Here is a 64,867-nt window from a genome sequence, read left to right on the forward strand (position 1 = left end):
GGTAAGTAGACAGACAGACAAACCGACAAATTAAGAATGAGTCTGAGATATAAAGAAATGTTTCACATTTCGGCTGGAATGACCGATGCATCATTTCTAATGTGTCTACAATGCAGCGCAGTAGATTAATGTACGATCAAATAGCTGCAAGTTTACAATTGTAATTGGCATTTGTCAGGTTGCAGTGCTTTTCCCTCTCATATGAGATAGCAAACAAAAACATATTCATAATTAGGCAAACTGGAGAGAGATTAGACCGATTCTGCAAACTAAGAGGCTGACTGGTGTTGGTGTTCTTATATTTTGCCTGTAATCAAAGTACAAAAATGTTAACGTTCGGCCGTAGGATAGATGATTTCAGAATAACACAATGTAGAATGCAGTTGTGTGATTATTGCTTCTTTCAATGACATACCATGAACATCAAAAATGATTTATAAATATATCCAAGGTAATAGAGATACTTTTCAAAGTCTAGACGGAAATAATAGGGAATTATGAAAGTACACAACAAACCACTTTACTCTACATAACAACTCTCCCCAGGTTTTACTCTCATTCAAGTGATATGCCATCAAATTACGTCAATAATAAACATATTTTACAGCAAATAACTGATTAACAAGTTCTAAATTACAAATAGAAAAACTGACAAAAACAATCGATCCTTGTTAAACCATTACTCTATTGGATCATATAAGAAGTTCAATGGACGATACCGAGATGTGGTAATATAGTACATATGTTTCACAAATTATGAGTGCACCTTTCCTGGCTTTAACTTTCTATATTCAGCTATTTTACACTAAATTTGTCTCTTCGGGTCAACATTGTCGAATATAGCATGCTAGCATGGCACGCTTAACTAATCCAAACTTTTGATACCACCACCTGGCAATGGTTTGGCATGACCTATTGTTACTGTCATTTTCTATAAGTAATGTAGAGCTTGTAAATTAGTTATTTACGATACTTTTTATTGACACGTTTGATGGCATATCATTTGAATCAGAGTGAAACCTAAGGAGACTGGAAATGCAGAGTGAAGTGTTTTATTTTGTTTCCATATTTCCCTAGTCTCCTGCTCTTGTTTGTCTGACTTTGCGAATAGAATATTTCCAAAATGTTTTTCGTATTTTATTCTCAAATCTATTCACAGGTAAAATATAAGAACGAAAACATTTTAAATATTAATTTCAGTCTCTTAACTTTGCATTATTAATCCACACTCTAGCTTAATTCCTCTTCGATTTGTCAAAAATGCCGATACGCTTTTTTTACATTTAACATATATCAGAAAATGCTGCAAACTGACAAATGCTGCGAAAATACACAGCTGTTAAGTTAAATCGACTATACTGCATTTTAGACAACGCTAGACGATTTGACTTTAGTCCGTGTGTAATTTGGAATTATACTTTATTATTGTTTTTTGTATGTTAGTCTTCTTAAATTTGTCTGTATGTATGCCTGTGTGTCTTTATTATTTAATATTAGAAAGCTTGTAGTGGGTACATTAATTAGTGAGTACTATTTTAAGATACAGGATTAAAAAGACGCCCTATTTCATTTGTGATTCAAGCTTGTTTGTGGCTGTTAAATGAAACGACTGTGGTTTTGACTGCCTTTGTATGTCAGTCAATCAGTCCGTCTGTCTGTCTGTCTGTCTCTGTCTGTCTGTTTCTGTCTCTGTCTGTCTCTGTCTCTGTCTGTCTCTCTCTCTCTCTCAATATTTCCGTCCATATATCTCACAAACCAGCTTCTTACATTTGTCTACAGAAATTATTCTCATCGCTTTCGGCTGGTTTACCTTCATATTATCTTGCCTTCTTAAAGTGTCAATTTTCAATGTTTCACTCTGTAAAGTTTACATGTAGGACAAGTTGATTGGACAGTGACACGTTTTCGTCCAAATAGCTTTTAATACGTCATAAGGAATTGACAGGACATCATTTGTAGCTACACTGTATTTAAAGTTAGGTGATACTGTGAAAGTTATGTTATTCATTCTGAAGACTTTACCATAACATAATTTAGTGGTAACGGTATCAGTATATTATCTTTGTAGTAAATGTACCAGTAGTGGTTCTAAACCCTCTTCATTGTCTCTATGTGCTGGCCCTGTAAAACTGTCATTTTTTCTTCATGTTCTCTCAAAAGAGCCTCCACTCTTGATCACCATAAAAACTGAAAGTAAATACAACAAATTGCCAATCCATTGCATGCTAGTCTGAAATTCTACTTGATTATAAGAAAGACAATAGATTTGGATATTTACGAAGTGACCTTGCAGGCCACTTTGAAAAGAATAATACGTATTGTCAAACAATCCTTCCAGATGTTAAAAAAATTTGTAAAACATCAAATTGCTTTATGTCATAACCTTGTTTGCTGCTGTTAGACAATAATCTGATATTTTCTAGACGTTCCCGAATAAGTCCTCAAACTTTTCTTTTTCTCTCAGTCTATCTGATTGAGAATTTCAGCCAGTTCCTTCCCAAATTTTCTCTCCATCGGCTGAGAAATTTTAATATGAAAAAGGAATGGCTCATTTTCATTCCAACTGACACTTTTCCTACGCCCCATACCAACTTACAGTAATTTTCTTTTTTATCAATCGATCGGTTGTAAAAACAAAACATATTCTAATAAATGTGACCGTCACCTGTTTCATCTATTAACCCTTAACGTTCTTCTCTGTCACCAACTTTGCAAAATGTCTTTTCTGCATATTTCAAGAGATTCAGTAATTGACAAAGTAATCAACGCTAACAATTATTTACCTAAAAATTATAAAGCTATCATGTCAAGACCCTAACATTCTCAATTTACTGGTAAAAACTGTTGTAAGACATGCCTTATAGACTTACCAAGACAAAATGTTAGTACGGCAGAAAACGCATCTGTACTCTTCATATAAAAAACATGTACCCCTGTCGTTACAGTTTCCAAATCTCAGGTGCCCAAAGATTTTGCTAGCCATAATAACTAAACTCTCCCTTGTGTTAATATAGCTTAGGACGAACTGAGAAAGGACGATAACTGATCATGAGCGCGTTGTTGAAATACAGCTAGGATCCAATATCAGTACTTATTCTACCAGTTCAAAGTCAAATGCTACGAACATAGCAACGAGACACTCCGATGTGGGTGAATGATCTCGGAATCTACCCCACCTAATTGTCAATCTAGATGAACTTCGGACAAGTTCCATTGTGAGTATTCAAATATTACTCTTGTCTAGACTAGGTTTACAAAGATTGACTTAACCTTATGTTCTTATTAATTTCAGAAGTCTAAAGCTGGTGAATCGTATTTGTTTTTCGTCTGAATTTATCGTCGGTTTCCAGTGCCTTTCTCTGTCTTTTTCAATTAACATGAATAAGTCAACTTTTCTGACCATGTAATGTGTTTCCCTGAAATATTTGTATGTGTGTGTGATATTATAAAATATCTGCAAAAACCATAACAATGCATCCTTGAATAACCTACCATGGAGAGCGAAACTTTTTTGGATTGAAACTGAGCTTTTTTAACGTTTTCTGGTTTTAATCCATGGTACTTACTATACTACCAATTCTAAACATAATCACTGATAAAAAGTTAATTCAGTAAAAATCAATAAGTCGACTTTCCCCAAAACTTAACTCTACAGTGATATTTCCCTCTTCTCTCGATATCACAAAATGATAAATTCAATTATTCTATTGAATAATTATTGAAAGCGCCCTGCAATTTTGTGTTTACCCAATGTGTAGAAAATTTGCATTTGTACTTCTTTGCATGCTTCGCCAACAAGAAAACAAATGGTGTGCAATCAAAATGAGCCAACATTTTACTTACATAATATAAATTATTTTAAATTTACACATTTAGCAAGGCAAAATAATGAGTTGAAAATCTGTAAACTTGTACATTCTTCAGAAATTAACAGTAATGAAATATATGTCACAGACAGGCATATTATTTTTTGGCGTTATTTCTTTTCAATTTCTGTCGGTAACTTTCGCTAAATACTACTTGAAGTCAAAGTAATGTTCTGTTCATTTTGTTTCAAAATATTTGAGTCTTTTTGCCATGTTACCTGATGTAGTTTCATAGCACATATCTATGTCTTTAAATCAGTGATTTGAGCCGCTTTGTCTATATCACAGTTGCTAGAGCTCAATCTTAAAATGGAAGTGAGAGGGATGACATGTTCCTACATCCAACTGCCAATATCTATTATAATCACTCTTCACACAACTTGTGGGATAACACAATACCTCGAATTGCTTGGCCATAAAATACTAACATGTAAAGGCGGGCGCGGCTCAACATTTAATTCAGTGGAGGTAACATTGGAGATAACAATCTCTGACTCAGACTGAGTGTCGCAGAGCCAGGAAGCGACGTTGCAAAAATCAACTCTGCGTAACGTTGCTAACACTGAATAACTTGCATGATTTCAACGACAGTGAATGAAATCTCAGTATCGAGACGTTAGTGATTCCCCCGCAACTAAAATGGATCTAGACTTTCCTATTGGTATTATTGATATTTCGAGTGAAGTCCTCCCCGAATTGCTATTTTTTTTACAAAGTATCGATGCGGATGTTTCTGAAGTGGGAAACTCTGAAGTACTCGATTTAACGAGACTTTTGTTCCATGACTCTTTTGTTGAGGCAATTTGTTGGTTGCAAGCAAACGATAAATTTTACCAGGCGTATTTGCTTATACCGGAGCCTGATGCATGAAGATATAAAGACTAGCGCTGGCGATGTCATTAAGCTGTAGTAGAGGTAGGTCATAACTTTTCATTGCCATTTCCCAAACAGTTTCTTTCCAAACGTGTTTTTAAACTGGAGAGCGCTTTGCTAATTGTTTGAATTTGCCTCCCCAGTCTTATTTGATTTGAAGTTTACCATAAACTCATTCAAATGATAATCTAAATTAGATGGTCCAACAAATTTTACTATAGCCAACTGTATTTTAGGTGAACGACACAGAAACATTTCGTCCTTAGGATTTGCAGTGTATTACACTATGACTGAACGATTGCACTCTGTCCACGCTGACTCTATTTTATTTATTTACACTATAGAAATTATTTTAAATTTACGCACAGAGCATACAGACTAACATAATATATGTGAAACAGTGGATACAAGTATTAAGCCAAAGTGGCAAGATGTTGCATCTGCATTGCTAGGGCAATTTTGCATAATTTACAGTAAACTGCACAAAAAGGTTGTGAAAACACTCGTACAACAACTCCGGACTTTACCATTTGTATTACCTGTGTTCAATATTTTATCATCGACGAAGAAACATGGTGAAAAGATTTTATTCCCTCGCTGAAATGTAAGCCCCATCAAATATTTACTACGTGATTTGTAGTACTTGAGATATTTAATTTCAAATATCTTCAAAAGTTTGTCCATGACTATGTGACATTGATGACTATTCTGTCATGCTATCGAGCATAACTCTCTTACATGAGATAGTTTTATCAGCTGTAGGTCAGTCATGTTGTCTTATACTGAGTAAAACGTAGAACACTCTATTTATTCTGTTCGTTGCACTTCGGAAAGAATCATGCTTATTTGTGTAAATTCGTATCATTTTTCGTCAATTATAAAGATCGATGTCATTTTCTTAATAACATAGTTAAGGGCAGACTTGTTTGCACATAGGACAATAAAGACGAATCTGTACGTACTGAGGTACATAATGGGGATACTCGAAGTCTAAATCTTATGCTCTTGGATTCAGTGAAAATCCCTCGTAACTTTTCTCTACATACACCTCTTGGACACTTAAATAACATTTTTCTCCTATTTTTGAAAATTTCAATTCAATGATATGTCAATGACCACCTTTTCTTTCTGGAATTAATATGCTATGATATTTCACTTAAAGTTTTGTTTGAAGCGGGGTGTGTGTGTAACTTTATTTGAGCAGCAATACCTTTCGTAGGCCCATGACATACTAGAATTGACTACAACGTACCCCTGGTTTTGAGTATGAGGTCATCGACTTGTGACGGATTACACATATTACATATTGTGGAACTTCTATGCAGGATACAGCTATATTTGCCACCAAACATTGATTTTCATTACGTTTCAGAGTGCTAAGAAGATTTTGTCAGGCCGAAGACGCAGCCAAACTGCTCAGTTTGGTTGTGAAGAGATTGCATTGTGTGGAAAGATGCCGCGGAATCCAAGGCTAAGAGGTACAGTGGCACACCCCAGATCTAGCGCATGTTTCTGTCCTTTCCTTCAAGATTTTGCAGAACAATTTATATCTGCGGAAGAAAATTGTTCGGTTTCCACTCGAGAATTACACCAGCGATACATGTGGTGGCTTGACACACAAACTACTGACAAACAGCTTTTGACCTTGTCGAAACGATTTCGACTTTTCTCAACAAATTTGTCCGTACTTGCAAGCCAGAAAAGATGGATAAAAATACTCATGGGAAGCAAGGGTACAAGATTATCTGCACCGCTCCTACAAGACCAGTCCGCCGTAAAGCCTGTTCCTTTGACGCAAGGAATATTGCACGAGAGAAAATTGATGCTTATTTGTCATCGGATCCCGAAACTCGTAACTTGCCATTCGAAGTCTTGTTTATCAACCAAGAAGTCGGATTTGGGGCATTTGCAATAAAAACTATAAATGCTGGAGAAATTGTCGCTGAATATTTTGGGGAAGAGATCAAGCAAGATGAATATGAAGCCCGGGAAATTCTTTACGAGGCGCAGGGCAGGGAACCAACAGTATACACATTCAGGAAGTCAGGGCGTGTTGTATATTTCGATGGCAACCGAAGGTCAGATGGTACTTTACTTAACCTGTACTTAACCATAGTAACCAGCCGAATTGTCAAGTTAAAAATTTTGTATACAACGGTCGACAAAGATTACTTGTGATAAGTCTTTGTAAGATGTCACCTGGAACAGAATTGGTTCAAAATTATGCAGCCGGAATTCATGTGAATCGACCAGCATTTATGAAAAACAGTGACAAACATCGTGAGATTATTTAGGTATTCTTCGGACAGTATTTAGTGACAAATTATTATGTATTCAGCGGACAACTTTATTGACGATGCGTCTTCTGTTTAAATGAAAAGTTTAAAACTCACAAACGTTTTCAAGACACCACTCAACACCACCTTATGCGACCCCGTCAGATCAGTCCGATCGTGACTTGTCTTCCATCAGTCCGATTTTGACTTGTCTTCCATGATAACGTGTTCTACATCCATTAAGGTAAGCAAGTTTGTGTATTTCTATTCAAAGTAAATTTGTCACAAGACATTACAGATCGCCTGAAAGTCAATTTAGATCAGTTGTATAAGCTACATTTTCTGACAGAATGATATTGAAAAAATCTCTAGCCAGCCCCTTGTAAAATCAGCTGTAAAATGTTGTGTCATGCCTCCCAGTGATCCACAATGCCGGATACCGGGACACATAGATAGGCTGAAAACGAGCCCATTTCTAAATTCTATTTTAATACTGCGCCGACGCATTGCAGGAGTGATACACGCATCTTTTTTTTCCGATATTCTCGTCCATGTTTTGTTTCTTCTTAAAGAGGTTTACGTTTATAGGGAATTGGAGTTATTTCAAACTAGCGAATCTGCATCATTCTGTAGATTCATGAAGGATATTCATATTCACACTTCAACTTCGATTACTCTTTTTAACAAAGCTGCGAGAGGTCGAGGAAAACGAATGTAACGAAAAGGAGATGAGTTCGGGGCTTGGACGATGTCGGGAATACAAATTGTCGGCTGTTGAAAAAGAAAACTAATTCAATATCGTGTTGGCTAAATATTAGAAACGATGGAAGTAAAAATAATTGTCGCGATATACTTGAATTCAGGGGAAAAACTTGTTCTGTCATAGTCTCTGGTTGCACTCCTTTATTAATACATTTTCACAGTATTTATGATATATGCACATGACAAAAGTCAGATGAAAACATACACATAATGTTGTTATTTGTAGTGACAGATCCTGGACCACGTACTTCCAGGTTTATAATGCAACACACTAACACTGGTACGGTATTATTTAGATAAAGGAGTTAACTATGTACTTGCTCTGTGAAGAGTAAAAATGTAAGGGCATGTGTCAGAGTTCATAATGATTTTAAAGGTAATATACCATTCTCTAAGTGACTAAATGAATGCGCCTCGGAGACAGATATTTTGACTCTCCATGCAAACTTTTACAATTCTATTCAGATCTACCACTTGTTCTGGTTCATGTTACAGCTAGGAAAACATTTTAGAGTATTAGTTTTCCGAAAATCGAAAATTTAATTTTTTCTATCATGTTTATGGAATTAATATATGGATGACGGCCATTTTCAATGCAAATATCTATAAATTTTGTGTAATTTGTGTCTCAGTAAAAAGATTTGCAAGTCGATCCTCGAGTTTTATTTTTGATCTTGAAAGAGAATGACTGGAATACTCCTAAGGAAAGTTTAAGTAAAAGTTGGAGTCTTTTCCGTTTAGAGGCGCATACTACATTCTTTATTATAAATAGGCCGGACTCGAGGCTGTGAACGGGATGGTCCTGATACGAGGCCAACTAACAATAAATCATAATTAATTTGCTTCGACCTTCCAGCTTTCCCCAACCTTACTAGCTTTTTACTTTCCTTTTTTGTTCTGTCGTCAATTAATAGGGGTCACAAGTGCATCGCTCCCTAGATCGGTAACAATTTGCTTATAGTAATATTTTTACCATTTCTGTCGTATTCATAATCTAAATAAAAAGAATACTGTTAACTGGTATAATTTAGAGGTGCTGTTTCAAACCGCGACAGAGTTACGGAATTTACGTTGCGAATTTTGAAGCCATGACATGTTTATTTTCTTTGTCTATAGGTTGCTCAGTAGTTTCGATAATCTGTAAGAAAAATATGCAAATTTACAGAGTTACAAATATAAAAGCTACAATTTCTGAACACATATTTACAAAGACCATCATTTTGGGGAAGTCGAGGATTAAGTTGTGTTTAAGATATTTTTGATGGAGTCCGAGTAGTATCAACAGACTCCCGTTGAGTTTCTTCAGCGTCATGCATCACAGGCTAGCAATTCTCGGGTAACCGCCATTGTGTTTTCACTAGATATCAAATCAAATTTTTTCTGGAATATTGCATAGTTTCCAAACTCATTATTGCTTGCCGATTTTAATTAATTATTTTCTATATAGATCGAAGTCGTTAAAGTTACATGAAGCTGTATCGATTTCCAGGTCCTGGAGCAAGTTTACCTAAGGTCAATTGGTCAACATACACTGGTTTTGTGTTTCCATGTTTGAGGTAATTAATCTTGTGCGCACGTCAGCGAACTCAGTACATTGATACTGAACTACTTAGAAATGTAACGTGTCTCTCATCAGCTTCCTAAGTGGACGGGTCAATAGCTTAGAGGACGTAAACAGTAAATCTTTGCAAGAGTAATAAGCCCAGTAATAGTTCGTCTGTAGTCTGTTGTTAGTCGCGAAGCGGCGGACGTACGAATACGGTTACGTCCGTCCCTCCGTCCCTATATTGATTCAGCCAGGATAATTTGCCCATGTAACGTGTAATAAAATCCAAACATCGGAGACGTTAACCGGAAAACTGTCTGAGACAACGACACTTTTATAGTGAATAATTGTAAGGAACGACGTGCAAGTGTCGCATACACATAGCATGTATTAAGGCAAACCTACGTTGTTTTATTTGTCTCCATAGAGTTAACACAGGAATGGCGGCCATATTGGATTTCAAATATTGGTACATCCTGGGTAATTTGTTTCTCTAGTACCAAAATTTGCATTGTGACCCCTGTTGTTTCTTATTCATTTTGAAAGTCAATTGTTGAAAGATTCCTTGAGGAAATTTTATGTGAAAGCTTCAGGCTTTCACTTTCGAGGCGCCTACTACCTTAATACAAAATAGACATGACCACCGATACAAAGGATTTAGACTCCCAGGTCTATCCGACCACATTGTGTGAAAATAAGTTGTAAAACGGGTCTTTAAAAATTGCCAAGACAAGCTTAAAGTTAATATTGTTTGTAGCAAAAAGCCAAAATTTAAATATCAAAACTACAAGGTTATTGGGTTATTTATTAGTCACAACAATGGCGTCACAACAATGGCGTATTTCAGTCTCATCAGTAATGACATATGACATTAATGCTGAGTTGAAAACTTTAACTTATAACATACAGGTTATACTATGTAGTTAATACGCAATTATAGTATCACCACGGAATCTTCAAACGTCGAACGAGTTGAATAAGGGAGATCAACTAGATTAGTAGCTTGTGGATGAAGAATAAAAATCTATACTTCTTTGACAACGATGCTTAGAGAAGAACCCGCCGATGATAACTGGCTGCTTTACCGATTCTACTGACTAACTTTTTACTTTATTAACTTAATTATATTTGCATGTTCAACATAAGGTTATTCCACAACTGTGAAGCTGAAATAGCAAATGATCTATAGCCATAAAAGTGGTTTTACCGATTGGCTGATACAAACTTAGTGCAATCTCAGCAGTCTACCGAAGGGTGCGACCGGGAATACGGATATGTAGAAGTTCTGTCAAAAGTAGAGGAACAATGTCATGTAAAACTTTTAAGTGAATCATAAAAGTTTAAACTCAACACACTTAAATGAAGAGGAAACCAGTGCAAACTATACAGTACTGGTTGAATATGATCTGCTTTCTTTGTCAATGTGACCAAACGGGCAGCGGAATTTTGAACAAGTTTTAATTTCTTGAGTTGTTAATTTGGCAAGCCAAAAAGTAAACTGTTACAATAATCGAGCCTGGATGTAATGAATGCATGAACTAATTTTTCAGTTGAATTAATATCGAGAAGTTTGCGTATTTTACTAATTTTCCACAAAGCAAATGAAGCGGATTTACAATATTGTTAACATGGGCTGACATAGTTGTTGATGTATCTACAGGATTGTATAATACGTGTATTATAATTCCTATATTCGTACATTTCTTGACAACACACAAATACAGTAATGACAATGTGATAGTCAACATTTTCGATTTTTAGGCCTTTAGATACCGTTCATTTAAAACTGTTGACCCCGAAATCCTTGTTTTACTCCAGATTCCCAGTTGAGCCACTTTGTTTGTCATATGTTTTATTTTGCCCCGTTTTCAGACTGATCAAAGAAGGACGCCATTTCTGGGGCTTCTGTTTTCTTCGGTGTACAATTGACAAAAACTCCAAATTTTCGCTTCAAATGCAGTTCAAAATCTGAGGCAAGGCAGGTTACCGATGAATGGTGATGCAACTTAGTTTTATGAGACAAAACTTAACTTCCGTTCTTTACCGTATGCGGACTTGGAGTTAATGATGTCCGAAGGAAAATGACAAATTGGTATAAACTTTTCGCATTTTGATAGAGTTATTTGATCGCCATATTTTAGTTAATTTAAATCCTCATTTTGCAGTTTAAATTCACCATTGGAATCTACCAGTCGGACATCTTAAACTCACCCGGCTGTGTTTGAGCAACTGTAGCGGTACGGAGGTCTCGTGTGCTCCGTGCAGTTTGTGCGTGAAACTTGCAAATTTGTCGCTAACGTTTACGGAAAAGCGCAAAGTCTCTGTAGTTTTGGCGCTAAGCATGGATTAAATATGGAAGTGTGGCAAAATCACGGAGGAGCATATATAACTATCACTAAATAAAATGTATCAAAGTGCTATTGTGACTTTTAAGTTCACTGACCCTACGGCCTGCTCAGTCGAGGCCATAAATCTTATAGGTGTAATCTCTTAAGCGGTGTAAGGGCATCGTCGTAAACCACGCGCCTCTTTACGGCAACAGCTCAGCGCTACCCGTCAAGAGATTTTTGCGTAGGTCAGCGGAGCGGAAATTATTGCTCTGGCTCGCGAGAATGTGTAAGGGATATTTTACAGGCTATATCACATAAAGTATCGAAAGGAAACACTTGAATTACTGAATACGTATTCAGGAAGCCTCCGATGACCACACAATTTCACACATTGACCCTCAGTAACAACTCATTCTTTATTCGCTGTTTAATATCGTCCCCAGATGTTCGTAGCAATACTGGGAGAAACTGTTTGAGGCAGTAAGCCGCGATATATGAGACCAAAGCCAACCTTAGACAACTAAGTACGACAGGATAATTAAGATTACGACGTATCCTGGCCAAATTTGTACCTCCTACTTCTATTGAGGAATATCTAATACACTTAAATCACTTGTAGTGACCACTTATTTAAAAACGGTCAAATTTGACCCTGTTGCCTTAACTGTACATTGCGCGTAAACCCCCATGGTCAGGACGACAGAAGAGATAGCCAGCGTGAAAATCGTATACCAGGGACATAATATGCTAATTTCTGCCCGGACAGAGAGTAACCGATTGGAGTGACTTCAGGCGGTTTAAAACACCTTCCCTCTTAAAAATTAATATATCCGATTCATAAAAATACACTTCCTAATTAAACTTCACAACCGGGAGTTGTTGTCGGCTGAATTTTGTTCGTTTACTGAAAAACAAATTGTAAGCGAGAGACACTTCATTCCTTCAAAGTTGAAGCATCAAGACCACTGCAGTGTACTTTTACTAAATACACAAATGGAAAACCTGTATGTCCTTAAACCTTGCCAGGAAAATGTTATTACTATTTTTATATTAAAGGGTCTGCTATAGAAATATATCATTTAACGGGGGCAAACCTTGCACCCCCTTGCAAGCTGTAGGCTTGGCCTGACACCGAAGTAATATTGTTCAATATAATTGTACCTCCTACTTCTATTGAGGAATATCTAATACACTTAAATCACTTGTAGTGACCACTTATATTTAAATGATTCTTTTGCTAAGATTTTCCAATATAATAAATCTGAGCAGAAATCGAAAAAATTGAATTATTTTGATATACATTTTCTTCCACACAATCTGGCTTCTTTGGTAGAAATGCTTTCAGTAACGTTTGACCTCGACGTCACTACTACAGTATAAATTTTTTGAAGCTGCTGTCTAAAATACAGAAAGTACGAAAGAAAAACATATTGCATTCGTTCATGTTTATCATTGACGTGCGTCCTTACATTGATTTCCGCAGGTCTAGGCCTTGACTCAAAATAAGACAAAGGCAGAAAAAAATATAGTCAGCCCTGTGCCTAAACAAGATAGCTGACGGAATTTTACAGTGGAACTCTTTCTCAAGCTAGATAAGGTTTTATCTTGCTGTATCAGATATCAACCTGCAGTTGCCGCACAGTTAGGGGAGGTTGAATGTTAATTCTCAAAGCTACCCTTTTGTAAACAAAGGCACCAGACTGAAATATGGACACTGAACTTCGGGTCAAATAGATTAGGCGAACTTATCACCAACCTGTCATTGGTAACGTTATTATTAGATTCTACAACGCAACGCCGTCTACATAACCCAACCCTAAAGAAATTGACTCCCATTTTACTGAGGTATGTAGAATTGAGTTTTATGGTTAATAAAACAGATTTTTATTAGCTATCAGGCAATGTTTTCTCAAATACATAGTAGTGTCACGTAGAGTGGTTGTGATGCGGGTAGTTATGGTCGGCTTTTATTAGCTGAGTAAAGTACAAGTTACACGGCAAACGTTTATGACTTACACTAGTCTAACGATAATCTAGTGTCGGTCACGGTCGAACGTCGTCTCGGGCTTCTCAACAGGTTCTACCTCTAACACACTAAAATGCATAGTTTAGATTGAGTGAGGATCTGAATTTAGTATGCGTCTATAATGAGGAACGCAGGGAACGTCACTTAAATCTAAGTACAAGGTTAACAGGATGGAAGTATTTCTCAACGCCGAGCATAGCTGAAACTATCTGTCAACATAGCGTCCGGTCAATGTTAATGACTTAAGCAGTTGTCAAAACAATTCATTCACTAAAAGAGGTCGGTTCTTCAGAAGTCACGAAAATAACAAGGAAGGGGGGGGGTATTCTCACGATGTACCACGGGCAGGGGGCCACTAATTTCAAGGGTAAAATTCTAAGCAATCGTCGGAATATATCACAGTAGAATGAAAAGGCAAGAATTTCATCTGGTATAATGTAATAATAGATAAATTTTTCAAATATAGGTAGAGGTCTAACGCATTTCTGAGTCTGAAACAGGATAAGCAAAATATAAACGAAAAATCAGTAAATAAAGCTATAACTAAATTCCCCGACAGTACATTTGGCATATCACATCATAAAACTTTGTTGTTTCAAGAGATTCCCTTATGTCAGTTTCTATAGAAAGAGTGCATTAAAGAATGGTTTGCTGAGATGTAATAAAAGTGTACCAGGCAAGCTTAACCGTGAAAGAAAGATCTAACAGCAATCTTTAAGCATTTGCATTAAAAATCTTAGATAATTGAATAGCTATTTTGTAGCCCCAAAACAAGCCTGAAGTTCAAGTGATTTGTGAATTTTGACATGTTATTATGTTTTTCGACTTCCTCAATCTCATTTAACAAGGCCATTTACAGACTTTGAAGGGTAGACCCACCTGTCTCGAGTGATTTTGGTCATTTTTTGTTTTATGGTAAATTCTGAGTACGTGTAATATGGCCTTTGAGTGGACGATAAGTTTAAGACCATAACATACTCGGAAATGTGTCAGATTTTAACAAAAATGAACATTGTAGGCCAGTACGCGTGCCGTCGTTTTTCTTACGTCTTAAAGGCGGAGCCTCCCTTTAAAAGGGTGCCAACCTATGGCGGCGTTCATTGTGTAAGTGGACACCAAACAGGCAACATGAGGGCACAAGCTCCAGAAAATGCCACTTTTTAGTTTTTTCCGACCGCAAAAACGCTGACAGACTGCCAAGCGGTCAGCACGAAGCTGCTGCCGATCGAACCCAGTGGTTATATTCAAATTCTAACGTGACTGGAAGACGTTTTTTAAGGAAATTAGAGTGTGGTGCTGAGGAATAAATGACCGTTGGCAATTTGAACCGACCGTCAATCAAACGGTTATATAAGCTCTATTTGCAGGATTAGCAAAAGGTGACAAAAGATTGAAATCAGTTTAAGTAATTAATGTAATAGAAATCAAACATCGTACTGGCCATGTGTTTGACTGGGAGGAGAACTCCACTAATGCGAAAACCTGGGATTGAAAAGTGCCGCTTTAACGATTTCCAGATTAATCAAGACTTTCTAAAGATCGTAAGAAGATTACGTTAATTCCATCTGGAGGAGTGCGCATGCGTCAGTCTTCTTCCCTGCTGCAAGCAGGAAGTATGTCGTGGCTACCTAAGGTAGCCGTCAATTGCAAAAGCATGGTCCACAAAAGCGAAATATCAAGCATGTGGCCGGGAATGAGAAAATAGTTGAATATGTAAGAGCTACATTCCAGCTTAAAACTCCTTTTACCGATGCGTTGAAAAGGTATAAACTTGAACTGGTCGCAAGCGCGCACTGTAACTCAGAACGCTAAGCTTACTCATTCAACACAAAACGGAGCTTCGAACAAAGGCTTGTGATACATATTGTGCACAACTGAGAGGCTGCTTATTGTAGTTTACGTTATTTTTACCTCGTTTTCCTATAACACGTATTTAATAAAACTGTTCCCGTACAAAACAAATAACGACCGAAAATGCAAATAGTACGTCTTTAATAGTCTTATGCTTTACATGTTTGCCAAATAAAGTCCAGCATTCAAAATTAATCACCGCCGAAAACCAAAACGTACATTTGTGTCCGCTAACAAATGACGTGGACTCAATGAAAAGTATAGTCTGACATTCAAAACTGACTCCGCCCCAATCAAACTAGGCCTACTCCGAGAATAAAAAAAATTACGTCTTTTTTCTGATAACAGTTTACATGTTTGTCTGCACCTAATGAAGTTCGACACTCAAAATTGATCCCGCTCCGAACTAATTGAGACTGACGATAAAAATATCAGATGTTATTTTTTTATATCTGCAAATGCCAAGTGAAGTCCGGCAACCAAAACTCTTCTCGCTTACATTACGATTTTAAAGCATGCAATGAAGATTACGTTCCTGTATGTCACCACCAGTTTTCTATCTTTTTTTGTGAAAATGGTTGCGACGCCTTTTTGTTTCAACACACATTTTTGAGGCAAAACAAAGACACGCAAACAGTTTTGAAATACTCTCACAATTTTTGTAATCTTCAATAGTCGAGCTACCCAAACATATATTACATGTCGAGTTAAAGATTCATTTTAATGTTGAAAAATCAGTCTAAAGATAAGTGTCCTCGAATGTGGGCCTCCCCCTTAATACAATATCTAAAGGCTATTTCAAGCACTGTAAATTTCTTCCGAAGGATTCCAGAACAGGGCTGCACTTTCTCACAACCACTTGCCACACATGTGATATCATGTGTTGGCAATTCAACGAAATAAGGGGTACCAAATTTCATGTTATGTATCCTGTTCTCCTTGCGGGGTATCGAGTGTGTAAACATCTGTCTTGTGGGGTTATACACTTGATTTGATACAATAAACTAGTCTAATTGATTAATGAGTCTGGTTTTCGTCTGTAACTAATAAAAACGTGAATGATATCAGGAACATGTTACAACTTAAAGCTCCTTGCATCCATCACCAAAGTGATGAAAAATTAGCTGTCTATGGAAAAAATTATGCACCGCTACCGAATAATAAGCCAATCAGTTTGACCTTAAATACTCAGCAAAGTTGCAGTTCTTTGATAGATGTTATTAAAGTATAATATATTTCCAAAGAAATGTTGGTTTTTTGGCAGAGTTAATGAACAGGCAAAATTTTACTGCTCATCGACATTTATTAAATTTGTTTTTCTCGACCTCTCAACCAATGGTTGAGCTCTATCTGAATCACGTGATTTTGAGTAGGGCTACACTTTCCCTCTATAAATGGATCCGAAAATCAAACTAAAGCTCAGCTCTTTTGGTTCGATGAAGAACTATACATGTATGCATCACTAAATGTTACCTTTGCTAACTTCACTGATTATCCAGCTTATGCAAGTTTATATTTGTGCATGTCTTATCCTCATTGGAATCGGAACAGTCTATATATTCTTGAACACTAGAATTGCATGATAAAATATTTTCACTTTTCCTTCCAGAATTGAAGTTCTTGCGGGTTCATCGTATTCCAAAAAGTCCAAGCAAAATGGAAGAAGCGAAAGCTGAAATCGGTGAGTGTAACATAATGATGTATTAAATGAATATTACGCGAGATTGGTAGAGTTCATGTTTGTGTGTGCGTGTGAGTGAGTGAGAGAGAGAGAGAGAGAGAGAGAGAGAGAGAGAGAGAGAGAGAGAGAGAGAGAGAGAGTTGCACTCCTTTGTGTTTCTTGAAAAGTCAACTGTCAAAAGTCAAGAGATTTTATGATACAATATGATCAGGGAGAGGAGATTAGAAAACCTGTCGAGAACCGATTGTTAATTTATCCTGCTAACATTGACTAAATATACTCTAATTTATATGTAACTCCTGACAGCAGTGATATAAATAATTGCCGTTTGTTGCTGAAACACCCTTCCATTAAAATGTAATGGTAATTTTTGGGGGCCAGTAAAATGTACTATTTTTGCTTTCTTTTTTATTTGTGTTGTACAGTGTACACAAACGAAAGTTATTATATTACTTCACAGATATAAGTGACATCAAGAGAGGTCAAATCCTCGCCATAAACGGGGGAGAAGAAGTTTGGATTGGAAAGGCACTTGAAATCGTTTGCCAGGAAATAAGAGTGCAGTGGTACGAAGAGTACAAATTGGGTCGGTACCGTCCACTCTTCCTCAAAGGAAAGGGTAAAAGACCGTACACGGACACGATCAGCCCCTCTTCAATAGTGAAAAAAGTAAACCTCTTCCGCGGCAAGGTAGGGGCTGTTATCACGAGTTTTTAATACACAGACATACTTTAGTAGGTAATAGTATTGTGTTTGTCATATTCAAGGACATTGCCATTACACCTATAATTCTATTTTTCCCAGAGTGTGTGTGTCTCAGATGACATTGTGTAACTTTTTTGACATTGAATTGACACTACGATCGGATATTATTATACATCTACCATCGAGAACAATAGAATTCTGCTTGCGCTAATCGTAGTCATAGCTACTCCGGGCATCTCAATACATTTCCCTTCTTTTGAGTACCCTTTGAACGATATTTGTCATTCGAAAGTTTGGTCATTAGAACTTTGTTCTGTACCTGTTAGGTATATGCACATTAGCGGGAGAAATAAGTCATCTTGCTGTAGTGTCTTCGCATTATCTTCCTTCTATTGAATAGTATGTAATGTCGAGGGCGTCCAATCTAAACTTATTTTGGAAAGCTGCTGATGCAAACACTGGCACATTATCGAAGATTATCTTCGGAGATTCCTCATCTAGCAAATAGATTTTGCAACTTTTAAATTAAATGTTTTAACGGTCATATAACAATTTCGGGATATCTGCTGTAGTAAATTGACCATTGCTCCAACCCTACCATCTTCCTTGTACGGCGATATAATTATAGTATTGTAGTAGTCCATGACGACAATATATTTCTTATTATTGAGTTCGCATCGATAGCTGTGTTCTGCCACGGCAGCTCTCTTCGTTGTATTGGTTTGTTTTCAAGGCATAACTTAAAGATAGTTTTTTATTGACATCCCAGGTGATACCTGACCTCCAAACTGCTTGTATTGCTCGTTCACGGTATTTTGTCACGCCTTGACTTTCTCATTGACCTATTCTCTCACTGTATTTTGTATGACAGAGCTGCTTGATAGATGAATGAAAGCTGGTTTCCCGTCGGGTACAATCGTTTAATTCTTTCTTGCACTTTTCCTGCTCGTTTACGCTATCTGAGACAGGTCAATTTTAGTATCAATCTCAGTTTTTCACTATTTCTTGCCGTCTGTCCAAATTCCTCGAAACTTTCTGTATTCCTAATTCCGTAGCTTAGGTTATCGACATGTGTATGAATTTCTTCAGTACTTTCTTATGGTCGTTTGCGTCTGCAGCTGTATCGATTTAAATTGTCTGTAGGTTTTCCCTGCCTCTGGTCCTAACTGATAGATAAGAGACGATTAAGTACCCCGTCTCCTTTAAAAAGCTTTTTATGCTTTCAGTTATGCTACTCTGACGGCTTGCAGTTTTCAGAGGGCTTTTTGTATTTTTGATTTTTTTGTTGTTGTTGGTATGTATGAATGTTTGCAGGCGAGTGCTGACATCTTAGTCTTCCTATGGTCTAGGTGTTCAATAGTGAACCACCGCTATTTTGTCATGAAATACAATGAAGCCGTACTATGTTGTGTTCAGTACATTATTCTCTTTGAATTATACACAACTCTTCTATCGACGAATTGACGTGCTGCTGTAAAGAAATATCTTATATTGACGTTCATTAATATTGTTACAGTTTCACTTTCGGTGTCAGGGGTTCGAGTGCTTTTTCATTTTTTCGTATCTATTAAGGATGTTGGAAATTGTATGTTGGTAAATTTTAACAGATGTTTGATTCATCTGAGTGTTCACTATCTTCTACATATCTGATAGCTTTTGACATTGCTATTTGAAGAATCAATGAGATGATTTCATATTGATTTTGGTAGTTCATATAAAATTTGCTTATGTAGATTGTATTCTCCAAACCGATTTCGATAATTGCTTTCAAATTTGCGTGATAAGAGGGACAGATTATTTCCGTTTCAGTCAAAACATTTTTTCTGTTTGTTAAATTGCATTTAAATTTTGGCTTACTGTGGATTTTGCTGTAAGCTACAGAAAACCAACTAGAACACACAAACTTTAACTGATGTCATTGAAAAGATCAAGCAAAGGACTTTTTGTTCCCAACAATAAATATGGCATCACAAGGTGATATGAAATAGGAAATATAAAAAGATATAAACTGTGGTGAATATCATGACTATAATTATTATTCATTTCAGTTATATATTTGTATTCATTCCTGTCAGAGAAGTTACAATATTTACAAAGAAGGCAGGTTTGCATAGTATTATATGACTTCATGGTTTAGGTGTGGCTGATGTGTATGACTATGTTTAAAAATCTGTAAAATATTCATAATTAGATCGACTATTAATATTTTACTAGTTTTGGTAAGAGCAATATCTAGTGTATCATAAGCAATGTGCGTTGTATAATATATGTAAGAATACACAGTTATTTCCAATATTTCTAACCCCAAAGTAGTGGTACTTAACGAGTGCAATATTATAAAATAAATGTATGTGTATTCCACTATTAAAATATCTGTTATATATCGATTAATCGATTGATTTTCATATACTGACCTGTTTCGAAAAGAACAATAATTTTAGTATTGAAACTATTTAGGTTGTCTGAAAATAGGTACCAGGAGCAGAATCCCCTGTTTTTTGTTAAACCCGACCCGACGATCCTACCCCCAAATCACCATATTGTAAATTAAAGAGAGTTGGTGGCTATGCACAGGTTGAAAGTTTAATGAAATATTTTTAACTAGGTAAATTCGTAAAATTTTATAGATTTCATAAGAGTGATGACACTTATTATTTTAAAACCAACTTGCTCTGAATGAAAATATGCTCGACGAGCACAATTATTAAGAAGTATCTGGCCCTCCTACTGATACTTAACACGTGTCATATTTCAAAAGAAATGGTTGCGTATGCAAAGTTTTAAAAAATCTACAAAATATTCATAAAATAATTGATTTGTAAATACTAACCTTTTTTATGGCCTATACTGATAACAATAAAGGTTGTATGGAAATATGCACCGGGAGCAGAATACTCCCTCGTATTTAACTCGACGCTGTGACTTCTACCGAAATTCGACCATATTGAAACGGTATAGGCTTGTGTGTGTTTTTAATACAAAATCTGTAAGATTTTTAAACATTTGGTTGATTTGCAAATTGTTAACTATTTTGGATAGGACAATACATGGCGTTTTGAAAATCGTTTAAGTTGTATGAAAATATGAACCGGGAGCAGAATGTTCCTTTTTAACCACAGTCTGTGACCTCTGCCCCTCACGACCATATTGAAACGGTAGAGAGTTGGGTATGCCTATGTTTAAAAATGTGTAAGGTGTCCATAAGTCAGCCAAATTGCAAATTCTTGATTGTTTTTTGACAGAATAATAAAAGTGCGTATTGAAATAATTCAGGTTGTATGAAAATATGCACCAGGAGCAGAATGCTCCTCTTTTAACCGATTTCGTGACCTCTATAAAAACGACCATATTGAAACGTTAGTACGTTGTGTATGCCTTTGTTTAAAACTATGTAAGATGTTCATAAGTTGGTCGAATTGAAAATTCTAAACCATTTTCGATAGAACAATAAATGGTGTATTGAAAATAATTGAATTTGTATGAAAATATGCACCAGGAGTAGGATGTTTCTTTTTCAATCCGACTACGTGACCTCTCTATAAAAGGACCATACTGAAACGCTGGTAAGTTGTGTATGCCTATTTTTAAAAACCTGTAAGATTTTCATAAGTTAGTCGATTTCCAAATTCTTAACTGTTTTTGATATAACAATAAAAGTGCGCATTGAAATTTATTTAGGTTGTATGAAAATATGCATTGGGAGTAAAACGTTTCTCTTTCAACCAGAGTCTGTGACCTCTGCCCCCTAACCACCATATTGAAACGGTAGTAGGTTGTGTATGCCTATGTTTAAAAATATGTAAGATGTTCATAAGTCGGTCGAATTGAAAATTCTTAATTGTTTTGGAAAGAATAATGAAGGAGTATTGAAAATAAATAACTTTGTATAACAATATGCACCGGGAGCAGAACGCTCCTTTTTAATCAGATTTCGTGACCTTTATCTAAAACGCATATTGGAATGGTAGTAGGTTGTGTATGCCTGTTTTTAAAAATCAATAAGATTTCCATAAGCCGGTCGATCTGCAAATTCTTAACTATTTTTGATAGAACAGTAAATGGTGTATTGAAAATAATTGAATTTGTATGAAAATATGCTGTAAAGGGTGTCCTCATCAAAGATCTAGCTATAATCCTGACGTCCGATTTAAATTTCAAAACTCATATCATTTCTTATGTCAGAAAATCATGCAAAATGCTAGGTTTCCTAAGGCGCTGTAAACCTTCCATCCTTATACTAGCTATGCAGATTTTGTGCATTTCCTTAGTTTGTTCAGCTGTAAATCTTTCACCAACATAGGGCTTTGCAGACTTTGTGCATTTCTTTAATCGCTCCAAGACCCAATAGGTCAGTCTTCCATCAAACCGTCTAAGATATTTTGCACCGATAACATAAGTGTATCATATTATAATAATATGACAGTATTATATTTTTGTATGAGAATTTTATCTCAGCTTTTATTGTCAGACATGGACTTTCGGCCCGTTGGCTGTAAATAAACGAAATAAAATAAAGATAAAAATATAAACATTACAATAAGCAGGCACTTAACTAATTAACAAACAGTTATAAAGATGAGATTACACATCCAATATCAGCACAATTGCTGATACTTTAATTTGTACTTGTACTTGGTATTTTGATAAAACCTCTTAACCTGTAATTTTCTTCAAAACCAATGTGTCATTATATTGAGATCCATCTGTTGATTTCACATCCAAAATCGTTCCACCATAGGACTGTGATGACGTACTTGTCTTCAAAACCACTGGTTGTGTTGTTTGCCAAGGAGAATTCATTGCCATCTTTGCACACATCCCTGTCTAACACTTTGTACTTTATTTCATAGTGATATAACCATGCAAATTTCTCTGGTATTGCCCAGGTTAAAAAAGGACTCGTTGAGTTTCATGCATTAGACCTGATTAACTACTTACTTTCGATAGGATTGACCATGATAAATTGAGTGTTTTAACCTTAGATTTCAAATACTTTGATAATTCTGTACTTTTAGCATATGCCCCTACTTCAGAAAGGTTGGTTACGACTTGCATTAAAGCGTGTTTTAAATGTGTTCTCAGTTAGGCCAAGCTCATGTTGCATCATTGGCTTCACTTGTAACAGTAGCTTCATGGATTACACATTTAGACTGGCAAGTTCCCTTGAGTGGGAAATCTGGCTTTTCATGGCAGCTACATTTGTGAGTTAGTTGTTTTCATTGCACTTGGTAATCTGTTTGTGTGATTTAATAACACTGCCTATGTTCTGCATGTCGCATCCTAATTTAAGCTGTAATTTCCACCTTGATCAAAACATGTTTCTGGAATAGTTTGTCCCTACATAATACAGCGAAGCTCTTTTGGCTGAAAGGTGGACTGTTGCAATTTTTTATCAAAAAATTGTTTCTCAGCATTCTGTAGTTAAGTTGATAACACTTGACTGGTATGTTACTGTCAAAAAGAAATTCGTTTCTCAGTAGCAAGTTTTGTTTTTATGTAATTTCTGTACTTCTTGCATTATCATATCTAAATAAGTATAGTGATAGTACAGATACAGTAATATGTTTGATTCTTGAAAGTTGTGATACAACAGAGTTTTATGTGTACGACATACATGAATTCTCAGTAAGAGAAAAAACAATTAGAATTTTAAATCCAGGATTTCAATATACTAATATACATTTGCTTCATGAGATCGTCATAATCTTGTTGTGTACTTACTGCTGTATTTGATTTATTGCAATAATTTGCATTGCCTGTCAGTCACAAAATAATCTACATCATTGATCAAAAGAGGTTTTATTTTTATGGATGACTTCATTGACAGTTTTATGTACAGGAACTTTACATCTTCCCTTATATCAAGTCAAAGCAATGTACGATTACTACAGTAACATAAGAGTCAACAATAAGTTGTGATCCCGTGTCAGGGAGGGTGCCTACTAATAATTTGGCAACAAGTTATCTCTATTTGTGTATCAATAAAAATATCTTTGTCTGCCAACACTTTTCAGTCTCACTTAGATAAGCTGACGAGAAGAGAAAACAATTACCACAAAAGAAACATATTCCCGAGAGGGAGAAGTGTCCCCCATATTTTCATTTCTTCAAACTCCTCATCTAGGTCACCGCCCACGTTGTGTTTGGTTGGTAAGGTTTCCTTTCTTGATATAACACCACCGCTTGACAAGCTACTACTCATGGTATGGCCGCTTTGACTCACAGTACAACTTGTGTACAAATACACAACATCTACAAACTTGTTTTTCTGACACACTCCCTTCAAAGCGTTGCCTTTCCCGTGATTCCTTGATCTAATTGGCTGCCCGAAGCATGCCCCTAAAATTATTGGACCTTTGAAAAATGAGGTTAGTTGCTGGCACTACTAAATGTGTATCATTCTCTGTGTACATGCCAGGTTCTTTATTGAGATTTTACTTGAAAAACCTACAGATGACGCTGATATTAACCAAATTTAAATGCTAAAACACAGCCTTCATTGAACATTTAGGGCTTACATTAGGCTTCCAAAAGAAACTCTACAATCAAGGTACATTGCGTCTGCATCAATATTACATTGATTTTCATTTGCTAAAAAGTGCTATATTTCATTTATCATGAAAGGCATCAAAAGACATGCACCAATGGATATCATAAAGGACATTGCCCAAGGATTTTTTAGGTATTCCGGGATGGAAATGATCCACATCAACTAACAACTGTACTGGGTATTTGATATTCTGCTTCTTTCACATTAAAATTACGTATTTGATTAATAATACTTGTCCGCAATCGTTGAAAACAAAGTTTCTGTCGTTTGTTAGCTTTCTGGCCACTCATGGACCGCTTGAACATGTATCTTAGATGACTTTGAAAACTGCCCCTTTCTCCAATGGCTAACATTTTACGTAAGAGCACTTGCTTGTGGGATGATTGTTTTATTTTATGAATAAATACAGCCAATTTTCTGATCTGTTCCCTTTGCTATTATATATTATAATCAATACCTTATTACATGCCAAAGCCATCGACAAAATTCTTAAAAAGTCCTTGTGAAATATTGTCCTGAACTGATTGATATTCATAGCACCAATAGTGTAGCTATGCAGAATTTGCGATAAGCTTTCTTACTTTTTGATATTACTGGTGATGCCTGGACATTTCACTGCAAGGACTCATTCATAGCATTTTGTCACACCTTGATGTCCCTCGCGGATTTTTTCCAGGACCTCCTCTCTCGTTGTGGTTGGTATGACAATTCTGTCTTTTGTGATGAGTTTGCCATCATAAATGAAAGCTGGTTTTTCACTTATTAGTATTGTTGAATTTCAACTGGAACTATTTTTGGCAAATATCATAGTCTAGTATTTTCTAGCACTAACCTGTTGTTCATCACCAATTGTCGCTTATCTGATCTTGCCTGGTGTTCCTGGTTCAATTGGCCTCGTGGTGGCCATTTTGTTATGATTTTGTCATGTTCAGAGAAATAACTCAGGCAAGTCTCAACCGATTTTCTTCGTAGTTGGTACAAGGATATTGACCTATGTCATAAATATGCATGTATATTGGTTTCAAAATCCACTTAAAATATGGCTGCCTTGTGGCCATTTTGTTATTCTTCTGTCATGTACAAAGCCATAACTCAGATATTTTTCCACCAGTATCATCTCATAATTGGTACAGGGACATTAACCCATGCCATACATATGCACATCAATTTGTTTCACGACATGTAGCATTATCATGTCAATCATTGACTTTTTCTAATAAGGCTGATATGCCAAGAAAAACTGCATCACGTTTCATGGAACTTGGTACAGATGTTAAGCTTACAAAACTTTAACAGAGAATAAAGACATTTATCAGTGTTAAGCTAATTAATTTGTTATTGCATATGTAATGAACATTCCTAATTAGAGTGATATGTCCACAAATACTGCCTTATATTTGATAAAACTTTGTACAGATATTGATCTCGTATTGTTGTAAATACAACTTAATGACACTTAGCAGTATCATTTAAATTTATTGCTAATTTGCATTCAATAATGATTTTTTGTTTTTCGGGTGAATGCCAAGAAACACTGCATCAAACTTTATGAAATATGGTACCGGTGATTATCTGATGCAAAAATGTTTGGAAAAACCCTGTCAATTTATTACTAATTGACTCATTTAATGACCTTTTCTAAATAGGATGGCGGCCTACATTGGTTTTATGTTTTCACCACCATGGAACTCATTCTCGGCCATTAAGCCCCATCTGTGTCGCAGTATGTTTTATCACAGACCTAATTAATGAAGAGGACTCTATCTTCTCCGAGGACTTGTAAAGTACCCATTAACAAGTTTGATTTACGTTTCCTAGGGATCTATTGTGTAAAATCTACTGTAGGAAGATCCAATTTTTTGCTTCATTTTCAGCTTTTAATCAGCCCTCTAGATTATTCAACTTTCTCTCAAGGGAAGTCGCCATTTTTTCAACCACTTGTTCTTGGATGGGGTCTTTTCTTCAGATGACTAACAGTCCATCTTCTTGGCCAAAAGCTGAAATACCATCAGATTGGCTTACAGACAGTTGATAACAGCATCAACTGCATAATATTTTCATATTCTTTATCATAATCATCAATTTGAGAATCGAATAATTCATTTTTTTCATCATCTTCATCTTCCGCTTCCTTGAAAGGTTTGCCTTTTTCCTGACTCTCTGTTATTTCATTCTTAGCAACGTTAAGAAACACTGCCAGAGCTTGAAATTAACGGTAGTCTCGCGTCAACTGATCACAAATTTATCTGCAGAGACTAACAACTTTGCAAAATGGTTAAGTCACAATTGACTACCAGTATGGAGCATACCGTTCTCCGCTCTGACAAGTAGAAAACCGCACTGACCTAGTTGATACGGTCATTCGAACTGGCTCATGGCGTCACTGACACTAATTTTGTAGCAAACTTCAGGAACTGTTCAACGATGAGTTTGCAACATTTATGATATGTTCCATATACAGAGATATACGTAACGTATATCCAACTAATTTTGTGTTACATATACGTCAATATACGTAAATATGCTGAACGTATATCAAGCATTTTGCCCAGTGTAACTTAGTGATACACAAACGAAGTTTTTACATCATCAAATAGTAGCATGCACATTGGAAGGCCGCCAGATAGCGCTTCAACAAGGTGAAAATGGCAAAACACACGAACGTTAGGAAACAGAATGTTTCCAAAGAAATGACCAATATATTTTGTGTTTTGTGCCAGAACTATGTTGCATATAACATTTTTCAAAAGTTTTTCCTGAACTTTTGCCTTAACGAAACAGTCATTGACTTCAAGAAATAATATCGGAGCTGATATCACTGTTATTTCTTAGTAAGCACACAAACACATTCCTCACTGCGCTATTTTGAAATCACCAGATACTAATCTTACCAGCCCACGAGGTAAGCTGAACTGTAAAGGACGGTTCATTGTCAACATTAAGCACAAGGGGAAAATATATCATACAAAGGTCTATGTAATTGAAATCACGATAATATTCTATTTGAATGCGAATTTAATGTGAGTGGGTCTAGTAATCAGAGCTGAGGAAGTCGTCAAGCCTGACTGTCCACAAGAAAGCCAAAATAAGTTCAGAGTAGAATTGTTAGAAAGTTCAACTTTTCGTCAGTTTCTCGTAATTGATTACCATCTTGGATGATTAAAACATATAAAGGCAACTTTCCTGAATCCCAACTTTGACATATTCTGTACCATCATGTATTGGTCTTCGTATGTTATCAAAACGAAATTGCTCAAAATAAGTTTTCATGATAGATTTGTCGAATAAAAGAGACAGAAAAAGTTCCAATTTCGATTTGTGGTCAACTTGATAAGGGTAAAAAAAAATCACGTTTTCGAAGAAAAAAAGGGTGGTCAGATGTCGATGTGAAAGGGTTTTTATGGTAAAACTGGGCTATAAGTTTCCGTATATACTATTTATAGCAATTATGCAATCTGTGTAAACAGTGCGATCAAAGTCAGGTGCAGCCAACGAACAATGCAGTTTTAAAGGGGTCCTTGCTATGATAAGACATATTGTGCATGAAAAGTAATGTGAACTGACTAATTTGAAGTCATGAGGGTAATTTATTAGCTGTTCATAATTTGACCTGAAAAGTTTTCTACTTACCCTCCTGCACTCAAACTTCATTTTTAGCTACTATAGACTATAGTCTATATAGAAGCTATTGGGATGGGTATCCGTCCGGCGTCTGTCCTCAGTCTGTATGTATGTATGTATGTATGTATGTATGTATGTATGTATGTATGTATGTATGTATGTATGTATGTATGTATGTATGTATGTATGTATGTATGTATGTATGTGTGTGTGTGTGTGTGTGTGTGTGTGTGTGTGTGTGTGTGTGTGTGCGTTTGTGTACTAGTACTATCGAGACCATGTAGTAAGGAATTCACGACTTATCGAGACCAGACTTGCGTAATAAAGCCAAAAGCCCTGGCTTTATAATGTTAGCCTTCCAATGGCCTAAGAACTGCCTAAATAGTGCTTACTAACGTTTTTATCGACTGGCCTCATTTTCTACGCACCGGGAAAATGAGTGTGAAATTTTGTGTGTGAGGTGCGTGCCTCGCCAGGATCTACGCACCCGTAGTTTGCCTGAACGAGCGCCACCATTCGACAACGGTGATGTCAACACGTCCGCCATATTGCTATACTGCTTGCAAGCGTACAGTTCAACACGTCTGGGATCTGCCTCTCCTGCGCTGTGTGGTGTGCTTGTTGGACACGTCGTAGGTCCAAAGAGCTTCTTTCGTTACAGGTTAGTACAACCATCATATTTAACTTGAACTAATGTTGTAAATTTCGCCGATTTTGCTTTTTTAATTAAATATGTGCCACCAGCTCTCAACCAGCGATCGATGACTCCTGACCAGCGCGATCAAGTTTAGTAGGGGTACAATTTCGGTGAACAGTTTTGTCAGAAAAATAACTGAGTTTATCTCATTTTTGTCCGTTATAGCAAAGTTTGATACCCGATGTGTATGTCTATATACGAGGAACTGCTCGATGTTGCATGGTCATCATTTGAGCACAGTTCTGTGACAGAACTAGCTTCTATTAAAATATAGGACAATGCGCGCGACATTGGCACTTTGCATCAAAATGCAGACAACTTTGCTTCGGTTCATTCTGCGGCTATGTCTCAACTTGATGCAGGAGTTGCAAGCATTTTATATGCTTGCTTGCAGTGTTAATGTCGTCGGTTTCGATAGACACCAAGCCCAGTTTTCAACATTGTCATATTGCCAGTACAGTCTGAGTGTTTTGTCTAAATTTGCAGACAAATGCCGATTTGTATGTGGTCGATGTATACTCTGACTTAAGCAATTACCATGTTGGACTAAATCACATTTATTTCTATGCAATACACTGTACAACTCAACAGATTTTGAAACTAAAGTTGAACAGTATTTACAGGGTTTCGTTCAAAGCCGGCCACCGGTCATACGGCCGCCTGTTATTACCTGAAAATCGTGTAATTGTTGTGCTTCCTACAGAAATGAATAGCTAGTAAAAAACAGCATGTCGCCAAAAGTTTACAATGATCTGTATCCTTAATGCCTAATTACTTGTTTTTCAACACTTTTGGGGTGTTTTCAATGAAAATTTTGTGTTCATTCGTTCGCATTTGTCGATCGCGCAATGCCTCGCTAAGCTTGAAGATGTAGGTACCGACAGCACCGCATGGAATCACAGGCGCTCCTTAGCTGGGTCGTCTGCTAAGTAGATTGATTTTCGGATCGACCTATTGATCCCGTAGTCGATATGCCCGCCACTGCAAACTAAATAGGTTAACCTAATTAGGTTGCAGTGGCGGGCATATCGACTACGGGATCAATAGATCGATCCGAAAATCGATCTACTTAGCAGACTACCCAGCTAAGGAGCGCCTGTGCACGGAATACGTCGATACAACGTACACAGCTGGCTGGAGGTTAGAGGTCATTGAGCTTGTGCCATAACGCAACATTGCCTCGGCCATGAGATGTGAGTGAAGTGATTCAGTTGGGTCGAAATGGAGAAATACAGACAGGTTGATGACGAAAGGTACAGTTTATGGCAATTTCTCAGATCATATTGATACTTATGCGGCGTTTTATGAATATTTATCAGGAAATGTTTCTTCTGAATGCATCAGCATTCGCCCCTACAGCGATCCACTAGCCTAGGGTTGTAAAATGTAAACAACACCTTGGCATTGGTGGTCGACGTTCGCTCTCGGATTTTAATTATTTTCTTTACGTTTGACTTGCCTTACCTCCGTGGGCATATAAATATCAAAACTGAATAAATGAAGGTGTAAACTTCAGCAGACTGTGACGTTTAGCGGTTGGCTGTAGCACAGTCGTCATACACGGCAATGCAGGAAGTCCGGAAATGGAATAAACCGGCCATGGCTGCTATAGCCTGCACCTATCGCTAAAGTTCGAAGACTGCTTTCCTGCATCAAAAGCCGCAATAATTCATTCAAAAAACCCCGCATCGATGGCTTCCAATACATCTCTGAATTCATATCTTGTATGCTTTTTGTGTTGAAGACGATGCATTTTTGAGTGTGGTTTCCAAAAAACGAACACTCATAAAACGAACACTTTTTTACAACAGCTGCCGTTGATGATTTTAAAATAGATCCAGGCTGTCTAATGTTGGTCCCTGATCCTTTGAAAAATGTAAATAAAGTAGAAATGCGGAGCGACTGAGGGCTAGTGTACTAAGGTCAAAGTCAAAATTCACAGAAATTTTCATTCTGTTCTACCAACAATCACTTGAAATGACTATTTTCAGTGGTAAACCATAGAGGAAAACTGCATCCTAAATTGTACAAGTGAGATAACAATAGCTGCTAAAGTTCTTTGGCTGGATGCAGATTTCCTTTGTACAGGGTTCAAAATACCGGTGGTCATGCGTCAAAAGACCACCAATTATCTCATTTGGACCACCAGATTCTGTTGTGGGTGGTCAATGTTGACCACCAAATTTTCGGAGGTCACACTAGTGCTGCAAAGCTGTAAGTCTTACATTCCTCTCACAGTTTATTGCTAGGAGTATCCAGAAACAATATATTATCCTCAGAGATAGATATAGCAGTTATCTAGTACACATCTTGTCTGTTCAATCACAGTCCCTCCACTTTGGTTTAATGTCAGTCCTTCAACCCCACTCCAATCTACCCAAGTGAGGCGTTCCTTTGGATAGACAATGTCTCTCTTTGTTTTACTGTTTACTGCCATGATTATTGTGATTAAGTCTGCAAATGTTGCATAACATCTCATTGTACAAAACTCTGACAAAACTTCATAAGTCCAAAAAATGCAAGAATTGTCATGTTATCAGCAGTAATTGTCATTTCTTGATTACTCAGTTTGTAATTCTGTCAAAACTTACAGTCAGTCAGTCACTCATGCACTCATTTCAAGTTGTGAAAATACTGAAAATTTTCTAGTGGATTTTACTTGGCATGCAACATAGACCAACGTAAGACGAGTAGCAGCATAGTGGAATGGTTCCAGAACAAGATGTCAGCCCACTATTCACCCCTATGGACCCTGACCTCCACAAGAATTACACTCTGACATGACAATTATTTTTGACCACCAGAATTTTGCAATTGACCACCAAAATTTGAATCTGGTGGTCAAACTTGACCACCAAACAAAAAATAAATTTCGAACCCTGTTTGTAGATGATCATAATGACTTATTTCTGTAAGCAGTGTTTGAAATAAAACTTGTAACTTACCGTTTGTGGTTGATGAACTGTTTTGTCCAGTTTGTAAAAAGCTAATTTGGAACCGTGTATTGGTGGGTGAGGGGTGGGGGTACGTACCAAACATCCACATGTTTGGTGGTTGGTATGGCTGGCCCCCTGTAATTTCATATGGCCCCCTGTTTCAAAACTTAGTGAAACCCCTGCATTGTCTTTTGCAAAATCTTTTTTTAATATCACCATGATTGCTATAATACAAGAGGTCCCAATTGATGGCTTTAAAATATTGGTTTCAAAAAGTCTGTTGTTGAAAGGGGTATTGACATTGAAATTGACAGTTTATAAAGCTCAGCTGATAGATAGCACACAGCCATCTGTGTTTATACAAGAGATGAAGTATAACGGTATGTTCACTGCGGCCCAGCAGCGCCCTGTTTTGTCCAATGCTTCACAGAGCGCGTATACCTATATTGGGGTCATGACTGAGGTCATTTTCCGTAGTTACTGTAAATCAATATGGCGGCGCCCATGTTTATATAATAGTCATCGCTACAGCTGTCAAGCGTAAGCTACGCAACGCAAAGTTTGAGCTTATGAGAATTAAGCAAGGGCGATTTCCATTGTGACCTACCGGTACATGGCCTTTTCGATGAACTAGATGCCAATGTTGACCCTGCAATCAAGAAACATGATAAAATCACAGCTGACAAGGTAAAGCTCCGCCAGATAGAGGTGTATACCCAATATTTGAGTGTGAAATGAGACATTGGCGATCAGCAGTGACCCAGAAATTGAAACCCTCTTGCTCAATGCGGAATCCATGGAAGGGAACCTTCAGCAGAAATATTCCAGCAGAAGTGTTTGAGCTCATTCGGCTGTATTCAACCCGCAATTCAATGCGCATTGAAGAGTCTGAAACACTGTGTACAGTAACTCTGAAATTTACCTGGTTGAACAAAAGTCAACTATCCTTGGCCGTGAAGCCAGCTACGAAAATCAGCAGCTGTTACTGAGGTCAGTGAAGGCTCAGCGTATGGAAGTTATCTGTACCGATGACAAGCCCATGATCGTGCGGTATAGGAAGACATCAGAAACAGCGACGATCAGCTTCCACTATGGCTGTTGGAACAAACATGGGGTTCCTCAACATGTTTGAATGGTGAATTGTCCTGGAGAAATTTTGAACTGCTGAGGTTTGACGTTCTTGTTCAAGTTTTGAAATCATTTCATAGCAGTGAAGAGTTCACATTTTTTTGGTCTTTTTTCAAAGCATGAAATCAGCAGATGTTTCTGCACATGTTCAATCATACAGAAATAAAAGAAAAAAACAATTTGATATTTCATCAAAGTTTGTGATCTTTATTACTTTGCTTGAAAGTTAACTGTGGCATACAGTAAATTACAGTCCATATTCCTTACATACAATGGTGGTTTCAGAATGAAAGGCATCCTAAATATTAACAAGATAACTTGTCAATAAAAAACACTACATGCATTTATTTCTTAACCATTGGTCAAACATGTATTCAAGTATCACCTCTTTGAAAGCTCTGCTGCAATGTTCAACTCAGCAAATGAAGTGAACTTTTGCAGTGAAGAAATTTTTTTAAACTAAATTTTACAAATTCAGACTTTACAATTCCATTAAAATGCAGCCAAAATATTAAAATTACATTACTTCAAAAACCTTTGGATATAGTCTCAGCAGTGATTATGAAACTAAATTATGATCTCACTTAATTCTAAAAAACTGAAATTCTTTGATATATTTATCAAAGCACAAAGATCATTCTCAGACAAAAACTGAATTCAATCTTACACTTAACTGTTTAAAATTTCATTCTCAGCTGTTTATGATTTTCTAATAATCCTACAAAATGTTTAACAATTAGCTTCTAACTTATATAGGCAAAACTTATCAACATCTTTGTATGTACCTATTATATCCATTCAAATTTACACTGTGAAGGCATGCACAATTTTGCATCCAAAGCTCATCACTTCAATGTATTTTTCAGAATTTTACTTATTTTCCCACTCACTGCAGACCGTTTAATTTCCCCCATAAATTTGCAGCTGCGAATTTCACAAGATTCAGAGGAACACTGCTTCTCATTGCCACAAAAACAGTAACTATACGGGTCATCATAATATCTGTCTGGAATATATTTGGCATTCTCTATGGCTTTCAATCCCATATGACCCCCCCCCCCCTATAATTATCAGAACAGGGGTCTTGTGTGTGTAGCCAATACAGTAGTACGTATTCATGCCTGAATATGAGAGACCATCTGTTCTGGGGTGTTGAATTCAAGTAAGCGCAAATGCTTGGCTTCTCTTCCCTCCATTGTATTAAGACCCAACCCCATATTGAACTTCCTTTGTAACGTTCTGCTTTTTGCATGAAGCACTGTACTTTCCAACAACAGTGAGTGTCTAACTGTATCTCGAGGTCCTCAACATGTCCGCCGAACACAGACAATTCTTGCTGCTTCTGCTATCCATCAAGCATCAGCAGAGTCTAACTGTCAGCATAGCAATGTTAGTATCACAAACCCCCCACAGCCAGCACTTGATGGGCTGTGGCAAACTCTTATTAATTCAACCACGCCTAGTCAGATCGAAAAATACCTCTCCACTTCAGATAAATTTAAAGAAATAATTATGCAATCATTGCTACGTAATCTGTGTCGAAATTTGAAGAAAGCAATAATGCAAGTTCTAGTCTTCTCTGAATTATGTATTAAGACCTGTAATATGTAAGACAACAGTCAAACGTCACACACAAAAACACAATATCTATTATATATATATATATATATATATATATATATATATATATATATATATATATATATATATATATATATATATATATATATATATATATATATATATATATATATATATATATATTTATATGTATACAGATGTCTTCTTTGGAAAGTGCAGTGCTTCAGTCCTCATTGGAAAGTACAGTGCTTCATGCAAAAAGCAGAACGTTACAAATAAAAATACAAATGAATTCAAGTGCAAAGTAATGATATCTGCATTAAACTTAAACAACAGATATTATTACTTTATACTTGAATTTATTTGTGATATATATATATATATATATATATATATATATATATATATATATATATATATATATATATATATATATATACAGTGTGTGCATGAGAGAGAGAGAGAGAGAGAGAGAGAGAGAGAGAGAGAGAGAGAGAGAGAGAGAGAGAGAGAGAGAAAGAGAATTATCTTACCTCCTGCCTGAACCTGTCTGTTTTCTGACTAAGTAGTAACACACAGCCCTGCCATGCACAGCTTACATACATACATACATACCGGTTCATACATACATGCATACATACATACATACATACATACATACATACATACATACATACATACATACATACATACATACATACATACATACTGTGTGTGGGCTGTGTGTTACCGGTGTTATGTGGCCTGTCAGCCTGTGGTGGGAGGCCATGCAATGCCGGTAACACACAGCCCTGCCATGCACAGCAAGCATACATACATACATACATACATACATACATACATACATACATACTAGCTCTGCATGGCAGGGCTGTGTGTTACCGGCGTTATGTGGCCTCCCACCACAGCCTGTGGTGGGAGGCCGTATAATGACGGTAACACACAGCCCTGCCATGCACAGCAAACATACATACATACATACATGCATACATACATACATACTAGCTCTGCATGGCAGGGCTGTGTGTTACCGGCGTTATGTGGCCTCCCCGTGACCACAGCCTGTGGTGGGAGGCCGTATAACACCGGTAACACAGCCCTGCCATGCACAGCTAACATACATACATACATATTTACATACATACATACATACATACATACATACCCCCGGTACATGTATATACTAGCTCATGACGGGATGCTTGCATCTAAAAAACAGTGCACTTTTTTGAGCTCTTTCTGCACTGATAATATGCAATCTACAGTAGTTATATTTAGAGGTTATTACCCAATATCGCCTGTTCCTTGTGTCGTATCAGCATTCGTGTCATTTGTGCTGTGTCAGACACTCGACTTCGTCTTGTGTCTGACCCAGCACAAATGACACTCATGCTGATACGACACAGGAACAGGCGATATTGGGTAATAACCGATTTATCATATACCCAAGCCCATAATTTTAGGGAATTTTAACTAATAGAACGAAAAACCTTTAATTTTGAGGCTTTACTTTATTACGCCTTGCGCATAAATATCAGAATGTTTATGTGAACAGGCTTCATTCATAAAGTATACGACGAAGATGTCAACATCACGCGCGACATCGCTGCAAGTCGTCCATATCTCAATGAAACCCAAGAAGAAAGACACTGGGATACAAAAATCGTCATACAGAAGGAACATTTTAAGGTGCAATATGCTATTACAACTGTAACTCAAAACTGCTCAGCTTTAAATCTATCGTGATTTCGATCGTCGTACGGCACAGAGCTCGCGCGGAGAGGGGACGCCATTTTGTTAGTTTACCTTTAGAGTTGCCATGTCAACAGTCGTCGCACGCGCGACATCGCTGTCACGCCACGCGCTCACTACCTGTTCGGCGTAGACCGTGCACAGCAGTGCCGGCGCCGTGCGAACGGCAGAATGTTTGCTAGAACTTGACCAAAAAAATACCATGGGAAAACATTTCAACAACCTGATATTTCCGTATTTTGCAGCCAGAAATACCCGCGTTCCTCGAAGCCCTTCAAGTTTTTATGTCGGGGACATCGCTTCCCAGGCGGGGAGCGGTGGCCATTTTGTTGTTTACGTTGTTTACCAACAAACTGCTAATGTAGTTCGGGAAAACTCTAAAACTGATGACGTTCATCGTGCATATCTTGACGTTTACCGTGAAGTATCACGGCCGATATTTTACGTTGAACGTCACTCGGATGTAGCAATATGGGCATGGGTATATGATAACAGATATAATCAGACATTACATAACGCTTAGTCAACAACTTCAGATACCAATAGCTTGGCCGGTACTACTTTATGCCATTGCAAGGTATTGTACAGCGAAGCGGCACAAACTCAGTCTAATGTAAACCTTGACAACAGTATTATCATTTCAGGACATCGGAATTTGTTCCTACTTTTATTAATTTGAACTAACATATGGCGTGTAGTATATTTATAGGTCCTATTCTGTGAAAATTAGGGTACAATGTTCAAAGAAGTTCAAGGCGAACGATTATCTGTATGAGTGAAGTGTGTAACGCAAAGATGTCTTCCCTGTACACCCAATTAAGGATGATAAATACCAAATCGTTCATTTTTCTGTCAAATTTTTAAAAATCTCTGAGAATACACCTTGAAGTAAGACCCAGAATTGAGATGTGTCGCCAGTTCAAGATAAGGAATGGTTTCCGTGTAATTCACGATTTTAAAAATCAAAACAAATGCACGTGGCTATCCCGGTTAAATCGGGGAGCTTTTTGTAAACATTGTGGACACATTTGCATTGCTATTTCCATAATCCATCTTGAGTGACACAACGTTGCGTTGCACTAGCTAATTTACATAATGACGTGCTGTGACTTCTCCAAACACCAGGATTACTTCCGTCTGTAAACAATAAACCGTAATCAAATGTTTGTCGAAGCGTAGTCCAATAAACAAGTATTCGTACAGTTACAAACATAGTCTACACCAGAGAGCAAGTCATTTTTCTTAGTGTGGTCAAGACATCGTGTCAACTACGATTTCTCAGCAGTGCGACGTTTTATCACTCTTTGCTTGGGGTTGGTCGGAGCCTGCACACGCCGCTTTACGGTGGTTGACGTCTTTTTCGCAATGTTAGATAAACAATTACACAGTGTTCATTCTAGGATTTAAAAACAACGGGCCACTGTTAGCCCCAACTCCTGTCCCAAGGGGGCCATTTTAGAAAATCGGGGGCCATCATCATCACACATGTAAAAACCTTGAATTTTCTGCAGAAAATGCAATAGTCTATCAAGTCAAGAAAAGGAGAATACTGGAGATCGAAAAGGAGAATACTGGAGATCGGGCGCCCCGTAACCAACCAAGCCTACTGCAAAGTTGTCCCTTGTACGTACGCAACAGGCCAAATAATGGCAACAGCAAACCGTTTGGTTTGATTCAATTGTTTACGTAACTTATGTGATGAATTATTGATATGTCGGACTTGAACAACTGTACAGATTGCTAAGGACTGTGATTTTGACTGTGGAAATGATCATGATCAAAGCCGTAGGATTTCTCCGAGAGTGGCCCTCGATTTGCACGCATCGACAATTAGGCTACTCATACACTGATATAGCACGAGACTGTAACCCGTACGACCTAAATAAAGTGATCGATACATCAACTTTTAAACATAACTCGTATGTATTAGCAAATTTACGATCATTGGTTCTGGCCAAAGGATTTTACACAGCGGTGTTATTCTATGCAAAGACCTGGCTACTAAAATGTGTTGCTCTACAAAACGATCATGGATGTTTTCCTTGCAGTGTTCAACATTTCGTTTGTATGGACGGTAGACGTTGCAAACGCTTCAATTTAAGGGACTGCCCGATCATCCTGGGTTCATCAACTACCAGTATTAGTACTGGCGTTAAAAATCCAAGTGTCGACTAGCTTTCCACCTTTACGCAGCGGCCAGTGCCGTTGTTCTATATTCATCGGCCATGCCACATGCGTATGGCTCCAAAACACCGTGTCCCCTACATCCGTCCTTTCTACCCAGCTTCCTATGTACCACCATATATGCTGTAGTGGGTATTTAATTGCAAAGGTTGATAGGTAACTGAATCGTTTTACATGTCACACTATGACTGAGGTAATGACCTTCGGGGAGCTTCGCGAATGTATGAACTACGTGAACTCTGCGTGATCGACCCATTCATATAATGTTCCCCCCTTAGTGGCGCGTCAAACGTAGAAATGAGGGCCATTCGAGATTTTATTGCGCAATGGCGCGTCCTAGAATTAACTTTGCAATTAGTGCGATACTACGCTATCAAGTCTACGGTTCTGCAATGTCTATATAGCGTGTGAGGGGAGTGTGATCTGGGGAACGCAAACAAGCTTATCTGCATATGAATTTAGGACACGCCCGCTATCAGTAATGACTGCTGACGTCATTGTTTTTCCCACTGAAGCCATTCGCTGTGGCGATGTGTCGACACGCAAGGCTCCAAAAATTGGTAGTTTTCCGCGATTTATTTTATTTTCCTAGGACTTTTTCTCTGAACAACTGTCATTCCCAGCCGACACCATCACTTGGTAACAAAGTATGCCCGTTTTGAGGCTCGTGCACGTCTATTTATCAAATGCCGTAGCGTAGAAGTATCAAAACATGTTTTTGCGTTTTTCTCGAATTCAATGTGTGAATGAAGTACCTTCTTTGGCACCTCGTCAATTCGCGCTCACAAACACTAGCTGCTTGAAATTCACACCGTCCATTGGAAACATAATGAACTCACAATCCGTGTCTGGGATTTCCTTTATATGCCTTTGTTATTTTTTAATGCGCTCTTAAAGGTGTTGGACGAAGGTGCTTTTCAAGGAATTTTAATTATCACGCCATATAATTTGAATGGAGCCTCCGAAAAAAATCGCAGACACGGTTTTGAAGGATATTGTCAAGGCTTGTCAATGAAGAAATTCCAACCGGAAATCTTGCAGCGTGTTTGCATAAGGCCGGGAAAACCGGTTTTTGGAAGGTTCAGCAAAACGCTTGTCACGTGACTCTTATGCAAATAATGACCGTGCACTGTGCTTGGTCGGATAGCTCTATATCAGGGCTTTCAGAAAATGTATACTTTATTGGGGTTTGGGACATGTTCAACTGAGAAAAAATAAAAATCTGAAAGTGTCTAAAAGGTATTTATCATCCTTAATTGCTATCTCTAATCACATATGGCAAACAGCTTAGGAGATGGCAAATAACTTTAATTAGGAGCTCCATAGCCCTTCTAACCCCTATTTCAAGGGTGAATGTGCATTGAATATGCATTGTTTTTTAGATGGAAACGTCCCCTTATGTCTGCATGGCAGGGCTGTGTGTTACCGCATTATACGGCCTCCCACCAGAGGCTGTGGTGGGAGGAGACATAACGACGGTAACACACAGCCCTGCCATGCACAGCATACAGACAGACATAAATACATACATACATACATACATACATACATACATACATACATACATACTAGCTCTGCATGGCAGGGCTGTGTATTACCAGCGTTATGTGGCCTCCCACCACAGCCTGGGGTGGGAGACGGTATAACGACGGTAACACACAGCCCTGCCATGCACAGCTAACATACATACATACATACATACATACATACATACATACATACATACATACATACTAGCTCTGCATAGCAGGGCTGTGTGTTACCGGCATTATGTGGCCTCCCACCACAGCCTGTGGTGAGAGGCCGTACATAACACCGGTACAGCCCTGCCATGCACAGCTAACATACATACATACATACATACATACATACATACATACATACATACATACATACATACACACACACACATACATACATACATACATACATACATACATACATACATACATACATACATACATTAATACATACTAGCTCTGCATGGCAGGGCTGTGTGTTACCGGCGTTATGTGACCTCCAACCACAGCCTGTGGTGGGAGGCCGTATAATGCCGGTAACACGTACACAGCCCTGCCATGCACAGCTAACATACATACATACATACATACATACATACATACATACATCGCATCCCACCACAGCCTGTGGTGGGAGGCCGTATAACGCTGGTAACACACAGTCCTGCCATTCACAGCTAACATACATACATACATACATACATACCCTTACGAAAATAGTCTGTAGATATTCTATTGAACTCTGATATTCTATAGAAATTCTGTATATTTTATGGAAATCTGATGGAAAGATGCTTCCATTGAAATTCAATTGAAAATTTTCAATACAATTCTGTAGAAAAATTAAATTTTATAGAATTTTAATCTGTATAGAAACTTTAAATTCTATTGAAGTTTGCTGACAATTTTCTGTAGAAATCTGCAGAAATTAAACATATTTTTTATGGAATTTTTCAGTTCCATAGCTTTTGTGGAAAGTTTTTTTCTGTTTTTTTTTCCCACAGTTTACACTGTTTCAGACTTAAGTTCATGTTTTTGCATGTTGGCATGAGCTTTGATAAGAACTCAGTGACATATATATAGCTGGTTTCAATATGGAAAAGGTAGTGACATATACCTATGGAGAGTTCTAAGCACATTCTCGTGTACCCTTTAATTCTGAAAGTTATTTTCATTTACACACACGTGCCAGGAAAATGTATACAGTTTCAATTGTACCATTTCTTTTGTACATTTCATGACTGTACACAGACCAACCTGACTCTCTTTGTTAGATCCTAGGTCAAGTGAGCTGACCTGTGCCTTTGCTTTGTTATGCAAATAGTTTCCTGCCTTTACAATGGGCTGATTACATAATAGTGTAGCCACGCATTATTCATTTGAACTTGAGGCAGTCCACAGTGCACATGGCTCTTATGAAAAGTACTAAAGTTCAACTCCAAATTCCATGGAAAATTAGGATCCAAGGTCCATTAGCAAGATTCTAACAGTGTTATGGAGAAGGGAGCTCACCAATATGTCACAACTGTAAGGATCCACATTGCAGCATCAACTGAAAATTACGTGAGTTAAGATACACAACACTTTAATTATGCACTTGGCTGAGTTGACAACTCAAAACTGCTAGACTGGAGAGGTAGGCCTTGCATTCATATGTGTAGGTTGCTTTATATTTTGTAGTCCCTGTATGTTTCATCAAGTTTCGAACGATTGTTAATCATAATTCTTTAGAAATAAACTACATGTTTAAATTTACTTGCTGCCTGATTTTTTGTGAGTTTTGCAGTAATTCATTGCTTTTGTATCTATGGCAATATCATAAGGTGGTACTCCTTACCTAATAAAAGTTTAACACATATTGTTGTCATACTTTCTAAGAGATTGAACTCGTATAAGACAAACAAACTTCTGTAAAGAGTGCAGAAATTAAATATAGTTCTACAGAAATTCTACATAAAAATTCTGTAGAATGTGGTATAAATTCAATATAGTGCTACAGATATTCTGTAGAACGCGTATCGAATTTACATAGAAATTCTGTAAATTCTACAGAAATGATACAGAAATTCTGTTGAATTTCTACAGAAAAAGGGGGCCAAAACTCCATTAAACTCCGTTAATTTCCATAAAGGTTCAGTAGAATTTCTGTAGAAATTCTGTATCACTTTAATTGAATTTTGTCATCAATTTCAATAGAATTTCTACAGAAAATTTTCATAAGGGTACATACATACATACATACATACATACATACATACATACATTTAGTTGTGCATGGTAGGGCTGTGTGTTACCGGCGTTATGTGGCCTCCCACCACAGCCTGTGGTGGGAGGCTGTATAACGCCTGTAACACACAGCCCTGCCATGCACAGCTAACATACATACATACATACATACATACATACATACATACATACATACCCCTGCTACATACATAGTAGCTCTGCATGGCAGGGCTGTGTGTTACCGGCGTTATGTGGCCTCCCACCATAGCCTGTGGTCGGAGGTCGTATAATGCTGGTAACACACAACCCTGCCATGCACAGCTAACATACATACATACATACATACATACATACATACATACATACATACATACTAGCTCTGCATGGCAGGGCTGTGTATTACCAGCGTTATGAGGCCTCCCACCACAGCCTGGGGTGGGAGACGGTATAACGACGGTAACACACAGCCCTGCCATGCACAGCTAACATACATACATACATACATACATACATACATACATACATACATACTAGCTCTGCATAGCAGGGCTGTGTGTTACCGGCATTATGTGGCCTCCCACCACAGCCTGTGGTGAGAGGCCGTACATAACACCGGTACAGCCCTGCCATGCACAGCTAACATACATACATACATACATACATACATACAAACATACATACATACATACATACACACACACACATACATACATACATACATACATACATACATACATACATACATACATACATACATTAATACATACTAGCTCTGCATGGCAGGGCTGTGTGTTACCGGCGTTATGTGGCCTCCAACCACAGCCTGTGGTGGGAGGCCGTATAATGCCGGTAACACGTACACAGCCCTGCCATGCACAGCTAACATACATACATACATACATACATACATACATACATACATACATCGCATCCCACCACAGCCTGTGGTGGGAGGCCGTATAACGCTGGTAACACACAGTCCTGCCATTCACAGCTAACATACATACATACATACATACATACATACATACATACATACATACATACATACATACATACATTTAGTTGTGCATGGTAGGGCTGTGTGTTACCGGCGTTATGTGGCCTCCCACCACAGCCTGTGGTGGGAGGCTGTATAACGCCTGTAACACACAGCCCTGCCATGCACAGCTAACATACATACATACATACATACATACATACATACATACATACATACATACATACATACATACATACATACATACATACATACCCCTGGTACATACATAGTAGCTCTGCATGGCAGGGCTGTGTGTTACCGGCGTTATGTGGCCTCCCACCATAGCCTGTGGTCGGAGGTCGTATAATGCTGGTAACACACAACCCTGCCATGCACAGCTAACATACATACATACATACATACATACATACATACATACATACATACATGTATACATACATACATACATACATACAAGGAAAAAATAACATGCTTTATGTTTCATGAAGCGATATGAAGTATTAAACTTTCATCTCTAAGTTGTAAATAACCAAGGTTGCTACTATATAATAGAATCGTCAGTTATATTTAAACCTTTATATAGGTGACCGTCAACCTGTAATAACTAATGGAGCTGAAGTTTTTCATATTGCCGTTGGTCAAAGAGGGATACTACCCCGCACTGACAGGCTGAACTCAAACTCAAAATAACTGCATATTTCACACAGTTCATCGATCAAATGCGAGGTGTTGCCGGGAAAAAGAGTCCCTGCACATACCGGTATGTCATTATCCATAATCGCTGCCATTAACATAGTATATTTCCCAAGGGACACACGGCGACACGCGTATGCATGCAGGTCCGTAAGCGCATATACGCGTGGCCATTTCGACGCGAGCGCAGTAATCAAGATATGAAAATTCTTTCAGGTTCAGTTTTTTTATTTCTCTATATAATGGCGAAATTTTAGTGTCCTTCAGTTCATTTGGGAATTTAAAAACAACTGTTGGTTTCAGAATTTTGAATTTGGACACTCGCGTTATAAAAACAACCATCTTTTCTACAGTTGGTGAAATCGATGTGTAATCTGCCATAGCCGTCAATGGAGTAGCAATATTCATTGACTGCACGGCGAATACGGCAGTTTCAGCCTGACTTGATTTCAACAAAAGTTATCAATAGTGATTGAAATTATAGTTGTAAGGCTCAGAAATTATCAAACAACAATCGTATGATTTTAAAATTTTGAATCATGGCATAAAACTATCAATTTGATACGATTTTCTTGGGAAGGTGGTTGTTGCTATGAAGTTAGCGCTTGCCTGGTAACCGGCAATAGCAGTGAGAAATAGTGACATTTGGCAACCTGCCGAATCGAATATTGCCAGATTTGTCAAGGGAAAGTACATGTAGTTAACAACTCTTTGAAGTATCAATGTAAATATACATACCTGGCTTCAATAATTATAAACACTCACAACAATCGGAGTCGTTTTTGCTTCCGCTGCACGAAAAGTGAGCGCGCCATTGTGGCCTAATTAATATTCATGAGCCAGAAAATAGGGGGACGTTTACATTGGACAAAGAGGGTGCCTCCCTGGCCAGCGTGGCTCCTTCAAACTGGAAGTTTATTTTTGGAAGAATATTTCTGTGAAATCCATCAAGAAATGTAAATACTCAAAACTCCTTGTTTTAGATATGCTTTGTTTCAAATTGAAGTAATTTGTGTGATTGTATTTTTGGGTCATTTTCTCCCATTTTTGAGCAAACATCTCTGAATCCTATTGACTGATTTTTAATGCAGTTCACCATGGGCTATGTGACCCAACGCCACAGTTATTATACAACAACTCTGATCATATGGGAGTGACACCGTCTTATTGGCAGTATTTTTTAAATGTCCTCTAGGGGAGGCTGTTACCCAATACAGTCATTTCCACCAACTTTAAATCATAGGGTTTCCGTAAAATCATAAAAAACGAATGCTTTTGCTGGGCTTCTTAAACGTCCTGTAAAATTGAATCATGGGAAAAATGGCTCCATTGAGCATGTCACAGTCTAAACCATTATCTTGCAGGTAAAAACACTGAAGACCTTGTGACAGTTCAATGACCAAATGCCAAAAGAAAAAAACTAAAGACAGGTCCTATTAACCGTAATGTGTATTAAGCGGACGCTCAATGCAAACAAAAGATATACAAATACACAGTGTTCAGCTTGTGAATTCAAAGTGTATGTGTATAGAATGCATTGTTACTGTTTACATTTTAATTTTAGTCCGGACTAAAATTTATTTATCAATAACAATGTTCATTATACACATATGAGCTGTGCTGATAAGCTATATAGTGGACATTTCTACATGATTTATACGTTTAACAATAAACTAGTTCAGTAAATACCGGTATACAGAACAAAAATGCTGAAAATCACCAAAAGTTACAGCTACTGTGGCTGTAAATCTGTTTCATGGCTTAAAGGAGTTTCTTTTGCCAAACAAGTAGCACTGTGTCTGACCGTCCACCAATGTGCAGTTTTCTGGGTACAGAAACAAGTTGGTTTCCTTGAGATTCTCTGACAAAATGTAAGCACTACACTAGACTTTTTGGAAGAATCTGAATAGAATGATATCATCCAGGGCTCCAATAATGTACAAAGTTTAATAGAGAAGTATTGTTGTGATGAATGCTGTATATTTACCTGAGATATCTCCCCGATATGGATGGGGAGAGGTTCTGTAGAGAATAGAACTTAATGTAAACATTCCAATTGAAATTTTCCATTACATCTTGTTTATTGAGATAATTACAGTCACCAGAAACTTCATTTGGACAATCTCACATCTGATAGAATTACATATGTGTTGTGAATTTGAATAATTCTGTGTATGTTGTAGTCTATTCAGTTTCTGTTTTTCCAACCACGCTAAGTCAGCTACCCACTTAGGCCAGTACTTTCTCACTGATTTTGCTTTTTTCTTGGGAAGGCTATTCGCAACCTTCCTGTGCAGGTTGACAGTGTAGACACTGTATTGGATGATGTCTCCTTGTCTGAATCCAGTGTAGTTATCATCCGGTTATTACAATTTGTCATCCCAATACTCCGTTCAGAATTAGAATTAAGGTATGTATAAATGTTTAATTTGATTGTGTTAATTAATGAGTACAATGAAATGAAGGTAAAGTGATATCTTTCAAAAACTCGCATGATTTTGTTAGATCAAATTTTTTTGGAATAACACATGTCTGTTAAAAGGTATAATTTTATGTCATTGTTGTGTATAAATAGTAGTGACAACTACAGCGACACATAAATAATATTTCTATCTCACCGGAGTTTCCTCATATAATTAAACAACTAACAGTTATGTGTACAAAAACACCATGTAGGGTTTAGGGTTAATTGAATGTGTATGTAGGCCCAGTGTGATGTTCAGTACTGTATGGTCACACACATCTTGACTTACACAGCATATAGAGATAATGAGATTTGTGTAGGCCTGGTGTGATGTCCTATGTGGACACACATTTTGACCCACACAGTAAACATGTACCGGTACACATCTTGACCCCCCACATTAAACATGTAGAGATTAAATTAGATTTGCGTAGGCCAGGTGTGATGTCCAATGTGGACACACATCTTGATTACTCAGTAAACATGAAAGATAATTAATGTTGTGTAGGTTTGGTGTGATGTCCTGTGTGGCCACACATCTTGACCCTCACATTAAACATGTAGAGATTAAATTAGATTTGCGTAGGCCAGGTGTGATGTCCTATGTGGATACACATCTTGATTACACAGTATACATGTTCAGATAATTAATAATATTGTGTAGGCCAGGTGTGATGTCCAATGTGGACACACATCTTGATTACACAGTAACATGAAAGATAATTAATGGTGTGTAGGTTTGGTGTGATGTCCTGTGTGGCCACACATCTTGACCCTCACATTAAACATGTAGAGATTAAATTAGATTTGCGTGATATGTAGATAGTTATGTCAATAAGTGAAGTTGAGAGACCATTACTGTACATTCAAAATATGGTATAGTGGAGTGATTGTTGTGTGCATGTTGATAGTTATGTCAATAAGTGTAGATGAGAGACCATTACTGTACATTCGAAAATGGGATAGTGGAGTGATTGTTGTGTGCATGTAGATAGTTATGTCAATAAATGTAGTTGAGAGACCATTACTGTACATTCAAATTATTGGATAGTTTGAGAGATTGTAGTTTTGTCAATAAGTGTAGTTGAGGGACCATTATTGTAAATTCAAAATATGGGATAGTGGAGAGATTGTAGTGTGCATGTAGATAGTTATTGCAATAAGTGTAGATGAGAGTCAATTACTGTACATTCAAAATATGGGATAGTGGAGTGATTGTTGTGTGCATGTAGATAGTTGTGTCAATAAGTGTAGATGAAAGACCATGACTGTACATTCAAAATATGGGATAGTGGAGAGATTGTAGTGTGTGTGTGGATAGTTCTTTCAATAAGTGTAGATGAGAGACCATATCAGCACATGCAAAATATCTGATAGTGGAGTGATTGTCGTGTGCATATAGATAGTTATTTAATAAGTGTAGATGAGATACCATGACTGTACATTCAAAATATTGGATAGTTAGATTGATTGTAGTGTGCATGTAGATAGTTATGTCAATAAGTGTAGATGAGAGACCATGACTCCAACTTCAAAATATGGAATAGTGGAGTGATTGTTGTGTCATGTAGACAGTTATGTCAATAAGTTTAGATAAGGGACCATGACTGTACATTCAAAATATTAGATAGTTGGATAGATTGTTACGTGCATGTGGATAGTCATGTCAATAAGTGTAGATGAGAGACCATGACTGCACATTCAAAATATTAGATAGTGGATAGATTGTAGCGTGTATATGGATAGTTATGTCAATAAGTGTAGATGAGGGACCATGACTGCACATTCAAACTATGGGATAGTTGGAGTGATTGTCGTGTGTATGTGGATAGTTAATGTCAATAAGTGTAGATGAGAGACCATGACTGTAAATTCAAAATATGGGATAATGGAGTGATTGTTGTGTACATGTAGATAGTTATGTCAATAAGTGTAGTTGAGAGACCATTACTGGACATTCAAAAATTGGATAGTGGAGTGATTGTTGTGTGCGTGTAGATAGTTATGTCAATAAGTGTAGATGAGAGACCATGACTGTACATTCAAAATATGGGATAGTGGAGTGATTGTTGTGTGCATGTAGATAGTTATGTCAATAAGTGTAGATGAGAGACCATGACTGTACATTCAAATATTGATTATGAGATATGTGCAAAATATTTTGTACATTCAATATGGATTGTTTAATTGTTGTGTGATGTAGACAGTTATGTAATAAGTTTAGATGAGAGACCATGACTGTGCATTCAAAATATGGGATAGTGGAGAGATTGTAGTGTGTATGTGGATAGTTATTTCAATAAGTGTAGATGAGTGCATATCAGCACATGCAAAATATCTGATAGTGGAATGATTGTAGTGTGCATGTAGATAGTTATTTAATAAGTGAAGATGAGAGACAATGACTGTACATTCAAAATATGGGATAGTCTGATTGTTGTGTGATGTAGACAGTTATGTCAATAAGTTTAGATAAGGGACCATGACTGTACATTCAAAATATGGGATAGTGGAGTGATTGTTGTGTGCATGTAGACAGTTACTTCAATAAGTTTAGATAAGGGACCATGACTGTACATTCAAAATATCAGATAGTTTGATAGATTGTAACGTGCTGTGGATAGTCATGTCAATAAGTGTAGATCTACTAGATGAGAGACCATGACTGTACATTCAAAATATTAGATAGTTGGATAGATTGTAGCCAGTATGTGGATAGTTATGTCAATAAGTGTAGATGAGGGACCATAACTGCACATTCAAACTATGGGATAGTTGGAGTGATTGTCGTGTGTAGGTGGATAATTATGTCAATAAGTGTAGATGGAGAGACCATGACTGCAAATTCAAAATATTTGATATTAGAGTGATTGTTGTGTGCATGTAGATAGTTATGTCAATAAGTGTAGATGAGAGACCATGACTGCACATTTAAAATATTGGATAGTGGAGTGATTGTTGCGTGCATGTAGATAGTTATGTCAATAAGTGTAGTTGAGAGACTATTACTGTACATTCAAAATATGGGATAGTGGAGTGATTGTTGTGTAGATGTAGATAGTTGTGTCAATAAGTGTAGATGAGAGACCATGACTGTACATTCAAAATATGGGATAGTGGAGAGATTGTAGTGTGTATGTGGATAGTTATTTCAATAAGTGTAGATGAGCGCATATCAGCACATGCAAAATATCTGATAGTGGAATGATTGTAGTGTGCATGTAGATAGTTATTTAATAAGTGAAGATGAGAGACAATGACTGTACATTCAAAATATGGGATAGTCTGATTGTTGTGTGATGTAGACAGTTATGTCAATAAGTTTAGATAAGGGACCATGACTGTACATTCAAAATATTAGATAGTTGGATAGATTGTAGTGTGTATGTAGATAGTTATGTCAATAAGTGTAGATGAGAAACCATGACTGTAAATTCAAAATATGGGATAGTGGAGTGATTGTCGTGTGCATGTAGATAGTTATTTAATAAGTGTAGATGAGAGACCATGACTGCACATTCAAAATATTGGATAGTTGAGTGATTGTTGTGTGCATGTAGATAGTTATGTCAATAAGTGTAGATACTGTACATTCAAATTATGGATAAAGGAGTGATTGTTTAGTGCATGAAGATAGTTGTGTCAATAAGTGTAGATGAGAGACCATGCATGCCTGTACATTCAAAATATGGGATAGTGGAGTGATTGTTGTGTAGATGTAGAAAGTTGTGTCAATAAGTGTAGATGAGAGACCATGACTGTACATACAAAATATGGGATCGTTGGAGTGATGTACCGGTAGTGTGTATGTATATAGTTTTGTCAATAATTGTAGATGAGAGACCATGACTGTACATTCAAAATATGGGATAGTGGAGAGATTGTCGTGTGCATGTAGATAGTTATTTAATAAGTGTAGATGAGAGACCATGACTGTACATTCAAAATATGGGATAGTGGAGTGATTGTTGTGTGCATGTAGATAGTTAGGTCAATAAGTGTAGATGAGAGACCATGACTGTGCTTTCAAAATATGGGATAGTGGAGTGATTGTTGAGTGCATGTAGACAGTTATTTCAATAAGTTTAGATAAGGGACCATGACTGTACATTCAAAATATTAGATAGTTGGATAGATTGTAACGTGCATGTGGATAGTCATGTCAATAAGTGTAGATCTACTAGACGAGAGACCGTGACTGTACATTTAAAATATAAGATTGTTGGATAGATTGTAGCCAGTATATGGATAGTTATGTCAATAAGTGTAGACGAGGGACCATGACTGCACATTCAAACTATAGGATAGTTGGAGTGATTGTCGTGTGTAGGTGGATAATTATGTCTATAAGTGTAGATGGAGAGACCATGTCTGCACATTCAAAATATTGGATTATGGAGTGATTGTTGTGTGCATGTAGATAGTTATGTCAATAAGTGTAGATGAGAGACCATGACTGCACATTTAAAATATTGGATAGTGGAGTGATTGTTGTGTGCATGTAGATAGTTATGTCAATAAGTGTAGTTGAGAGACCATTACTGTTCATTCAAAATATGGGATAGTGGAGTGATTGTTGTGTGCATGTAGACAGTTATGTCAATAAGTGTAGATGAGGGACCATGACTGTACATTCAAAATATAAGATAGCTATAGTTGGATAGATTATAGTGTGTATGTAGATAGTTATGTCTCATAAGTGTAGTTGAGAGACCATGACTGCACATTCAAAATATGGGATGGTGGAGTGATTGTAGTGTGCATGTAGATAGTTATGTCAATAAGTGTAGATGAGAGACCATGACTGTACATTCAAAATATTGGATAGTTAGATTGATTGTAGTGTGCATGTAGATACTTTTCAATAAGTGTAGATGAGAGACCATGACTGTACATTCAAAATATGGGATAGTGGAGTGATTGTTGTGTGCATGTAGACAGTTACTTCAATAAGTTTAGATAAGGGACCATGACTGTACATTCAAAATATCAGATAGTTTGATAGATTGCAACGTGCTGTGGATAGTCATGTCAATAAGTGTAGATCTACTAGATGAGAGACCGTGACTGTATATTCAAACTATGGGATAGTTGGAGTGATTGTCGTGTGTAGGTGGATAATTATGTCAATAAGTGTAGATGGAGAGTCCATGACTGCACATTCAAAATATTTGATAGTGGAGTGATTGTTGTGTGCGTGTAGATAGTTATGTCAATAAGTGTAGATGAGAGACCATGACTGCACATTTAAAATATTGGATAGTGGAGTGATTGTTGTGTGCATGTAGATAGTTATGTCAATAAGTGTAGTTGAGAGACTATTACTGTACATTCAAAATATGGGATAGTGGAGTGATTGTTGTGTAGATGTAGATAGTTGTGTCAATAAGTGTAGATGAGAGACCATGACTGTACATACAAAATATGGGATCGTTGGAGTGATGTACCGGTAGTGTGTATGTATATAGTTTTGTCAATAATTGTAGATGAGAGACCATGACTGTACATTCAAAATATGGGATAGTGGAGAGATTGCAGTGTGTATGTGGATAGTTATTTCAATAAGTGTAGATGAGAGACCATGACTGTAAATTCAAAATATGGGATAGTGGAGTGATTGTCGTGTGCATGTATATAGTTATTTAATAAGTGTAGATGAGAGACCATGACTGTTTATTCAAAATATGGGATGGTGGAGTGATTGTTGCGTGCATGTAGACAGTTATGTCAATAAGTGTAGATGAGGGACCATGACTGTACATTCAAAATATAAGATAGCTATAGTTGGATAGATTATAGTGTGTATGTAGATAGTTATGTCTCATAAGTGTAGTTGAGAGACCATGACTGCACATTCAAAATATGGGATGGTGGAGTGATTGTAGTGTGCATGTAGATAGTTATGTCAATAAGTGTAGATGAGAGACCATGACTGTACATTCAAAATATTGGATAGTTAGATTGATTGTAGTGTGCATGTAGATACTTTTCAATAAGTGTAGATGAGAGACCATGACTGTACATTCAAAATATGGGATAGTGAAGTGATTGTCGTGTGCATGTAGATAGTTATTTCAATAAGTTCAGATGAGGGACCATGACTGTATATCCAAAATATCAGATAGTTGGATAGATTGTAGTGTGTATGTGGATAGTTATTTCAATAAGTGTAGATGAGAGACCATAACTGCACATTCAAAATATGGGATAGTGGAGTGATTGTAGTGTGCATATAGATCTATAGTTATGTCAATAAGTGTAGATAAGAGACCATGACTGTACATTCAAAATATTGGATAGTTAGATTGATTGTAGTGTGCATGTAGATACTTTTCAATAAGTGTAGATGAGAGACCATGACTGTACATTCAAAATATTGGATTATGGAGTGATTGTTGTGTGCATGTAGATAGTTATGTCAATAAGTGTAGATGAGAGACCATGACTGCACATTTAAAATATTGGATAGTGGAGTGATTGCTGTGTGCATGTAGATAGTTATGTCAATAAGTGTAGTTGAGAGACCATTACTGTTCATTCAAAATATGGGATAGTGGAGTGATTGTTGTGTGCATGTAGACAGTTATGTCAATAAGTGTAGATGAGGGACCATGACTGTACATTCAAAATATAAGATAGCTATAGTTGGATAGATTATAGTGTGTATGTAGATAGTTATGTTTCATAAGTGTAGTTGAGAGACCATGACTGCACATTAAAAATATGGGATGGTGGAGTGATTGTAGTGTGCATGTAGATAGTTATGTCAATAAGTGTAGATGAGAGACCATGACTGTACATTCAAATATTGGATAGTTAGATTGATTGTAGTGTGCATGTAGATACTTTTCAATAAGTGTAGATGAGAGACCATGACTGTACATTCAAAATATGGATAGTGGAGTGATTGTTGTGTGCATGTAGACAGTTACTTCAATAAGTTTAGATAAGAGACCATGACTGTACATTCAAAATATTGGATAGTTAGATTGATTGTAGTGTGCATGTAGATACTTTTCAATAAGTGTAGATGAGAGACCATGACTGTACATTCAAAATATTGGATTATGGAGTGATTGTTGTGTGCCTGTAGATAGTTATGTCAATAAGTGTAGATGAGAGACCATGACTGCACATTTAAAATATTGGATAGTGGAGTGATTGCTGTGTGCATGTAGATAGTTATGTCAATAAGTGTAGTTGAGAGACCATTACTGTTCATTCAAAATATGGATAGTGGAGTGATTGTTGTGTGCATGTAGACAGTTATGTCAATAAGTGTAGATGAGGGACCATGACTGTACATTCAAAATATAAGATAGCTATAGTTGGATAGATTATAGTGTGTATGTAGATAGTTATGTTTCATAAGTAGTTGAGAGACCATGACTGCACATTAAAAATATGGATGGGGGAGTGATTGTAGTGTGCATGTAGATAGTTATGTCAATAAGTGTAGATGAGAGACCATGACTGTACATTCAAAATATTGGATAGTTAGATTGATTGTAGTGTGCATGTAGATACTTTTCAATAAGTGTAGATGAGAGACCATGACTGTACATTCAAAATATTGGATAGTGGAGTGATTGTTGTGTGCATGTAGACAGTTACTTCAATATTAGATAAGGGACCATGACTGTACATTCAAAATATCAGATAGTTTGATAGATTGCACGTGCTGTGGATAGTCATGTCAATAAGTGTAGATCTACTAGATGAGAGACCGTGACTGTACATTCAAAATATTAGATAGTTGGATAGATTGTAGCCAGTATGTGGATAGTTATGTCAAAAAGTGTAGATGAGGGACCATGACTGCACATTCAAACTATGGGATAGTTGGAGTGATTGTCGTGTGTAGGTGGATAATTATGTCAATAAGTGTAGATGGAGAGACCATGACTGCACATTTAAAATATTGGATAGTGGAGTGATTGTTGTGTGCATGTAGATAGTTATGTCAATAAGTGTAGATGAGAGACCATGACTGCACATTTAAAATATTGGATAGTGGAGTGATTGTTGTGTGCATGTAGATAGTTATGTCAATAAGTGTAGTTGAGAGACTATTACTGTACATTCAAAATATGGGATAGTGGAGTGATTGTTGTGTAGATGTAGATAGTTGTGTCAATAAGTGTAGATGAGAGACCATGACTGTACATACAAAATATGGGATCGTTGGAGTGATGTACCGGTAGTGTGTATGTATATAGTTTTGTCAATAATTGTAGATGAGAGACCATGACGTACATTCAAAATATGGGATAGTGGAGAGATTGTAGTGTGTATGTGGATAGTTATTTCAATAAGTGTAGATGAGTGCATATCAGCACATGCAAAATATCTGATAGTGGAATGATTGTAGTGTGCATGTAGATAGTTATTTAATAAGTGTAGATGAGAGACAATGACTGTACATTCAAAATATGGGATTGTTTGATTGTTGTGTGATGTAGACAGTTATGTTAATAAGTTTAGATAAGGGACCATGACTGTACATTCAAAATATTAGATAGTTGGATAGATTGTAGTGTTTATGTAGATAGTTATGTCAATAAGTGTAGATGAGAGACCATGACTGTAAATTCAAAATATGGGATAGTGGAGTGATTGTCGTGTGCATGTAGATACTTTTCAATAAGTGTAGATGAGAGACCATGACTGTATATTCAAAATATGGGATAGTGAAGTGATTGTCGTGTGCATGTAGATAGTTATGTCAATAAGTGTAGATGAGAGACCATGACTGCATTTCAAAATATTAGATATTTGAATAGATTGTAGTGTGCATGTAGATAGTTATTTCAATAAGTGTAGATGAGAGACCATAACTGCACATTCAAAATATGGGATAGTGGAGTGATTGTAGTGTGCATATAGATCTATAGTTATGTCAATAAGTGTAGATAAGAGACCATGACTGTACATTCAAAGTACAGGATAGTTGGAGTGATTGTAGTACAGTATTTGCTTTACTCATGCAGTGATTTATTTTGTTTTATCAACATATCGGTTAAGTGAGACTTGATTTTTGAGATAGGTATTGTTCCATTCATCAGGCAAAAAGTCAGAGCCATTTGTTCATGCATAAATTGGCAAGTTACACTGTTTATCAGTTGCTCATTTCAGGCCCCAAGCCAAAAGTCCTATTCATTTAAAACTTGCTATGGAGGTATCTAAAGATAATGTCAGTCCGATAAGAGGAAATGTTGTTGAAATTTGGATAATTGTAATTTTTGCTCAATTTTCCCTGTTTTTTGGTAAAAAAGCCTTTTTTCTCTGAAACCGCAAGTCCAAATTCCAATTCATTTGAAATGTGTTATCACAGATCATAGGGGTGATCTCAGTCTGATTTGTCAAAATTGTTGTGAAATTTACAGCTACCCACTTAGGCCAGTACATTCTCACTGATTTTGCTTTTTACTCGGAAAGGCTATTCGCAACCTTTCCTGTGCAGGTTGACAGTGTAGATACTGTATTGGATGATGTCTCCTTGTCTGAATCCAGTGTAGTTATCATCCGGTTATTACAATTTGTCATCCCAATACTCCGTTCAGAATTAAGGTATGTATAAATGTTTAATTTGATTCTGTTAATTAATGAGTACAATGAAATGAAGGTAAAGTGATATCTTTCAAAAACTCGCATGATTTTGTTAGATCAAAATTTTTTGGAATAACACATGTTTGTTAAAAGGTATAATTTTATGTCATTGTTGTGTATAAATAGTAGTGACAACTACAGCGACACATAAATAATATTTCTATCTCACTGGAGTTTCATCATGTAATTAAACAACTAACAGTTATGTGTATAAAAACACCATGTAGAGTTAATAAATGTGTATATGTAGGCCTGGTGTGATGTTCAGTACTGTATGGTCACACTGTTTATCAGTTGCTCATCTCAGGCCCCAAGCCAAAAGTCCCATTCATTTAAAACTTGCTATGGAGGTATCTAAAGATAATGTCAGTCAGACAAGAGGAAATGTTGTTGAAATTTGGATAATTGTAATTTTTGCTCAATTTTCCCTGTTTTTTGGTAAAAAAGCCTTTTTTCTCTGAAACAGCAAGTCCAAATTCCAATTCATTTGAAATGTGTTATCACAGTTCATAGGGGTGATCTCAGTCTGATTTGTCAAAATTGTTGTGAAATTTACATAATTGTGTTTTTGAGGCAATTTTTTGCCACTTTTGGTCAAAAAATTGTTTTCTCTAAAAACCACAAGTCCAATTCATTTGAAACTAGGTATAGAGGTTCCTAGGTGTGATATCAGTCAGATTGCCTGAAATTATGGTGAAATGGTTTTTTCTGGATTTTGGTAAAAAGTCTTTTTCTCTGAAAGTGCAAGTCCAATTCATTTAAAACTTGGTAATGTGGACCATAGGGGTGATCTCAGTAGGATTTGTCAAAATTGTAGTGAAATTTATATAAATTATAAAGTTACACAATAACATAATGGCAAATGTACATAATTTTCATGAATTTCCATTCAAGATCTTGTTTGCTATTCTCATCTTACATTTCTAATTCATAACACTCGTGAACAAATGTTCAAAACAAATGTGGGAACAGTGTCCATGACGCTATTTTTTAAAAATACACTTTAAAATTACTCTAAAGCTTCAGCTTTCGATGCAAAAATTTCACCAGCAAGTTGAAAGATTGTGTTCTATCTGAACTCGCGGCTTGCAGCATTTGCCCTTGTTATCTGAACACCAAAGTTAGTAATTACTTAGCAACTTGGCAGAGCATTCAGCTTTATACCAAGACATTTACCAAAACAAAGTCTAGTGTGTGGGTGTGGGAAGTCTGATACAACTCAGTAGGCAGCCCCACTGAGTAAACTGATCTGTTTATGTTGGTCAAACCATTTTGACTGGCAATATTACAAATGTAAATGGAAGAATTTTTGAAGGGGGAAGTAAATACTGTGAGTAAAACAATATAATTTGTGGTTACTTTGAGAATACGGTACATCATTCAATGCTCAACTGTGTTTGGACTGTGTAAGTGGTAAATGGTTTATAGCAACAGCCGCTTATCAGTTGACTCAGTAGGGCTACCTGCTGAGTTGTCTAAAACTCTGAAGCAGTAAAACAGACTTTGGTTTAGGCAACTCTGCTGCATATTGCTAAGTGCTCAGCCAAGTTTCAGGGTAGTTTGGTGTTCAGATTCAACTGTAACAATTTAAAATTCAAAGCTACCTAATCTCTGCTAACATTGTAGCACTTTTGACTTGGTTTCTAGTGAGGATTATTGGGATTTTGAACAGTTAATACCTTTCATATAATACCTTTTTTGTTGATGAGAGCATCACACTGCATGCCCTTGGCGGTATATTTTTTCTCTACGTAGCATAAACCAGTTTCTTGTTCTGCTCCCTGAAGCAGACTTGAAGGCATATTAGTCTTCAAGCCCAAGCAATGCCAACGTTTTGCTATTTTCTCAGTATTTTTCTTACATGTTTCAACTCCATTTTCTTGTTCTACTATTGATACTTACAAAAGCTTCAATCATAAGTTTCTTAAGAAAGCCTGTACATGAGTAATGGCCACTATTATTATTGACAAATGAATTTTAGTCTAGACTTTAATTCATTTTAGATCTTGTAATGTCCATGCGTCCGTCCGTTCACGCAGATATCTCAGACATGCCTTGGTCAATTTCTTTCAAACTTTGCACAAGGATATTACCCTACCCCATACAGATGCACGTCAATTAATTTGTTTCACAATGGAATTAAATTTGGCCGTGTTAGAGGACTCTTTAGTTTCACTCTCCATAGACTTCCATTTATCAGGCAGTTCTCCATAGACTCCTATGTAAAAGGTAGTTCTCCATAGACTTCTATGTATAAGACAGTTCTCTGTAGACTTCCTTGTATAAGGGCCACAAAAAATAAAAATTTACTTTCTCATCGCATTCATATTGGAAAAATGATGCAGTGACACAGTTTTATTACCTCAATTTTTAGAGCAAATAAGGCTAGAGTGCTAATTTTTTGTACACATAGCGAAGCATGGTGTCAAACATTTCGCCACCATGTCAACTGAGGTCAAAGGTCATTGGCCTTAAATATCACACAAATTGAATGAGCAGATAACTTAAAGGGCCAGATAGTTCATATTTGGTAGGTTACAGCACCTAATGGTTAACTGTCACATACCTTATTAAAGGGACATTATTTGTATCTTTGACCTCATATTGTTGCAAACAAGCAGTAGCCGACCATAGACAACTTCAATCCCATTTGCGTACACCTTATAGAAAAACCTTGGGTCTGAGGTGTATGGAGGTTACTGTTAACCTCAGAGTTGGCAGGTTTACCTGCGATCAGTAACCACACTGCAAACTGCTATCTTGGCCGCTGTAAGCATCCGCGTGTAAAAAAATAAACCACACAAGTGAGAGTCAAAAGTGCAGTATTGCAGTTTCGGGATTCCCTATTACTAATCCAGTTTGCTCAGTTACATTTTGACGGTCAGTTTTTGATGGAGATCTTGACGGCCAATCCTGCTCTTAGATACACCATTCTTTACTGCTACAGAGCACATTTTAGAATGGGCATTTCAAATGCCTACCAGTACCAGCTGACAACGACAAGGCCTAAATTGCAGATCTTTTTCATCTCGTTTGTTCCTCCATATGCATATGTAGACTTGCCCAAAGCCTTTGTGCATAGAAATGTGAAAACAGAGTAAAATGACGGGATATTTAACTTCAGTAGACAGTCAGGTTATTGTCGAGGTGATCGCGAAATTGAGCAATGTACCGGTACTTTGGCGACTGACACTTACATTATGTACCGTACATTGTTGGGTGAAAGCTAACTCTGCGTGGCAGGGCTGTGCCAAACCGCTGGCAGCACCCTCGGTTGCGGCGTGCAGTTTTCTCCACCAAAAACAACCCATTTTAATCCAAAACTTGCATTGAGTTTTGTTTTCAAGCATACCCACCTCGCCTTGGTACACGATTAGCCCTGCGTACAGGTCTGTGTGTTCCCAGCGTTATAGGGCGTGGAGGCCGTACGCAGGGCTTTACTCGTGTAGGTACATGATGTGCTCAGCTGCGCTTCTTACGTAAAGTCCACTTTTGGGAGTGGGTCGGAGGCACAGAGGCCGTAAGCGAACGGGTCTAGGCAACTGTAACTGTGATGTACTCACTTTTGGTTCGAAATGCGATTCAACTGATACAATTAATTACACGATGCACAGAGAATAACAACTTTCAAACAGATCTTGTGTGTCGAGAGATGACTCCAATCGCGAGCAGTATCAATGACTGTAGTACTCGCCCGGCGCTGTGTCACAATGTCACTGATGCTACACACCGTGCAGTGTTCAGTCCGAGTGCGATGTTTCCAGGTTCAACAAGTGATCATGTCGTGTTTGTAAAACGAACCAACGTATTGGCAAGAAAATGTCCTAAAACCCTTAAAAATTGACGAAGTTTTGCTAACGATCAATGCACAGGAAATGCATTATTCTGTACCTGTTTCACTATTACCACAGCAATCTGACATCGATCGCTTTAGTTTTACCATTGACCCAATTGCGTCTATGGTTTCATTTGTTTCACAGTCCGTGTCATCGATACTAAATTGAAACTTAAAAGCAAATGCCCTGCTTAGTTTCACTATTTGACAGTAGTTTGTGATACGTGCATTTGTTTATGCGCCGTGTGCTCCTCGATATCCATTGTGCTGAAGTTAGTATGTAGGTCACAGGCCTTTTATGTTCCAGCTGTACTTTGATGGTTGACGTATGCGTAGTAATATTGGTTATGTGCAGGGGTTCAATCATGGCGGTTGGTTCAAATCGCGCTGACGCCCTTACCAACATTGAACCTTGCCGTAAAGAGCAAGAATGTGGTTTCACATATCCTTGAAGCCATCCATAGTCACAATTTAGGTCTTCCATTGATTTGACCGGGGATTTCAGTCATCGAAAAAATGAAAAAAAGTCAAAAGATACAAATAATGTCCCTTTAATTATTATGCATATGGTATCTAATTCTAGGCTAACCAATAAGGCTACAGTGCTTATTTTTGGTACACAGTGCGAAGCATGGGATCAAACCATTTCGCCGACATGTCAACTGGGGTCAAAGTCAATGACCCTAAATATCACAAAATGCGAATTACTAGGTAACTTAAAGATATACTGTCACCTGTTCCAATTGTGCCATAGTTACTATGCAAAGAGAAAATCTAACCAACCACAGAGTTTAAGCGGGTGGCCACTTTTTAAAAACAGCGCCCTCACATGGGCATTTTGAATACCAAGGAAGCCCCTTTGACCATACATGGGGATATTTAGATTACAGGTGATTGTATACCTTTAAAGGGCTAGATGGTTAATATTTCAAAGGTTAAAGCACCTATTGCAAATTAACATATACCTCATAGATTATGTACATACCTAATTCTAGGCTAACCAATAAGGCTAGTGCACTAATTTTTGGTGCACATGCAGACACTCTCGAATCTGGGTCCGAAATTTGCATATTTCTAAACTATGCAAATAATATGTTAATGAGGTTTGGTCATCCGCAGGTACAATCCAAGCATTAGGGGAACGCTCCATTAACTTAGAAGTACCAGAGGATTTATCTCTATGTCAACATATGCGAACAGATTACCTTTTAGAGTAAACAGAACATTAGCACTGCTGGAACTACTTTTAGCATGGCCAATGCCAGTCGGCGCCTGACTTGATGATGGCTCCCCTGTCCGGCATTCAGGATTTCCGACCAGCGTTAAAAGTGCCGTCTAGCACTTGCTGTTACTTTGAGGTCATCATTTAGTTCATAAAATTGCATTAAGAGTTTACAAAAACAATGGTACTATAGAATCCCTTTCAATAAAATGCTGTTAATTAATGTACGCTGATTTTGCAAATAGAAAGCTATTTTAGCTGGTTGAGGGTACATTCACAAAGATCATTGCCCTTTGAACTAAAGTTTTCCTGTCGCACAATATCTCTGTACGATCGAAAGTAGACAACTGAAGATTTTTCGCTTTGTATGAATGTTTATAACCTTATAAAAGATAAAGTACGGTAGCGAAAATCAGCACAACAAAACAGGACTTTTACTAAAACGTACTCTTTCAATTTCAGTTCAGACTCAATGAGTGGCATTGCGGAAAGGTGCATGCAATGCAATGAAAGTCACTAGCAAACTTTGGTGTCAACGGATCCAGTCTTTGAATTATCAATGAACACTCACTTATTTTTCTGGTCAAAGAGCCAAAGGCTACTTGTCCATCGCAACAAGCCCCTCTGTTTGCAGCGTGTTCATTTTTAGCCAGATGCCGGCCAAATTGACCGGCTACTTCCGTATTTTGGCCAGCTACTTTTCAGCGATGTTTCGCTCTCTAGCCCCGAAATTCTGGTTTTGATGATAATATTTTGATATTTTTGTTGTCTTGCAAGCCGGAGATAACATTTCAGAAGTGCCGATGTGGCTATATGTAGTCTAGCAATTTACGCCCACGAATAGCCGACCATTGCTGAATAAAGCCGACATTTGTTTCTCTCGAACGCGAAAGAGAAGAAAGAGTCTCAAACGCGGAAGAGAAAGTCGAGGCTTGAGAGCTTTGGTTTTCTGCGTAAGAGTAGGGCCTTGTCTGATGGGTTTGGTAGGTTTTTGATCAAAAGTAAAGCGACCAAACGTTACTGAGTCTCATTTTTATGTAAAACTGTGAAAGAGGCTCCCCACCTAACCATCCAACTATCTTGTGAATTTTGCATACGGTCTCTCGCTGCTGCCTCAGCTGAACTCGGCTACATACTCGGGTATGTAAATTTGGTTTTATCCCCAAGTAAAATCGTCTTGTGCAGAGTTCATAGTTTGTATACATATTCATAGTGTATATCTGCATTCTGATTGGAAGTTTGAATGCTTTCTGACCTTGCCAACGAAAACGACGCAGTGTTTAATGCTGGCGTGCAGCACTGAGAAGGGGCAAATGCGGATGTATATACACATGTGTATCATTTGTTTTAATGATCAGCCACCTTGGTGTTGGTAGTAACATGGATGTACATCCATGGTAGTAATTGTACAGACAACAGTTTGTGAATGACAGAAAATTGATCAGGATATACATCAGTCATCGGAACTGTCTCCATCTTCTTCTTTGTCATCTTCATCTGTGTATTCTACTACTTCAATCATGTTTTCTTCAGCAAGATCATATTTGATATTGATCTCATCAATTTCTTTGATCTCCAATGCTTCTGTGGTTTGCCCTTTGTTGATTTTGTCAAAAACAATGTCATCAATTAAGCTGTCACTCTGATCTCCAGTATTGGCACAATTTAAACAATTGCACCCTGGGCCACAGGCATTATTTGACTTTGTACATTTGCAAAATTATTTTTGCACCCAGATTTTTAACATTACACCCTTTGGTATAGAATGCCATCCTTTCCTGTACTTGGGACAAATTTTCTGGTGAATCCCATATGGGTGATAACTTGTTACCATTGACAACATAGCCAGAGTTGTCATATCCACATAAGACAATCTGGCCCCTTTCTGACTGTGACCATGAATCAGAGATGAAACAAGTTCTGAGCCAATGGTATTTTAAAGCTGTTGGGTTTGGAATTAGATCCTCCTCCCTCTGAATTCTAACTTGGATGGTATTTCTGATTTTTTCAAGCCACTGAATATGTAATTCCAATTCAGTGTCAAATGTTTCATCTCGTTTCATGGCTTTAAACTGGTCATATGGGCTGTCATGTTGTGATTCAAACTCACTGTGATGTTTCTGGTAGTAAATAGTTCCAATTAAAAGAAAGAGAGACAGCTAGGTCTTTCTCCCAGGTGCCACACTCTGTGTCTGCAAGAGTGCCTGAGGTCGCGGAGGCAATTGCACCAGAAACAAATTCTGAATATTGGAAAAATTCTTTCTGAAATGCTGCTTTTCCACAGCTAACAAAAAAGTCACAACCGGATGTGATATAGAGAGTTTGGAGACATTTTGCTCTTATGTCTTGATCAATTTAAGCAAGATCTGGATCATTTGCTAAGGCTTTAATTAATTTATTTAAATGTACATGTGACTGATCACCTGCACGTGCACTGAGCTGTATAAAGATGTTTCTGTCTGATAGCTCAGATGCCATCAGAGGTAATCCGATGTGGTAAACATCTGTATCTGGCGAGTATATGAGTATGTTCTTTTTTACTTAAACAGGGACATGGCGCCATATACGTGTATCAGTTTCTTCATGATTTGAAAAATATGCAGGGTATTCATGAGAAGGGTAATTTCCACTCACAATTATTGCTTTGTCTTTCTTTTGCCCATCAAAACCCCTGCAATGACAACTCCTTGTCAACTCCAAGGTAGGGCTTCAGAAAGTCTGGAATTTCTCCACACAGAAAATTCACCAATAACCGCTTAGTTTTTCGTCACCAAAAAAAACATCCAACTTTCTTTTGGAAGTACTGTTTGCAGGTCAATTGATTCATATATGCTGTACATTTTTTTGCTTTACCATCTCTACGTGCTCTTTCCAAATCTTTAGGACTTGGTAAAGTTTCAAAAAATATAATATTACAAATTGATCGGATCTTCAACGTTCAAAAATTTAGTTGGGAATTTACAACACAGGGCAATATAGATGGACACCAGCAAGGGATGTCAGCAAATTTTTTTATTTGCTTCTGCTTGTGACAAGAACAAGTCTAGATATGGATGTCAGCCTTACCTAAGAATACTTTCAATGATGTGTCAGTCACATTTGACCAGCATGGGTAAAACTAATCTTGTAGACAAAAATCTGGATAATTCTATGCTATAGATAAGTACTTTTAATAAAAGGGAAACCCTGATTTCTCTGCCTACACAATATGCATTTTGATTGTTATGATAATGGTTTAATATACTGTTTAACTCTTACACTGTTTAACTTAGTAAACCAATCACCAGATAAATGAGTACTGGTATTCTTATTTCCATTTTGGTAGGGGCGGATTGTTCTGGGGAACACCATAGGATAAACTCTATGATTAAATTAATTCATTGTTTGATTTACTGCACAAGTTTGATGAAATTCTCAATTTTCCATGTTGTCAGCACACTTGTAACTGTGGAACAAACCACAAAAATAAACAGTTTAAGACTTCACTGGACACAAATAATGACACCACTGCTCAAGTGTCATCAGGCTAGACTGACAAACTGAATCAATATTGAGCATATCATGCTAAAATACAGCAGCTATAATACTAAAAAATTCTGAAATCTTATGAATTTATGTAACTCAGAACTGCAAAGTAAACAACAAAACCAACATCTTGTGCACACCATTGTTTAAAATAACAGTGACTGACAGGCAACAATAACAAAACAGCAAACATGGAATTTAGCCATTTTCATATTGGCCATTAAAGGGACAAAGTCACTCATTTTTGACCAAATTGTGGTCATATATATATATATATATATATATATATATATATATATATATATATATATATATATATATAACACATACATACATATATATATCACACAGGTGGAGATACGGGCCAGTTCATGTGATAATATATAAATATATAAGAATATATAT

The 64,867-nt window shown here is 37.1% G+C and overlaps 2 long non-coding RNA genes across 2 annotated transcripts; both read left to right on the forward strand.

Annotated features, from left to right (window-relative positions):
• Nucleotides 1–6,458: 6,458 nt before the first annotated feature.
• LOC139124934 (uncharacterized) lies at nucleotides 6,459–17,769 on the forward strand. The gene is made up of 3 exons (XR_011550097.1): nucleotides 6,459–7,259; nucleotides 17,140–17,211; nucleotides 17,672–17,769. It is a non-coding gene; the product is annotated as an uncharacterized lncRNA (long non-coding RNA).
• A 12,141-nt stretch (nucleotides 17,770–29,910) lies between these two features.
• LOC139124874 (uncharacterized) lies at nucleotides 29,911–55,864 on the forward strand. Its single transcript, XR_011550081.1, has 3 exons — nucleotides 29,911–30,037; nucleotides 46,081–46,217; nucleotides 55,710–55,864. It is a non-coding gene; the product is annotated as an uncharacterized lncRNA (long non-coding RNA).
• The last annotated feature ends 9,003 nt before the right edge of the window (nucleotides 55,865–64,867 follow it).

The sequence above is a fragment of the Ptychodera flava genome (genome assembly GCF_041260155.1).
Source record: "Ptychodera flava strain L36383 chromosome 23 unlocalized genomic scaffold, AS_Pfla_20210202 Scaffold_24__1_contigs__length_23054250_pilon, whole genome shotgun sequence".
Classification (NCBI taxonomy): domain Eukaryota; kingdom Metazoa; phylum Hemichordata; class Enteropneusta; family Ptychoderidae; genus Ptychodera; species Ptychodera flava.